The sequence below is a fragment of the Eumetopias jubatus genome, unplaced genomic scaffold, assembly GCF_037043125.1.
Source record: "Eumetopias jubatus isolate StellerSeaLion01/CBP00866 unplaced genomic scaffold, mEumJub1_p1.0 scaffold_7, whole genome shotgun sequence".
Taxonomy (NCBI): domain Eukaryota; kingdom Metazoa; phylum Chordata; class Mammalia; order Carnivora; family Otariidae; genus Eumetopias; species Eumetopias jubatus.
Window position 1 is genome coordinate 113,736,135 of NW_028274813.1, and position 51,594 is coordinate 113,787,728.

Genomic DNA, 51,594 nt, shown 5'->3' on the forward strand with positions numbered 1-51,594 from the left:
TCCCGTCATGTCCCAGCCTCAGGGTTGGGCCATCTCCCCTAGCGGGGCTGGGACAGCAGCTAGCTTCTGGGGACAAGAGCTCTTCTAGATGACTCCTGCAGGAACCAAGGTTCTCTGCCCTTCCACTTCTTCCTACTTAGCGAAAGAAAGGGCAGGCTGGGCACAGGGACACCTCAGTCTGCTCCAGCAGCCCATCTGCTGCTCCCGGGGCTGGCCCCTTGGGAATCAGAGGGACCCAGGCTCAGGTGCTCGCCCAGCGTGGCCCCGCACTGGCTCTGCGCTTGGGGGACTGCGTGGAAGGGGGAGGACAGGGCGGATGAGACACGCAGATGCTGGGGCGTGTCTGCCCCGCTTTGCACACTTTCAAAGTGTTAAATGTGAGAGACGGAAACTCTCGCTCCTAGGAGGAAAAATATTTTTTTTAGAGCATATTAGCATATTTCCCATAGGTATCTGCCATTCGAAGAGAAGCCTCGAGAGCAAGCCGCACCTCCTCTGGCTGGGCTGTCTCCTTCCTTGGCAGGTGGCTTAGACAGGACCAGCCGGGCCTTTCCTATCCCTGAAGTGGGGCCCTCCTCCCCACACCCATCTGTAGGAGTTTCAGGCCCTTGTTCGGGCACAGCCAATGCAGAGATCACACACACTGTGGGGTCTGCGGGCCAACCCTTGAGCCCATCATCCTTCTGTTCAGTTGGTCTTTCTACCCCATCCTTCGTCATTCCCACTCTCCCTCTCATCCAGTCTTCTCCAACCACCCGCTCACGGGGTCCAGTCACTCTCCTTCCTTTCCCTCATTTTTCTCATTGAGGCTTTCTTGGGCAGCCCACTCTGAGATAATCTGAAGTACATTCCTTTCCCTAAATAACACAGTAACATTGTGTTGAACTTGTACTGTGCCAGGCTCCTACAAAGTAACTCCTTTAATCCTTACAAACCACCACTGGGCACTTACCTTCATCCTCATTTTACCAAGAAACTGGCTAATCAATGGGTCCCAAGCTTCAGGGCCAAAGGGCAGAGCCAAGATCTTGGCCATGCCTTCTGCCCTCTGAACCACTGCTCGACACTGCCCCCCAATGGTCAGGCCAAGGGCTTGGGGGGAAATTAGGTCCCTCCCAGTATGGAAGCCCTTTCCTGGCCCCACTGGAGGCCCACGGAGGGATGCACTCCTCCGCCCTTAAGTCCCCAAAGATGCTCCGGCATGCCGTTCAGACCGAGACCTGGTAAGGGGAGAGCAGGCTGCTGGGAACTTTCAGTTTGGGGTCCTGGGGAGCTGGGTTTGAGCACCTGACACGGGAGAGGATACTCTTTCCCCGGGTCCAGCTCTCTGCTCACTCACCAGTCCAGGGGAAGAGGCCATGGGGAGCCCAGGGGATCCTGTCTGGGGATCCCGCTGTCCCTCAGGTTTCCTAGTTTTTCCTGGGGCCCCTCCAGCCCCAGCCTGTGAACCTATTTTTCCCAGGACAAGAAGAGAAGCACGAGTTCAGAAAATAATTTAATAGAGAAACAATGAATTACATTCTTTACACCTAGCCTCCTGCAAGGAAGACACCTCTTGTCCCAAGGAGGCACTAAAGGGCACAAAGGTTAGAGATCACCAGCACCCTTGTGGACTTTTTAAGAACTCCCAAATAACTCCACTGTGTGTACATTCTCCAGATTAAAGTCACTTTGTCCTCTTAAAAGCCCATGTGGGAGCTGAGGAGGTATTAACAGCCCCATTGGAGAGCTGGGGAGATCAGGCCCAGAAAGGGGAAGGGACTTGCCCAGGGTCACACAACGTCAGACCCAGAACCAGGTCTCCTGGTTTGCTGGCTCCTCCTCAGCCTGATGGGTCCGGCAGCCCCCATGCCTCCCCCCTCCAGGCCAGGACCAGCTCTGTGGCAAGTAGGGGCAAAGGCTGAAGGCTGAAGACCACTCCCCTTGTGCCCCCTGGGCCAGAGCAGGAACAAGGCATGGCTTTCTTAAATTTGCCCCACCCCGGCAAAGTACATCATTTTCATGTCTAAAGGATTATCTTAAAATATTGAGAGAGTGGATGAGGGTCAGCTCCCAGGAAAACTGGTGAGCTCTGTGGGGCTAAGTGCACACCATGGGGTGGGTGGTCCCTGAGGGGTCTTGAAGTGCCCCATTCCAGTGCAAGGGGGGAGGTGAGTTGCAATAAGGGTTCCCAGGAAGGACAGGGGTGGGCCCAGGGCACAGTTGCCTGCTGACAGGAAAGGGGCAAGAGCAGAAGTGCCCTGCAGAGGGCCCCCTGCCCTGTTCTCGGAGCAAACCCAGAGGCCTCATGCCCCCAAACTGACAGGCTCAAGATCCAGCAACCACCACATAACCAAAGTCACATGAAGGAAACTCTTCTCCCAGAGTCCTGCTCCCTTTCCCCCAGGGGCCAAGGCCCAGTGCCTCCAACACCAACACGGGCCTTCAGACCGTCTGGGAAGTGCAGAGGATCCTGAGGGGGGAGTAGGGATGCTGGGATGTGGGGGAGGGGGATGTCTCAGAGTTGCCCATTTAGGAAGCCTGTTCCGTAGCGCTGCACAGGGCCACAGGGTTCTGGACATCAGTCTAGGGGAGTGTGTCCCCAGTTAGGGGTGGCTGTGGTCTGTCCGGGTCATTCCCTCCGGGGTCACTGCAGGGTGCACGCTGTGGAGCGGAAGGGGGGAAAGTCCGTCTTAAGTCTCTGGCACAGAGGCAGAATCCAGCGCTGCCCCCAGCCCTTCCCCCTCCTCAGTAGAGGGTCCAACCCCAGGGCAGGACTCACAGCTGCGAACAGACTCCGACAGTCCTTCTTTGTCCAGGGTCTCAGCGGCCCAGCGAGACTCCTTCATCTGTGGAGCGGAAGGCAGCGCAGGGGTGAGAGACAGCCAGAGGCGGGCACGGGGCCGCACCAAGCAGCCGCTGAGCGACTGAGCACGAGTGCCAAGGACAGAGACAGCGATGGGGAGACCTTCAGAGGAAGACGGAAGGGGGAGACACGCAAGGGGGCGCAGACGACAGACAGCCACAGGCAGCAGGGCAGAGCACACCTAGCTCGCGTGCCCACCTTGACCTGCTCCTTCAGGTATTCAGCTCGAGCCATGAGGTTCTGAACCTGCAGAGGGACGACACGCCCATGGGGTGTGGGCCGGAGGCGCCTTCAAATTGCTTTCCTCCCCTGTCCTGATGCTCTCCAGAACCCTCTACCCCATCCAAACAACCGCCCCCGAGCTCTCTATCTGCTCCCTTCTCCAGAAGGCCTTTCCAACCGAAGCAGTGAGCCCACTTTCCGCTGCTGGCTTCCCAGACCCTGCCTGTCCCGGCGCCCTGAGCCCCAGCACCCGAGCCTGATGGAGCGCGCGGGGCCACGGACCTCCCCAGTCTGTGAGCTCTGACTCCCAGACTTGCACACCCTGAGGGAATCTGAGGAGGGCCCCCAACCCAGGAGCAGGGGGAAGAGGAAGCCTCCCAACCCTCCCAACGGCAGTGGGCACCTCGGTGTGAAGCAGCTCCCGCCTCCGGCCCGGGGGCTCCGCTACAAAGAGAGAAGGCGCATGGTGAGGGCTGGGCAGCCCGGGGCTTGGGGAAGTGTGGTGATGGGGGGGCCTCACCTGCCAGCAGCACCAGCAACTCCCCCAGGCCGTGCTGGTACAGGTCCAGGGCATCCTGCTCCCCACCGGCTTCCTCCTCCTACAGCCACAGGGACACTGGGTCACTCAGGGTCATGCCCTGGACTCTTCCCGTCCCATACGGACCCCTCGCACTGGGTACAAACCTTGGCCGTGGCGGCCGAAGCCACTTCCAGGGCAGCAAGGAGGCGAGGTTTGTCTCGGGCCATCTCTGGGATGAGGGCAAAAACTCAGGGTGAGGGGAGCAGCCTGTTTTTCATCTCAGGGAACCTACCCCACGCTGCCGCCCCCTCAGGCTGGAGGGAACTCAGCCCTGCTGAGGGCTGAGGCCAGGACGCGGGCCTACCTCTGAGCAGGTCTTGGGCCGAGGTCCCCTGCCTCAGCAAGGCCTGATTGGAGGAGGAGACGATGACTTTGAGCTCCTCAGCCCGGGACACGTACTGCCCCACCTGCAGGAGGTGAGGGGCTGAGAAGGGGCTGTCCCACCCTGACTCCCTCACCAGCACCCACCTCCAAGTTCTCCCTCTGGGTCCTCAGTGACTGTCCCACGCTGTAATGGCAGGGGACCCCTGAGGCGGGCCAGACCCTCCCTGGGAGGGAAGTGCTGGTGCTCAGTTCTAAAAGAGCCAGTCTACAGAGACCCCAGAATCGCTGACCCCTTTCCTTCAGGAGACTCCCTCACCTACCTTTGCCTTAATTGCCTCCTTCCGCTGGGCATCCACTTCATCTGTAGAAAGTGGGGGCTTACATGAGGCATCTGCCCTGCCCCCACAGCAAATCCTCTGGAATCCTCAAAAGGACCAAGGGCCACATTTACCCTCTGCTTTGTCTCCCACAAAATTCTGGGTGGGGAGCTGCTTCTGGAATCCATCCACCACAGCTGAGGCCGCCCCACCCCTGCTGCACCCAGGGGCTCCGGGCACTCACAGTGCAGGGCAGGCACGAAGAAGTCCAGCGCTTGGCAGTAGAGAGATAAAGCGGCTGCAGCATCCCCGTCCTGGTCTGTCTTCACAGCCTGCACCACCAGGGCGGTCTGGGGGACAGGCGGGTCGGGGATCAGCCCCAACCCCCACGCTCACCACGAAGAGAGAAGGGCAGCCCTCCACCTGCCCCCTCCCCATGTCCTCCCGCTGGCCCGCTTACTGCTCGGGCCAGGCTCTCCCCACTGGGCATGTGCTCCAGGTCCACCCAGGGGTGGGTGAAGAAGTCCTGGAAGGAGATGCGACGGTTGGGGTCCCGCTCCAGGAGCCGCTGCAGCAGGTCCCTGCAGTCTCGGGAGAGCGGGGGCCGCAGGGGGAGCTGTAGGGAGGGTGGGAGACAGATCACACAGCACCTCAGCCCCCGGCCCAGAGGCCAGTCAGGACCACCTGGTCTGGGGACGCCCCAGAGGGACACGTGTGCAGGTGGAGAATCGGAGCCTCGGGAAGAACAGTGACCGGACGGGACGCTGGAGCCAGTGGAGAGCCACGCCCTCACTGGGAGCCTTGCTGTTGTGAGCCCTGCGTGCAGGTGCTTCTCCCCTCCCTGGGTCACTCCTGGGAAGGCTGGGCCTGGCCTGCTTGCTTTGCTCCCACAGGGGGCCCACACACAATCAGTGGGGCAGGCCTTTTGCTCCCTGCCATGAGCGCCCCGGGTTCCCAGAAACCTAGAGCCTCAACCTCCCCTCTAGAGCATGCCCGGTTCCACAAAGCCGGCCCAGAGCCCATACCCCGGGCTGCGCAGGTGGCAGTGAAGAGCTCAGAACTCAGGGCCCTGACCCCCTCTCCCAACAGGTTGCCAAGAACCCTTCAAGACCCACCTCGATAACCCGGTTGCTCCGGATCTTCTCCTCCAGCTCTGTGAACGACCTGGAGGCAAAGGGGGGCTGCCCGAAGAGGGCTTCTGTGGAAGGGAGGCAGAGGGCAGGCTGGGAGGGGATAGGGTCAAGCATGGCCTGGCCCAGTCCTTGGGGTGGGGGTAGGGGGGCTGACACCCCTTAGGGCAGGGTCCCCGGGCCCGTAGAGTCACATTCGATAGAACGAACGCTTCAGGAGTGGCCCAGAGAGGCCTTGCCTGAGGACACACGGTGGAGGTCCCTGGGTTGGGGCTGGGGACAGAGCTCTCACCGTACAGGATGACCCCCACAGACCAGAGGTCCACACGGGCATCGTACTGCCGCTGACACACCATCTCGGGGGCCATGTAGAGCGGGGAGCCACGGAGCACATGCTTCTCGTCCCAGGGAGACATGTGCTGTGCAAAGCCAAAGTCTGCAGGCAAGAGGCCAGGCAGCAGGGCCCCAATTCTAGCTGCTGCGGCTCCTGCCCTTTAAAGCTTCACCCTGGGCTCCAGTTCAGGGCTCCTCCCCACCCGCCAGGCTCACCAGGCTCAATCCTACTCTGCAGCCTCTGCTCACACCCTTTCTCTCCAAATTAGCCTAGAACACCCTCCTATATCTTCCTCTGGGAGCCAGCCCCCTCAGGCATCTTTTTCTAGGAAGCCCACCCTGATTGCACCAGCTACGAGGATAAAGGCCCACCAGGGATTAGAAGCTGAGGTTTTACCTTGCTTTCTAGCCTCCCAGCCTCAAGTCCATTCTTGGCCACAGCCACCTCCTCCCTCGCTCCCATCCTCCAACACTGCCACAGACCCAGTCACAGGTTGAGCCCCAATCCTGGTGACGGACCAATTCCCAACCCTGCTCACACACTGAGTCCTTTCCATCATCACACACGGAGCCCTGACCCCATCCACTCCACTGCTGGAGTCGAGTGTGGGGAGCCCGAGAAACGTCCTGCCTTTTGGTGGTGGGGCTTGTCCTTGCATCTCCCAGCCCGTCACTGCTTGATGACTCAACAGAGGGTGCCATGAGAACCAGGGCTGCTGAGCGAGCCCAGGCAGCGGGAGGCCTCAGCACACCCACCCTCCAAACCTCAGCCCTGCTATTCCAGACTCACACCTGCCAATTTAAGGTGGGGCTTCTCCAAGGAGCTCAGCAGAATGTTCTGTGGCTTCAGATCCAGGTGAGAGATACTCCGTTCATGCAGGAACTGCAGGGCACTAGCTGGGGAGTAAGAAGACCCACACGGAGAAACGGGTCAGAGGAGCCCACCCCTCACTTGCCCCTCGCCCCCTCCAGCCTTACATCTGCCCTTTTGAGCTTTGTCCAACCTGACTTCTGCGCTTGTTGCTCTACTGAATGTCTTAATACTTAAGTATCAGGTTCCTGCCACTTCTAAGAATTTGACCCCTACCCGCTGGACACATTCACAAGTCCCCTGCCCCTCCTAGAAGCCTCCCCAGCTCCCCAGCCCGTAGGGTCTTGTTCTTTTCCTTCGCAAAGCACTTGAGTTCTACCCCGGGGCCCTGGAACATTCTACGAATCCGTTATATTATGTTCCACGTGTGGAAACCTGGACTCCCCACAAATGGGGACTCCTCTCTGTCTCTCATGGCATCCTTAAGCCAGGGATAAGGCATATGGGAAAGATGGGGCCCTAACAATCCAAGCTGAGACAGAGACAACTGCTAAGAAGGGCTCTAAGCCTGGGGTGGGGGGTTGAGGGGGGCAGAGATCACAGAAGGGGTGTCAGGAGGGGGTCAGAGGCTTTTACCCAACTGCTGCATGAAGACACGGGCCACCTTCTCAGGCAGAATCCTGCGGGTATGGATGAAGCGAGACAGGTCACCGCCCGCGCAGAACTCCATAATGAGGTAGATGTTGTCGCTGTCCCACTGTGGTTACAGAGGCAGACAGGCAGCTTGAAGAGAATGTCCCTTCTCCAGCTCCCTTTGGGGTGGCCCCACCCCAGGCCCGCACCTGGAAGTCTTTCAGCTCTACGATGTGGGGGTGTCGAATGCCCTTGAGGATCTCAATCTCTGTCAGGAGGTTCTCCACAGATGCCTTGTTCAGACTCTTCTTGGCTACGCACTTTATGGCTACCACCTCACGAGTGTCTTTCTGTGGGGACAGGAGATTTGAGGAATCCGCCTTGCGGGGGCCAGAGCCCATGCCTGGCCCCTCTTCCCCCATCACACCAGCCTCCAGGCCTCCCAGCTTCCCCTTCTCAGGCCAGGGATGCACCCGGACTCTGGAATCCCCGCCTCCCCACCCAGTCTGGTGTTCTCCGACGCTGCTCCATAATCTGTCTCATTGTATTCTAGACTGCCCCCACGAAGGCATGTCATTCAGTGTTCTAGAGCGGCGCACTCCGATTCCTAACTGGGTCCAGCCTTCCAGAACCCTGTCCCAGACTCCTCCCAGCCCATCAAGGATCCTCCCTGTTCCGCGCCTATTCTACAGCCAGTGACACCGAGCTCCACCGAGGCCTCCACCGGCCTCTCCAGACAAAACAGGGCTGTGTGGGCGTGCGTTTGTTTTTAAAACCTAAGGGTGGCAGCCAGCTCTCAGCTCCTCCACCGAAGGGCGGCCGGCCGCGGGCCCGTCACTGCTCGCACGCCGCGTCTCGCCTCTCTCTCGCCGGACGCCCACCCGCGCTCGCTCGGGGTCTGGCGGGCACAGGGGCCGGGCCCTCATTTGTTCCCCAGCCCCGTCCCTGCCCGGCGCCGGGGTCCCAGGGGGGCGCCCCGCCCCGCACCCACCTTGGCGTAGGCCTTGTACACTGTGGCGTACGTGCCGCTGCCCAGGCGCTCGGTGAGGATGAAGCCGTCCAGCCGCGGGGGGCCCCAGCCGGGCCCAGCCATCCCCGCCGCCCCGCGCCCGCCGCTTCCTGCTTCCCTGCTCCGCGTTCCGGCGCGCAGCCCCGCGGTCAGGGCGCGCGGCCGCGGGGCGGACTCCACACTGCCCCCAGCGCCACCCGCCGGGACTGCAGCGCGGTGGGAGGGGCGCCAGCCCGCCTCCGCCCCCACGCCCCGCCTCCCCCGGGTGCTCCAGGGGCCGATCCGGGGCGCCTCGCCACTGGAGATCACGTGGTGGGAGCACTGAGGTTTCCCCCACCCCCCACCCCCCGCCGCCGCCGCCACCCCGGGCCGAGGCCAGATGAGGTCGCCGGGGATAGGGGGAATCCCGTCCAGGCTTTATGGCTCACGTGAAGGGCAAGTGCGGAGGCGCAGGGCTGAGCAGGCGTGCCGGGTGCTGGGGTAAGAGTCAAAGAGGCTCCCAAGGGTGCCCCTCCGGCCCAGAACCAGCAGCTCTAAAGTAGAGATATTGGGACAAGAAGGTGTTTCTGGCCAAGTAGTCTCAGGAAGGCGCTTGGTCCCTCCCAGACCAGCCAGAGTGGGGTGGCCAGATGCAGAATCTTGACTGTCTCCTCACTTACCACTGGAGAAGCCAGATCAGTGCAGGCTCTGTGGGCTACTCCCCTCCTCCCAAGTCCACCAGACATGAGGACCAGTGTTGTCTGAAAACGTCTTTTTTATTTAAAGCACAAAAATTGAGACATAACATATACATTTGTACATGAAGAAAAAAATACCAGAAAGTTTACAAAACCTTGGTCACTACCATGGTCATTCAGTGGCTCTGGGGCTGAGTGGGCTGGCAGTCTACACGCTGCCTCAGGGTGGGCCCCAGGTCCCAGAGGCAGGCAGGCAGTTGGCCAGCTTTTTGAGAAGTCCCCTCAGTCCACACACCCACCCCTGTATACAGCCTTTAGAGGACACGGTGCAGGTTTTATCGGTGTAATCCCAGGTGCCCGTCACATGGACACACCTGAGGAATCCCCAGGGCCAGTGACAGGTGACTAGGTTCTACTGGGGGTATGGGAGAACCCTCGGAAAAGTGGCTCATCAGTCCAGCATGAGGGATGCAGTTCTGGACTGATTCTTCGGCGCCCCCCCAAGAAGAGTCATACACATGAGATATTGCTGAGGGGAGAAGGCAGAGTGGGGTAGAATCTGAGGCCACGGCAAAGGGCCGCTGTCCCTCAGAAGGAAATCAAAACAGGACCAAACCACACCAGGACAGTCAGACTCCACCTTCCTAGACAACTGTCAAAGGCTGGACAGGACTACTTGGGGTCAATGTCCATCCCTCCCCATCCCCAAATCCCAGCCAACCCCACTGCACACTCAATAAGTCTCAGAGAGGACCCCAGAGGGCACATGTGCCTCCCACACCAGGACGGTGCAGGGGGTACTAAAGGGCTATAAATCTGTGAGAAACATAAGGCAGGGAAGAGCCTGGGAGCGACCATGCCAGAGGCTCTGGAAGCCCAGAGACCACCTCAGAGTGATCTGGGGGACAGAGCTTTCCATCCACCTGGACGGCAGCTCATCTAAAGGGGAGCCCTTGGAAGACCACCCCAGCCTGGGCAGGAAGGAAAGGCAGGACTGCGGAAGCCACAGGCTGGGTCTGTGGAGCCAGATTCAGGCCAGGCCTACTGGGGGAGGAGTGGAGTCTGAGGATCCTGGCAGAAATAAAACTCCAGCTGGCATGGGCCCAGGTCAGCTGGTGATTTCCAAGTGTGTACGTGTATGTGATGCGTGCGCGCGTGTGTGTACACGTGCAAGGGGAAGTGAACTACAGTCCCACTGCTTCGAACCTACCAAACCACCACCAGAGAGGGAAAGACAGCTTTTTTTTTTTTTCTCTTGTGTAAAAAAGAAAAAAATAGTCCCTGTCCCTCCCTCCCCTCCCCTCAGGCAGAATGGAGAGCTGGTGGCTGAGAAAGGAGGAAGGACCATGCAAGATCCTCCCCAGGTCTGTGCTGGCCATAACCACTGTTTAAGGCACCCACGGAAAGTGCAGCTAGAAGGCAGGCAAGAGAAAAGGCTGGGGCAGACAAAGGAGAGTCAGGAGGACTAGTTCCCCTGGAAGGCTCCTCGGGCAGCAGATGAGGCAGCGCTGCGGAAGGTCCTATTGCTGAAGATGCCCTGGGAAAACTCCTCCTGGGCCTGCTGGAAGCTGGCCCCCGTCCGGCGGTACAGGGAGTGCACCTGGGGAAAGAGGCTGCGGTGAGAAGTGTGCCCTGGGGGCCCGTGTGACCTCCCACGCAGAACCCTGGTGACAGTCACCGGACCTCTGGGGACCCGGGGGCTCAAGTGCCTCCAGTGATGGGCATCCCCAAGGCAAAGGCAGGAAAGAGGTGCCTTGCTTCCTCAGGTTGCTGTTGGCCCAGCACCCACCACTCACCCGCTTCAGAAGGAAGAGTGAGAGCACGGCACACAGGGTGAAGAAGCCAGCCACCACCATCATAATGATCGACACAGCCAAGTGGTCCTGCTTCAGTGTAGACAGGGCTGCGATCCAACCACTGCAAAGGGGGGAGCAGGAAGCCAGAGGGGACACAGTGAGAGTGGGCCCTAGAGGTCCCCGTGAGGGGCTCTTCTCTAAGTGGCCGCTGTAGGCTGACCAGCCACCACCCAGGCACCTCCCTGCAGCACGGAGCTATGGGCCAGAAGCCCTTGGCCTGTGAGCGGCCAGGCCTCTGTGAAGGCTGACAGGCCCCACGCTGCCCTCAGACAGGAGTAGTCCAGGGGAGGGCCTTTTCCTGCTGCTCTAGGGGACATGGAAAGCCTGGCTGCTCACTCCTGAAGCCCGCCCTCTGGGAAAGAGGACCACTGGCCAACCCACTGCATTCATCCGATCACCTCAGCTCCTCCTGCCGGGACTCAGGACAGGCCCTCTGCCTCCAGTCAGTCATGTCACCTTCCTGAGCCCCAGTGTCCTTATCTATAAAAGGGGATATTCTCCCATTTCCTGACTTAAAAACTTTCTACAAAAAAAACATGCAGTACTGGCACAAGGACAAACAACAGATCAATGTAAAAAATATTAACTCAAGATGGACTGGAGACCTAGTAAGAGCTAAAAATAGAATACTTAAGAAGAAAACAGTTCATTCTCCAGGACTCTGGGTTTGGCACTGGTCTTAGATATGACACTGAAAACAAGCAACAAAAGAAAAAAATTGGACTTCATCAAAATTGAAAGCTTTTGTGCATCAAAGGACACTATCACAAGAATGAAAAAATAATACACAGAAGGGGGAAATGTGTTAATCTGATAAGTTAGCATCCAGAATATATAAAGACCTCAACAACAAAAAGGCAACCCAATTACTAGAGAAAGACCTGAACAGACATTTCTTCAACGAAGAAACACAAATGGCCAAAAAGCACATAAGAGATGGCCAACATCATTAGTTATTCAGGAAATGCCAATCAAAACCACAGCGAGAGGGGTGCCCGGGTGGCTCAGTTGGTGAAGCACCCGGGTCTTGGTCTTGGGGTCGTGGGTTCGGGCCCCATGTTGGGCTCCATGCTGGGTGTGTATACACCTCTAGGCTGGGAACAAAACAAGTGAGAACCCTCGTACACTGCCAAGGGAAACGGGGCGCTCCTCCACAGACTTACCACGTGACCCAACAATCCCACTCCAGATACATACCCAAAAGAACCAAAACCAGGTATTCAAAGACTTGTACAAAAATGTTCATAGCAGCACTGTTCACAACAGCAAAAAGGTGGAAACCTCCCCAGGGTCTGTCCACTGATGTGCAGACAAGCGGATGGATGAGTACTCCATAAAAAAATATTGATCAGTACTGAAGTACTGATCCGTGTTACAACACGAGCCTTAAAAACATCATGCTGAGTGAGGCCAGTGCAAAAAGCCACATACTGTACAGTTCCATCTATAGGAAATGTCCGGAGTAGGCAGATCCAGAGAGAGACTGAGAAAGAGCAGCTTCACAGCCACCAGGGGTTCTGGGAAGGAGGGAGCCGGAGATCTGCTGATGAGTAGAGTCTCCTCTCGGGGATGACACAAATGTCCTAGAACTAGACAGCGGACAGGGCCGCATACCACTGTGGCTCTACTAAACGCCACTAAATTTTTTACTTTAAGATGGTTTAAGTGGTCAATACATTTTATGTTCTGTGTATTTTATACTCAATAACAAGAAAGTGGGGGTTCTATCCATCCAGCCATGGGGATTGGGAGGTGAGGTGGGGGAGGCACTGGGAAGCTGGAGGCTGCTGAGGCTGCTGAGCTTGTGTGTGGGGGGGCGGGCGGGGGCAGGCCCGGACCAGAACTCAAGCCTTCTGACTCCCGGGCTGGGAAGCAAAGAGCACTTAGGCCACAGCCTGTCTTCCAGGATCTCAGTGAGGGTAGTGAGTGATGACATTTTCAAAGAGAAAGGGGCCAGCCCAGAAACAGCAGGGTGAGACGGATGAGGGGTGGCAGGAGGGCAGTGGGCACGCTCGGAGCGCAAGGTGAGTCAGCCCCCTCCCTCCGCCCTGCATTTGCCAGCTCCACTGGAGGGAAGGGACCAAAGTAGTGCAGCCCTTCCGGGCTCGGGCTCTCAGCCAAGCGGCAGTCTGACCTTTCTGTAATGTTCCCTGTGCACTGGGGCAGAAAGGAAAACATCAGCCGGCAGCTTTTCTTTTTGAGGCTAATTTTGAGCTGAGGACTCCAGTACCCAGGAAACTCAAGCCAGCTCTATGCTCAAAGCAAGGAGAGGCTAGGGCTTCATCCTGACATTACAGGGCCTCTGGACAAAGTCACAGCACAGAGTCTGCAAAAGACCAGGGCCTCTGTCGGCAGCTGCCCAAACCTGGGGGCTCGCCTGAGGCCTGTAGAAGTAGCACCAGCCTCTGGGAGGGCGCAGCAGGAGCAAAGGAAGAGGCTGCAATCCTCCATGGGATATAGCCCTGGCAGCCTAAGGGTTCAGGGCAAGTCCACCCACGACACTCCAGAAAGTGGTGAACAGGCGAGGCAGCGAGTGGTGACCGGTGAAGAACTGGAGGGGGCACAGAGGAGGACACCAGCCAGCCTGCCCCCCACCTTCCCGGCCAGGGTGGAGGACGGGTCCTCGGGAGGGCTCTGTGGGAGCGAGCAGACAGGGCAAGAGAGGCCAGGCCGCCTCCAAAGCATCATCCCTTCACGCTCCCCAGGTCTCACCTGTCCCCCAGGCCAGGGATGCCAACCAGTTGGATGATATAGATCCCTATTTGACAAAAAAATATGAAGAAGAACACGAAGAAGCTGAAAGAGTTGTCGGACCTGTGGAGAGAGGGAGAAATCCAAAGTCACAAGTGGGCTTGGGGTTCACTCCTCAGGATTCCTTGCTCGGCATGGCATGAGGAGCCAGGATGGGAGCGCAGACAGAGCTCCAGGGGACCAAACACACTGTCCAGAGAACACAGACATCCACAACCATAATCAAAGAGGGCTTGCCACTCACTGTCCTCCAGTTTGAGGGGTCAATGCTTGACCCCTTACTCAAAGAGCTAATAAAGTTCCTCCCCAGAGGACAACATAAAGAGCCTAACGGTCCATTTCCTGGGGTACATATCTGCATTTCATAAGAGATAGATATAAATATCTAATAATAAAACCATTGGCCTGGGTGGAAGAAAAGTTATTTGGGGAGCACAGAACTCTAGACCAAAGTCCATCTCCATGTCCTCGAGGGCTGGCGTACGACCTGCGGAGTACATGGGTTCGGCCACTGCCCGCCCCCTCCCTGGGGCCTGCTAGGCTCCCAGGCCTGAAAGCAGCAACTCGGAGGCACAATGGCACACACCCGAGGGGTCTGTGAGGTGGATCCGCTCAGGCCCACAGTATCTATTCTAGTCAACCGCTCTGCACTCAGCAGGCTCAAGAAAGTTACTGGGGAGGCAGGAGAGAGGCGGAAACAAGCTAGGAGCGATAAGCCATGGAGAGCTTATCAAAGTGGACTCCCTGAAGCCTCAGAAGGGAGCTGAAGCAGCCCCGCCCTCTTCCTAGTGACCGAAATCCTAGAGCATCAGATAGCATGGGAGCAGGTGGGAGCGCAAGGACCCCTCTCTAGGTCTGCAGTGCCTAGTCCAAGGACAGTGCCCAGAACAGACCGTGGGCACAACATCTCAGGAAAATGGCTCCTGACCCCCATCTGCTCCCACTGTGGGTGGGAATGGGAAAGTGGATTGCCCCACCATCCTAATCTGCTCTAAGACTGGGATGGGGCCCCTGGGCGTAAGGCCCTTGGCCTGCTACCTGGGATACCAGCCATATACTCCCTCCCTTGCCCCAGCCCCACTCACCTGAAGGCCTTATAGATGGGTCGGTACCAACAAAGGAAGGCACAGGGGGTGAAGATGATAAACCACAGGATCGAAAGGCCAAAGTCCACTCCCTTGGTGCTGTCAACTAAGAACCAGGCCAGGCAGGCAAGCAGGTTCAGAAACAGAGTCACCGAATGCACTGGGGAGGGTGAGGAGAGAGACAGATGGGCTAGTGCCGAGGGGAGGGAAGGGCTCCCAGGCCTGGCAAACCACCCCCTGGAGAGGACGTGAGGTCCATACAGTGAGGGCAATGGCAGAAACCCCAGTCCTTAGTCTGCACCAAGGCAGGGTGAGCTCCCAAATCCTGGTTTTCTGGGGCAGCAAAACCAGGGACCACACCAGTTCCTAAGTGATAGTGATAGTTCCTAAGTGAGGGGACAGCCCAAGCATATGAAGGAGGGCAGGGGTTGGAGGTGGGGATGCAGACTCAAGGGCTGATCCCTGAGGAAGAAATCTTTCTTTCAGTGACTCTTGTCCCTGGCCCTGGAGGGCCCACAGTGGAGCTATAGGGAGTCTTATATCCGCCCGTACTCCTAGGAGCCGAGGGGCCTGTGGGGAGGGAGGCCTTCACCTAAGGAGGGCCTTTCACGGCCAATGAGCCCCATAGGAACTCTAATGCCTCCTGCTAGTCCCACCCTACTTGATCTGTGGTGTGAACTGGGGTGAGTGGGCCCTTTCGGGGAGGCTCCCAGGACAGGGAGTAGACCGTGGAAGGCCAATCGTGTGGGCAGAAGGCCCCCCCGCCCCCAACCCCGGGCCAGCACTGAGGAAGGCTGGAGTCTGCAGTGAGGAGCAACCCGAGCAGACAGGGCTCGGGAGTCACAGCCCATTTTGTCCTGGAGCTCAGAGGGCAGGAGCGGGACTCACACATCCAGAGATAGTACAGCATCTTGCATATCCGCTGGTAGTCAGCAGGGATCTCTACCGAGAAATCCTGATAGAAGCAGGGCTTGACAGGGCACCAGAAGGGCAGGGGCGGCCAGTTGTTCTCTCTCACTGTGTGCGCAAAGAGGCAACGAGGTCAGGCTTGGCCTCTGCAGCAGCACGTGGGGTGCACGCTCCAGCAGTTTATGGGCCAAACCAGGGCTCCCAGAAGGGCACCGGCAAGTGGGAGTCAGGGTCGCTATGAGTAGGGAGTGGGATGGGGCACGAATACCCACAAGCCCACTCCAAGATAATGGATCCCAAATGCACTGGCAAACAGAGCAAAAGGGCCTAAGTGAGCTGGGAAGGAGTGCAGAAACCATCTGCAGCCGCGAGGACCATGCTGCGGGCCTCCCAGCCTCCACCTCGCTGCTCTTCCCGGCACTGGCACCAGCGCCACTGGGATGATCTAGAGCCCAACAGAGCTCCAGGGCTGCCCGGGACCAAGCAGGCTCAGGGAAGGCTCCTATCCCAGGCACACTGGCCCACAGGCCGGCAGTCTCCCTTACCGTGTAAATTGGCCACTGTGTTCTGCAGCTCCCGCTCCTTGCGCTCTAGCTCGGCTGCTTTTCTGTCCAGTTCTTCCTGCTGCCGGAGCAGGCTTGCCTGTGCTGCGGAGGCCACGGCCTGGGGGGCACGGAGGGTGGGGGCAGCCGGACGTGGGAGACAGAGGGATAGTGTCAGCCCGAGCAGAAGTCAGAAGGGCCTCGCCCCACACAGGAAGAGCCAATCCCAGCCCCACGGTGTCTTGGGTACCAGAGACCACCACAGAGATGCCAAGGTGGCCCGTCTCCTACTGCCTCGACACCTCTGTCCTCTTAGGTGTTAACCAGCCTTAAGCAGGGCTCTTGTCTCCCCTTCCTCCCTGAGCTTGAGATGAGAGAAGTATCTCCCATTCTGGAAGCCAGGCAAAGTTCAATTATAGTGACCTTTGGGGTAACGGCAAAAGGAAAACGGCCTCACGAGAGACTAACCTGTAAACAGAAACCCGGAGAGCTACACCTCACTTGAAGAGCCTGGAGGGTGTGCGTGTGAGGGGGACACGGTGCAAACCTGCTAACAGTGAGTGCAAGGGGAGGCACACAGGGTGGACCAAGGTGCACCTAGGGCCTCAGGGATCTAAGCACCACCCCACCCCACCCCCAGGAGCGGCCCTCTGACGTCCACCTGACCTGTGACCGGCTACATCCCAGGCCAGCCCCCTCAGCTTGGCCCTGCTCTGCCTGGCTTTGATGACGTGCAGAGTCCAAGCTTTATTCCCTGTCCAGGCAGAGCAAGGCCTCCGAGGGAGGCATCTAGGGAGCTTCACATGAGGCGTTCCAACCCAGGGCCCCAGGCCCCGCTCCTGCCGGGTGCTACAGTCACTGGCACCCGGCTCCTCCGGAGGTCTGCAGTCCTTAGGGAGCGGATATCAAACCAGTCATCTTGCAGGATGACAAGCCAGGCGTATGTGTACATACGTGTGTGTGTGTGCACGTGTACACATACACACGCTCGCTCCCTCACTCTCTCCAAAAGAGTTCTCCGAAGAGCTAAGGCTGACTTCGGGAAGTAAGTTTCAGGCCCTGGGGGCAAAAGCAGGCCCAGAATTGACCACGCTGGACCCTGCTGAGCGTCTTAGCCCTCCCTCCCAAGTCCGGTCAGACAATGGGAGCAGCTTGGGGCCCACAAGAGTCCAAAGCCCGGCTCGGGCCTTGCCCTCACTCACGCTCATCTATACTTTGCCTACCTTCCGAAGCTTTCGCATGTAGCTGTCTCTGAGAATACTATCTCCTCCTAGTAGCATCTGCCTCTCTGAGAGCTCACTCACTGCCAGGAATCTGGTAGGCAGGAACTTGCTGGCCTGTCTAAGCAGGAGCTGCAACATACAACTCCACGGTGGGTCATGCTCACCGGGGCGATGGGGAACACAGGACGGGGCAATGAGGTGACAGAGTAGAGGGTCAGGACAAGGCAGACAAGATTCACAGTATTTGGTGAAGGGACAAAGGAAAATAGGAAGGAAGACAAGAATAAAAGAGGTAGAAAAAAGAAAAGTGAGAAAGAGAGAGAGATTCTGGGCCCCGAGTAAGAGAGAACAAAGGCAAAGGTTCCAGGAGGACCTGGAATGGCACAACAGGGGCAAATGCTCTCGCTGAAGACACCGAGAACTCCAGACTGGTAAGTAGAGCTTATTTTTTGGTGGTAGTAGTGGGGTGGGGGTGAGGATCTAGGCTGGCTGAGCAGACCCTCCATGTGCAAGCGCCCAGCTCCAAAGAGATGATCAAGAGGGCCCCTGAAGGGGAGCCAGGAATGCAGGCCCTCTGTCCACCCCCTCCCCCAATCTCAGGGCTCAGCTACTGGTCTGGGCGCTTCTCTTGCGGGAAAGGAGAGGCTAAACTTTGTCCACAGTACCTGGGGGGTTGGCTGGGTTGGTTCCACTGAGGGCTGGAGAACCGCTGGCTGCGAGGGCCCAGGGAGCTGCGTGACAGGAACTGTTGTCGCTGCATTTGTCTGCGTGGGACACACCAAAGGAGGTGGGTGAGTGCCTCCACCAGTCAGCCACACGGGGGCAAACCCACAGCAGGGTGAGTGACGTGCCCCTGCATGCATCCCCTCGGGGGCAGGCCTGGGCCTACCTCTGCGGCTTCCTGGCCATCAAGCCTAAGGCGCTGGGCAATGTGGTGCTTCCCCCAGCACCCCTGGCCTTGCTGGAGCCACAGCTCCCCAGCACTGCCCTGCTCTCCTCAGGGTGGGGCCCAGATCACAGATCCCAAGGGGAGAATTGGTGACTTCTTCACCCTTCCCCCCACCCCAACCTCATGTTAGGACTGTCCCTTTGAGGACTGAAGCTTCTCAGAGCTGTCTCTGCCTCTGCCAAGGCTCCTTGCCCCAGAAATCTAGCACCAGCCAGAGGACCCAGGGACTCAGAAAGAGTGCATGCTCACCAACCTCTGAGAAGGGGTTGAATTCAGCCAGGCCACCTTGCGGAGCACTGGTCAGCTGGGTCACAGAGGGATCCTGCAAAGGTAAAAACAAAACAAAAAACAGCCATGAGATGCCTGGGGAGAAGAGAGAACCTTGATGAAGGGGAGGGACAGCGCCATCTCTTGGCCTCTCCCAGGGATACCTGGCTGAAGGGAGACTGCTGAGGCCCTCCCTGGGCCCTGAAAAGCCTCTCGGAAGGCTCCTGTGCCCAGCCCCTGCCACATCAGAGCTGTGGTCTCTTCTCCCCTTCTGGAAAAGGAGGAGAGTTCAGCCCCGATGACTTCCCAGAAGAGACCGAGAGCAAGCTTCCCACTGTGAGACCTTGGAATAGATACCACCCATGTCCTTGTTAGTGCCCTTTCCAGATTCAGAATGGTTCACGGTATTTACCTCCAGGGACTGGGGTGTTGGTTTTTTTTTTTTTTTTGGTGGGGGGGCAGGGGTAGAAACTTTTTTACTTCACAACCTTTCTTAACTGTTGTATTTATTATTTTACAGGAAGCACTTATTCCTCTTCTTTTTTAAAGGACAGTTTAAGGTTCTGGAACAAAAACATGATGCCGGCTGCCAATGCTGATTTTATTAAATCAGACACACTTGCTGGGAATAGAGGCATGAAGGGCTCAGATAAAAAGCCGGGAGAATGTTTTTGGGTTTTTTTCTGGATTCTTTTCAAAAAATGCAAAAATGTCCTCTGAACACAGTCTTCTTCTGAGTTTTCCTTCCTGAGTCTTCCCTTCCCCATCTGACCTCTGCCAAGGCCAGCCCTCTGGCCTAGGGCTACCTAGCACCCCCTGTCATCTCCTTCACCCCAGCAGCCTCCCTGCTGGCCTGGGGCCAGTGGCCAGTAGCCTCATCCTGCCCCCTCCAGTCACTCCGTTGTCCCTTCCCCTCCCCCTTCCCCATACATAATAGGTACGGGGCTCAGGTCCAGCTCGACGGCGGTGTCTGGGCTCTGGGAGAAACAGCTGTGAAGGATGGGCACCAGGACGTCGGACTCTGCCAAGGCTCCGGTTACAAGGCCTCCCCCCGCCCCCCCCTTATGTACCTAACCCTCCCAACCCCCATCCCTCACTAGGGTCCACATGCTCCCGTCCTGCTGGCCCAGCTTCACCTCCACAAAACAGATTCTCAAATATGATATTCACATTAGACAGACCCTCAGAGGACAACCCCCTCACATCTCAGATGTGGAAACAGACCCTCACCATGGTGCTGTACTTGTCTGAGGTCTCAAAATGGCTGGCTCCCTATTCTGTACAATCATAGAACCAAGGGTCAGTGGTGAGTGTGTTCTCTCTCATGTTTTTCACACACACCAATGCTCATCTTCCCACCTGGGCCTCTGGTTCCTGACTGGTGAGACTGGCTGGCTGGCCCCAGGGCCTAGCCCAGGGCTGGGCACACAGCTCCAACCCATTTCTTCTCTCTGGACGTACCTTATCTCTGCACCCCCACCCAATTTCCTCTGCAAGGAGGCCACATGGCTATGTCCTTTCTGCTGGACACCATCCCCGTCTGGTGGCCCCTGAAACTTGGACACACTTGGACAATGTGAGGTTCAGAAGGCCACCTGAGCTGGAGGAACTGGCCGTGAGGTTATTCGTTGGCTGAATGACTAGCAGATTTCTCCCAGAATCACTGGGCTGGCTTCCTGCAAGAAAGATGTGGGGCTCAGGCTCTGTTCCCCTTTCCGACTCAGCAAAACACCAAGCCACAGCAGACTGGGTGAGCTGAAGTCAATGAAATCAGATCCACCATCCAAGGAACTGGTTACCTAAGTCTATGTCACAGGACAGACGACAGAGGAGTGGCTCTGGTAGCAGTTTCGGGTGCTGGCCCACATGTCTGCCTGACATGCACACATTTTAACAAGCAACCTCCAGACCATGAAGAGAGGTCATTTCCTTTATTTACCAAGGTCAGCCAGAAGAGGATTCTGGGGGTAAGCGAGCTGACTACTCTGCCTATAGTGATCTCTCCTCCTTTTTTCTAAAATCTTCAACACTTGGTCCTGGACCCCTCACCAGACTCACCATAAACAAATACTGCCTCCGCTAGCAGGCTGTAACCTCTGCAGCCAGATGCTTCTGTGTCTAGTTCAAACTTCTGGCTCCTAGTGCTTGCTGAAGGGCCCGATGCAGAGCAGAAGCTCCTGTGATGTGTGAGAGTACATGCTGCGTGCTCTCCTCCACTTTCTTGGGGAGGTAGGGCCCGAAAGCTGGGGGGCGCCTGCATGACTGCAGCAGCGCCAGGGCCCAGAAGTACCCTGCCTCAGAAGAGGAGCCTGGAACACTCTGGGAGACCTGGGCTCTTTCTGAAAGATGAGCAGCTCAGGCCTAATGAGGGAGGAAGGGAGCTGACATTTACTGAGTGTCTACTATGTGCCAGGCTTACACAGTGATGCTATGGTGAAGTTCTAGTCACCCCAAAACTGGCCACTGTGTCAAGCTGTCAGATATGAAGGTTTGGGCACCTGGGTGGCTCAGTTGGTTAAACGACTGCCTTCAGCTCAGGTCATGATCCCAGAGTCCTGGGATCGAGTCCCACATCGGGCTCCCGGCTCAGCAGGGAGCCTTCTTCTCCCTCAGACCCTCTCCCCTCTCATGCTGTTTCTCTCTCTCTCTCTCTCTCTCTCTCTCTCAAATAAATAAATAAATAAATAAAATCTTAAAAAAAAGAAAGAAAGAAATTAAGGTTCTACCAGCCTTCCTCAACCTGGTTCCTCAAAAGAATTATGGCCCAACGCCCTAAGGTATCCACTGTCTGCAATGACTTGACTTCTCTCCTACGTATCTACAATAGTCCTGGTTCTAATCCATCCTTGAGAGAATGGAGAAAACCATCACTTCAACCAGCTTCTTGTGCTCTGTGGCTCAGCTGAGCAGCCCTGGCTGAGAAAAGCTACAACCCCCCTCCCATTTCAATGCCATGACCACCCTGTGAGGAGTTTGCAGCTGGAGAAAGCCCCAGCTCGGAAAGAGGAAGTAGTCTGTCCAAGATCTCAGGGGTAGTGGCTGAGCCGGATCCTGAATTTGTCTATCTCCAGGGACACAGTGGTAAGCCTGAGAGGGGAAGGCTTGTTCAGCAGTGCACCCCCAAAGCCTGGTGCAGTAGACAAATGGAAGGCGCTCCATGTGGTTGAATGAAGGAACCCCACTCCTGAGGAACACTGATAGGGCACGTGAGTGACCAGGACAACTGTTTCTGTTCAGTTTTCTATTCCTGGATTTCAGGAAGTCCTTGGGGAACACCCATGGTAGCAGACATGCAGAGTCTTGTACTAAGGACCACACTGACTGGTCTGAATGAAGACCCTCAGCTTCTACTCCAAACCACAAATAAGAAGTCCACAGCAGCAACCTCCTTCCCCATTCACCAAGCACCAGCTGACTCTTAAGTGGGTCAAGTAGTTATTTCAAGGGGTGGCAAGAGCTGAGTTTCACCTATAGAGAGGTAACCTAAAACCCCCTTGGTACACAAAGGACTCAGACCGGCTAATGCCTTTCCTTGAATCTGTAACAAAGAAAACGCACCTGCGCTCAGTTCTTTTCATTCAGGGAAGAGTCACGGTGTGAAGGACACACCAAGACGAAGAGGGTGCAACTCCTGACCTCCCGGAGCCAATGACGGACGATCCTGGCAGGGACATGCGTGCACAGCACAAAAGCCCAGCGCTGAGTGAAGAAGGGAGGGGAGGGGAAGGCAGGGAGGGGGCGAGAGGCCCAGCACCGCGGGGAAAGGGGAGCCCTTCGTGTGGCTGCAGTGTCTGGGGACAGAGGGAGAAGAGGCAGGCAGGCAGGCAGGCTGCAGCTCGGCCGGGAAGGGCTGGGAAAAACACACTTGTTTCCAGTTTGGCAGCCACTTTCCACGTCACAGGTCCTGGCTGCGCTTGAGCTGTGACTTTTCCTTGCTTTTCCATCCTGCATTCCACCCAACCTCCCCATGTAGGATTTATTTCAGGCTCCAAATAAACACATTAAATAAACGCTCATCAACAACAACAACAGGGGCGCCTGGGTGGCTCAGTCGTTAAGCGTCTGCCTTCGGCTCATTTCATGGTCCCAGGGTCCTGGGATCGTGCCCCGCATCGGGCTCCCTGCTCGGCGGGAAGCCTGCTTCTCCCTCTCCCACTCCCCCTGCTTGTGTTCCCTCTCTCGCTGTGTCTCTCTCTGTCAAATAAATAAATAAAATCTTTAAAAGAACAACAACAACAACAAAACTCGGGCATTCTCTCTGGCAGGCAGAGCTACCAATACTTCGGAACCTCCGCGAAGTCCTATTTGCTTTGGAGACAAGGCTGTGTGTCATATGACAAAACAGGGCAATCATTCCCAGACTGGCGGGCTGGGTCCCAAGTGAAAAGAGCCACAGTTAATCTTGCTACTCTCTTACCTGAGAATCCATCCTGAGGAAATACGATAAAAATAGGTAAAGATCTGTATCTGCAAAGATATTTATTGCACCAATATTTGCAACAGGAGAAAAAAATCAGGGGCACCTGAGTGGCTCAGTTGGTTGAGCATTTGATTTTGGTTTCCGCTCAGGTCATGATCTCAGGGTCGTGAGATCAAGCCCTGAGTCAGGCTCCACACTCAGCAGGGAGTCTGCTTGAGGTTCTTTCTCTCCCTTTCCCTCTGCCTCTTCCCCCACTCACTCACATTCTCTCTCTTTAAAAATAAATAAAATCTTTAAAAAAAAATCAGGAAACAACTTAAATATCCAACGACAGTAAGCACACAATGTTTTGGTACATGTCCCCTCAATGGTCTGAACAGCCATTAAAAATCACAGTTATGGACACAGGGTACAATACAGAAAAGGCTTCGTTATATGAATCCCAAATAACAATTTTGTCAAAAGTACTCACACAAAAAGAGACTGGCAGGAAAACACATCAAAAGAACAATGGTTGCAAAAGGCAAGAAATCTAAATGATCTAATTTGTCTTCCAAATTTTCCATACGATTATGTTATTTTTACTTTAAAAGCATGCGTACCCACATATTTTAAAAAGAGCCCAAGGGGGGTTGCCTGGGTGGCTTGGTCGTTAGGTGTCCGCCTTCGGCTCAGGTCATGATTCCAGGGTCCTGGGATCAAGTCCCACATCGGGCTCCCTGCTCCGCGGGAAGCCTGCTTCTCCCTCTCCCTCTCCCCCTGCTTATGTTCCCTCTCTTGCTGTGTCTCTCTCTGTCAAATAAATAAATAAAATCTTTGGGGAAAAAAAAAAGAGCCTGAGGACCCACCAAATGAGCAAGGTGCAGGCGGGGCCTCTCTCCCTGCCACGGTAGTGATGTACAGAGCAGCCCAAGAAAGTGAGGCTGAACCACCTGGCCGGGCACCCAAGGCCCTCCAGGAGCGGGCCTCCTCATCCATGATCCTGGTCAAACTGAGCCACATGCCACCTCCTTCCACTACACAAACCATCCCACACCAAGCACAGGGCTAGGACACTGGAAAAAAGCCTTGGTTCCTGCCCTGGAGAGGCGGACAGCGCAGAGAACAAGCAGGCAGGGCGGGAGGTGGGGCGGGATGCGCACTGGAACAACTGCTTCACGGAGGGAGGGAGGGAGGGAGGGGAGGCAGGAAAGGTTTTACTCAGGGGGTACCTGAGCTGGATCTTGAGCAATGACAGGCATTTAGCAAGCACAAAGGAGGAAGGCACAGCAGCTCTACAGGATGTGGGGCGACCCAATCGGGGGGAGGCCAGAATTCACTCAAAGCAGGACCAAGGACACAGAAGTTTACTGAAAACACTGCAGGGGGACAGTGAGCAGGGCAGCTAAGGAGAGATGGTCTGCCACGAGGCAGTGGTGGGGGCTGTAGTTAGGGGGGAAGTGAGGAGGTATAGGAACATATGGAATTTTCCTTTTTTGGTACCTGTGCCCGGTCTTAAGCAGCCCACTGGACAGCAGGGGCTTATGGATCTTCTGAAGTGGGTCACTTAATAAGCCTGTTTGCATTCAGCTAGGGGGTCACTGTGGGCCCTTCTACCTGACTCAGGTTTCCAGGGCTCAAGCCTGTCACTTAAAAACAGCTTCTAGGGGAGCCTGGGTGGCTCAGTTAAGCGTCTGACTCTTGTTTTCAGCTCAGGTCATGATCTCAGGGTGGCAAGATCAAGAGGAGGGTTGGGCTCTGCACTCAGTGGGGTATCTGTTTGAGATTCTCCCTCTCCCTCTGCCCCTACCCCCACTCTAAAATAATCTTTAAAAAATAAAAAATAAAAATAAATAAAAAGTAAAAGCAGCCTCTACACAGGAGACAGTTCCAGGGGCTGTGGAGTGAAGAGTATGGAGAGAGGAGCCAGGAGCACCAAGGAACCAGTCTGCAGCAGGGGTCAGGCCAGGCTGCGGGAGTTTGGACTCCATCCCATGGGCAGCGCAGGACAACTGGAGACCAGCATCTCTGTCGCAGTGAGGAGAGTGCGGGGCAGGGGGGGTTGTGGGCACTGGCTGGGACTGCAGTCCACAGGGGTGACAGTGAGGACTGGACTAAGGCATGACAGCTGGGAGTGGAGGAGTGGGGACAGACTCCAAATGCCCTGCTCAGGGAGATGCCACGGGCTTGGCCACTCTCTGGGCAAGAAAGGGGGAAGGGAAGTTGAGGGACTGGGTAGCTAGCTTGGGTGACTGGTGAACAGTGCCACTGCTGAGCAAGATCGGGGATCACGGGGGAAGAGGAACAGGTTTTTCAAGGAGTGGGTGTGTGGGAGCAGGGAGGAGGCCCCTGGTCTGGAGATACCTACGGACTAGGTCTGCTTGAAATGGTTGGCAACGTCCAGGGGAGAAGTGGGAATACTGGTTGAAGCTCAGGAGAAGATAAGGGCTAGAGTCCTAGATCTGTTTTTTTTTTTTTTAAGATTTTATTTATTTATTTGAGAGAGAGAGAATGAGAGATAGAGAGCACGAGAGGGAAGAGGGTCAAAGGGAGAAGCAGACCCCCCGCTGAGCAGGGAGCCCGATGCGGGACTCGATCCCGGGTCTCCAGGATCATGACCTGAGCCGAAGGCAGTCGCTTAACCAACTGAGCCACCCAGGCACCCTTGTTTGTTGTTTTTTTTTAAAGTAGGCTCCACACCGGATGTGGGGCCTGAACTCACAACCCTAAGATGAAGAGTCGCACACTCTACCAACTGAGTGAGCCCGGTGCCCCTGGAGCTTTAGATCTGTGATCGCGGATGAGGATGCTGTTCTGAAGCCACAGTGAAAGAGGACTTTGCCACCTCCGTTTTGACCTCAAGCATTCTAGCTGGGTTCTTCTTTCCAGCTTGTCCATGGGTGCAGGCTGAAGAGTCCGAGGAAAAAGCGTCCCGAGATGGGAACTGAAACCACGCCCTCAAGCAACAAGGACTGTCCTGAGCCAGCAAGACTCCACAGGTGACTGACTTGAAGACAACGAGCAATTTAACCTTCACTGCCTACCTGGCACATACCTACCGACCTTTGTCCCACACTTTCCTGAGATAAACCTGGAAGCCTTTTCCGGCACTTTGGAGACCTTCTTTGAGATGTTAGCCCACTGTCTTCCCGGGGTTGGCCTCACTGCAATAAACTCCTCTCTGGTTTCACCACCACTCATCTCTCTGCCTCTGGATTTTGTCAGTGGCAACGGGCCGAATCGCTGTTTGGGTCCCCAGAGCCAGCTGCTCCTGCACCCCACGTGCTGGCTACAGTGTAAACGGAAGAACTTAGGTATACGGTGAGAACAAAGTCAAGAACAGAACTCCAGGTTTCACAGCCTGAAAACAGGCGGAAGGTGGTGGGAGTCCCAGCGTTAAAGAGGCCAGGACAGAGAGAACAACCAGAGGGACAGGCCAAGCGAGTGAGTGTGCCCCAAGCAGCAGATGTGTCCCAGGCCCACAGTGGGAGAGGCGGCAGGCTCTCAGGGAGGGGAAGAAGTACCTGGGGCTGCGGGGCATAGCATGCAGAAGCGACTTGGTTCTTGGTGCTCCGTCACCTGAAATAGGAAATGCCTTCTCTTCCTATCTGTCAGGCTCTCTGCTCTTGGCCTAAGCCTGTCTACCACAGGACTCTGCCCTTCCTCCTCAGATCCCTCGCAGCTCCTTCTGGCAAGTTTTGACTGACCTTGTCATAGCCAGTGTTATTGTGAACAGCTAGCATTTGTTGGCGCTCCTGCCAGATCAGAAGCTCTGGGAGGCCATGTGCTCATTTACCCCATCCCCTGCACAGGCCTTTGGAGCAGCAGAAGCTCAGTGATCGGGCACCTGGGTGGCTCAGATGGTTAAGTGTTTGCCTTCGGCTCAGGTCATGATCCCAGGGTCCTGGGATCGAGCCCCACATCGGGCTCCTGGCTCAGTGGGGAGCCTGCTTCTCCCTCTCCCTCTGCCTCTCTCCCTGCTCATGCTCTCTCTTTATCTCTGTGCCTCAAATGAATAAATAAAATCTTAAAAAAAAAAAGAAGCTCAGTGATGCGCATCTCAAGGGAGCACTGCAGGACAGGTCACACCTTGCTGATGTGCACAGCACTCCTCTCTGAAGAGTGTCAAGTATCCCTTGTTTGTCCTGGTTAAATATCACCATTGCTCTGAACACAGGATTATCCTACTCCAAGGAGCTGCAAAGAAAACAGAAGTGTAGGGCTCAAGTTCAGCTGTGTCTCTAGCCAGGTGCCGGCCAGAGGAGCAGGGAGGGGACTCCCACCCCCCACGCCCCCAATCTGGCAGCTGTCTGGACTCCTACTATCAGAACTTGACCATTTTCAACTTTCTTGAGACAGTGCTCCTATTCCACAGGGAGTTCTAACAGGTCCATCTGGTGGTTTTAAGAATTCCCGCAGTTACAGTCAAGCTGGAGCCCACCCTCTCTGGGAAGTGGCAAAGCCTCGGTGTCTGTGCGGGGAGCTTTGTTCACACCCAAATAACGTTTCTGCCACCACTTTCTCCTCCCACAGGAGAGGAACGTTTTAAATCCTTGGGAAGCAGCCACACCACTGAGATTATCTTTTAATTGTGAGGAGGCAACGTGTGAAAGTAATACTGTGCGATCTGGCAAGTCACGGCACTGGAAGGTTTTCTCTGTTCAAGCACCACCAGCTACTTCACGTCCCCTCCTTGGGATCGGTGCCGTCTGCCTGGGGCAAAGTGGCAGAGATGCCCAGCAGGAAAGCAGCCCGGGCATGGGCCTGGTGACCTTCTTGTCAGCAGACTGCTGAAAACTCCAATGGGGGCGCCAATGCCCACCTTCAGCCCGCTCCCTCTTCACCACTGGACAAGCCTTCCTGAGAAGGTTTTGGGAGCAGACGCGCTGGAATCAGTCCAAAGCAGGACCTGCATACCCAGGGAGTGCAGAGCAGATGCACCATAATTAACAGAGGGATGAGGGAGTGCCAGGGTCGGTTGTGAAATCGGTCATCCTTGGCTTGCAGTTTCCTGCTTCTTCCTGGAAGTTTGGTAAAACCTCTGCTGCACTCTTGTGACAACTTTGCACTCACAGCTCTTACGCTGCAGGAAGTTTGCTAAGAATCCCAATTATAACTCTACGCAAAGAAGAGGTCATAAAAGCCCATGCCCACATGCGGGGTGCGGGGGGGAGCAGGAAGTGAATAAAAACACGGGTAAAGAAGTCAATTTAAAGGCACACCAGAAGTTGCACGGCCTATTACAAGAGCTAGCAGAAAAAGGACACCATGATTGGATAACTCTGCGAAGTGCTGGGTCAGATAAAGTTGAGGAAATATCTTACTGTAGGATTGCTCAGAGCCTTTCACAAACTAACAAGCCTTGTCTGTCTGCAAGAAAAATGGAATACAGACTGATTCCCAAACTTATTTGACTGCATAACCCTGGGAACACCTTTCAGGGCTGGTATTACGCAGAAATAAGCTGCTAAAAAGCACAGCATATGTGTCTTTTTTTTTTCTAAAGAGTATTCTTATCCTTTTTTTTTTTTTAAGATTTCATTTATTTATTTGACAGAGAGACACAGCGAGAGAGGGAACACAAGCAGGGGGAGTGGGAGAGGGAGAAGCAGATTCCCCGCTGAGCAGGGAGCCCGATGCAGGGCTTGATCCCAGGACCCTGGGATCATGACCTGAGCCGAAGGCAGACGCTTAACGATTGAGCCACCCAGGTGCCCCACAGCATACGTGTCTTTAAAAGCACAATATAATCTGTATTATTCCAGCCCCACACACTGGGGGAAAAAACTTGCGTAGCTAACACTAATTACTGAGTACTAACTAAAACTCACTTAGCTAGTACTATCACCCCTACCAGTACTCTCATTTCAAAAATGGGGGCAGTGATGATGAAAATACAGTCTTTCTTTAGCTGGCCTAAATAACCCCAAGGCAGTTCAAGACCAGTATGTGAACTTCAAAAGCCCCAGATGTGGGCTCCTTCCTGCTGCAAATTAGCTGGTGACTCTGACATGTCCCATCCTTACTGGGGTCCTGGTTTCCTCCTCTCTAGACTGAGGGGTTACAATAGATTTCTGAGGATGCTCCGGCTCTAACAGTCCACAATGGACTACACTTTCATGACCCACCACGGAGGGACAGAACACATGACTCTGCTCTGAAAGCTGGCTAGGTGTGACAGTTTCTGAGCCTATTGCCTCTCCCCTTGCTCTCTCCTGAGCTCTGTGCTAACACCTGGGTAAACGAAGCTGGGCTCACACCCAGTCACCCCAGGGCTGCACCCTCCCAATGTCCCAGCCCTGGAAGTCAGGGAAGCAAACATTTCCATCACAAGGACAGGGAGGGCAGCTCTCCAGGAGAGCTGGAGGGCCTCATGTCCAAAGCTCCTTCTTCCCATGGGACTGTGTGCCAAGAGGAAAAACCCAGCCCAGGGTAAGGAGGAGCAGAGTCACAGCCAGCCAGCTTTCGTCTTCCCACAAAGGATTCCCCACCAGATGTTGCTCTTTATAGGACCACAGCTGCTTCCTGTCCTGCCATATCCTGGGGCTGCCTGATGGACAGACTGTCTCGCTTGAATGCAGAAGTTACTTTTACCACAGTTTGCACAATCATTCCTGGGGCTGAAGATGTGGTTTAAGCCTAAGACTTTCAAGCTGGTATTAATACAGGGCAGCACTCAGGCCAATTATCTCGCCCACTGCTAGCACTGGGGACAACAAGCTTTCTGCATCTCTGGACAGCTGACTGCCTCTCAGATAGCAGCAGACATTTTATTTCTGATTCTGACAGGGAAAAAAAAAGCCAATCATTACACAGAACGTATTCCAAGAGACTACTAGATCCTTACTAAAACTCAAAGTCCAGTGTTATAAAGCAGTTTTGTAATTGAACCAAGCTCTTACCAGATGGCACTTGCAGAAAAAAAAAAGATGCAAATATTTTTTCTTTACTCAACTAATAGAGATGACTGCATTACATAAAAGACAAGGTCCCTGCAAAGGTTCCGTCAAGAAGCATTAAGCTGCAAGAGTAATGTCCACGATGTTACAGACCAAGCTACTAAAATTTGCCCTGAGGGCTCCCTTTGACTAAAAAGGTATACCTTGAGACCAAGAAAGAGGCATAAAATGTTCACTTGGACAGTATACAATTATTCCCCGCTAGCCTCCTTTGTCTTTGCTCTGACCCTTGAAGGAATTCAAGGTGAGAAAGCTCATACTGTGAGTTGCAGGAAGGACCCCTCTAAGTACTTCCCCCCCACCTGCAGGAAACTTTGCAGCAGCTGCCAATGACCAGAATAAAATACAAGCAGGATGAGTTAATGCGCCTGGTGACACCCCGACAGAGCAGAAACCTCAGAGCTCATAAATCACCAGTCAGCAAAATTAAGCTTCCCTAGAACTGGTTTTGAGCAGACATGAAACAAGAGGCACAGGAGATCTGGAGCTAACAGGAGCCTCAGCCCTTCACTGTGGAAAAAGAATACCCCTGTACCCTCAGCTCAAAGGCAGAAAGGTTTCGGCTTTAAGTAGGAAGACTTCTTCTGCTATCCTTTGCTCAAAAGATCAGGCCAGCTCAAAAGTCAACACATCTCAACTACCCTGCCAACACACACAGGTCCATCAGACCACACTTCTTGTGTTTCAAGACCCTCAGAGCCCCCTCACTTCTCCTCCCTCTCTAACCTGGGCTCTCTCTCCCAACTAGCCAAATCCCAGTCCAAACTAGACCCGTGGCCAAGGTGTGGAATTCTTATAAAGTCCATATTTCAGCGTGCGTTGGCTACCTCCCCACCCTCTCCCAATCTTTCTTTCCTAGCAAATCTCAGTGAGTCTCCTAACCTTGTAGGCTAGTTTAGCTGTTCGGGGGGTGAGGGGACAGCTGAACTTGGGATCTTCTCACATTTCTCTTTCCCACTAGAGGCTTCCACCTCTTCATTACGTTCTTGTCACCCCCTTTCCTAACGTGACTCAAGGTAGATGTCTCCCCAGGACTGCGGGATGGGGTAGCCACACTTCCCCCTCACTTGAAGTCTCTTCTCTCCCCGACGCTGGGGGCTCTCCCTAACAGCGTCTGCTTCAGTCCCCTCCCCTAGCGGGGTCCAGCCAGAGGGGCGACATCCGGGTGGCTAGAGGGTCCCGCCCCCTCCGCAGTTCCACCTGCTGCTAGTCCCGCCCCCAGACACTACTATAGGCCAGCCCTCAGAGCCCATTCTCCCATTGGGCAGACAGCCCGTCTCTCCTACGCCACGTCTCCCCGCTCCAGCGAAAGAGGTCAGGGCCGCGGCCTTCGGCACTAGAGAGAACTGAATTGGGGGCTCTACCTGGAAGGGGTTTACGTCCACTGGGTCTGCGAAGGGGTTGGTGTCGAAGGACGACATGGCGGTCGGGGGCTGACGAGCGAGCTCCGCCAGGGCTTCTGCCTCCGGGCACCTAGACCCAGCGGCGCTCTCCGTGCAGACCCTCCACTTCCGGGAGCGAGGCAGCTGTTCTGGCGCAGGCGCAGCGCCCTCCTAGGAGGGCGTGGTCCTTGACGTCACAGAGGTCTGTCCCGCTCTCCTGCCCAGCCCACTACAGAGAGGCGGTTGGCCATTCGGCTTCCATCCGCTCCTTACCTATATTTGCACTTCGGGACTAGGGGCGGCGCCCAGGCAAGAGGGAAGCGGAGACGTTCCCAGTAGTCTGAGAGCTTCCAACTTGTGTTGGAAAATTCCCGAGTAAACTCCGCTAAGTGGAGTCGGAAAGTTAACCCTTTCATTTCCCTGGAGGGCAAGTTTGGGAAGTCGCACTGGTCCAGGCAGGAGACTGGAGTCTGAGCCTATTTCGGCGGGAGTGGGGGACGGAGTTCCTGACCCAAGAGGACTTCGCGAGCTAGGCGAGGGTTCTGGTGGTAGAGCCGAGCAGAGGGGTTCTTCTCGGAAGAACAGACCGTGCAGCTGTCCCACACACGTGCTGAGCCCTGATTCTTTTAGGTGTTGCCCCCTGCTGTCAAGTTTTATCGTTTTAGTGATAAGGATCCCTGAGCCCAGACAGGTTTAGGGCCTGAGCTGGGATTTGAATCTGGACATCAATTACTTGTTAAGGGAATGAGGGATTTCAACAATGGGGTAATGGCTGTTCCCCACTACCCTTATTTCTTCATATCTTTCTGCTCTGCTCATTTCTGCTGCCACCGAATCCAGCCACTGCCATTCTGCCGTCCTGCTCTCGTACAGGGCTTCTAATTGATCCATTGTTGTTTATGTTGTCAACAGAAATCGCTTTAGGGCGCCGGGGTGGCTCAGTTGGTTAAGCGACTGCCTTATGCTCAGGTCATGATCCTGGAGTCCCTGGATCGAGTCCCGCATCGGGCTCCCTGCTTGGCAGGGAGTCGGCTTCCCCCTCTGACCCTCCCCCCTCTCATGTGCTCTCTCTCTCTCAAATAAATAAATAAATAAAATCTTTTAAAAAATCGCTTTAAAGTGGACAAAATATAAAATATTATAACAATATCGATTATTTAAAATTATATAAGGGGCGCCTTCCTTATAATAGGCGCTACTATATATATATATATGTATATATATATATACACACACATATATATATAATAGCCACCACTGGGTGGCTCAGTCGTTAAGCGTCTGCCTTCAGCTCAGGTCATGGTCCCAGGGTCCTGGGATCAAGCCCCACATCGGGCTCCCTGCTCGGTGGGAAGCCTGCTTCTCCCTCTCCCACTCCCCCTGCTTGTGTTCCCTCTCTCGCTGTGTGTGTGTGTGTGTCTCTCTCTCTCTGTCAAATGAATAAAAATCTTTAAAAAAATGTTATTATAAAATAATATTACATTATTTTATTTTTTTAAACCTTACTGCTTAAAGTCTTTCAATTATTTTCCATAAAGACCCAAATTCTTGTATGGCCTCTAGGTCCTGTAGGATCTACCCCCACCTATCCAGCCCTCCTCGTGGCTTTTCAGTTCCTCAAACTTCCCTTGTTCCCTCCCACTTGGGGACCTTTGCCCATGAAGTTCCCTCTTCCTGGTATGCTTTCAGCCGATGCCCTCATCAACCCTAGTTAACCCCTACTTATCCTTTCATCCAAGCTCAGATGCCCCCTCTTCAGGAGTGGCCTCTCCGCTCTATAGGTTAGATCACCTCCTTCTACCACAACAAATGCTTATATTACCTTGTAGTTTTGCTTCATAATAGGTATTGCGGATTGTAAGTATATACTTGTGTTGGTGGTTATTTGTTTATGTCTGTCTCACTCACTAGACTGTAAGCCCCACAAGGGCAGGAGTAGGGTCTGTTTTGCTCATTGTTTTATTTCTGGCACTAACATAGTACCAAGCACATGATGGGCAGTAAGTAAATATTTATTGTTTACCTCACCCACTTTTCTTCCTTTCCTCTTTCCTGGCTAAATTCCAACTTCTCCCAGGAGGTTCATATGGCTAGGGGAGTGGGGATGAGGAGAAGGAGAGGTATTCAAAGGTAGCAGGTATGTGAGATGTGCTGTTTGTAGGATTCTTGTATTTTCCATTTTATTATTCCTTAGTGTAGGGTGAAGCTTCCTTTGAAGTGCAGGCTGATTTATCCGAGCCAGGGGGCCCCGGGGGAGGTGGATGTCCACAGCCGGGCAGAACATTACAGAGAAAACCACGCCTCATTTCCCCTGGGCATGTGAGGTAGAGACTGTGGGAATTGGGGAAGGGGGGAGGGAAGCAGAGTCAGGACTGTAGTCCCTCATTCCAGGTGCCTCAGCTGGCTGTCCTCCTCCTGGGCTGCTGACTGAGGTCTGGATGTAAGGGTCTATTTCCAGAGGATTAAGCAAGATTACTCCACAAACAAGGCTCAGCCCAGCCTTCAGCGTGCAGAGCTCCAGGTGATTCTCCCTGACTTCTGTGTGTGTGACATGTGAGCAGCTCAGCCTGGAGGAGCGACTGGGTTTGTGTCTGCAGTACTTAGGGCAGGGAGGATCAGAGGAGCACCGAGCACTGACTGCCTTCCTGCACCTCACACCATCTCATCTCACTCTCCCACACACCTGTCAGGCTGACATTGTTAGCTCCATTTTATAGAGGAAGAAACTGAAGCTGAGGTGCTTAAGGGCCTTGCATGTGACATTTGCCATCATCAAGCATCAATGAGTCCCTACTTAGATCACAGCAATTCTGGGGCGCCTGGGTGGCTCAGTGGTTAAGCATCTGTCTTCGGCTCCGGTCATGATCACAGGGAGTCCCGCATGGGCATTGGGCTCCCTGCTCAGCAGGAGGCCTGCTTCTCCCTCTCCTACTCTCCCTGCTTGTGTTCGTTCTCTCGCTGTCTCTCTCTCTGTCAAATAAATAAATAAATAGAACCTTTTAAAATTAAAAAAGAAAAGATCACAGCAATTCTTTGCTACTGACTGAGCTACTCAGTAAAAGCTGAAGTTCTCACAATAGCCTGCAAAGTTCTGCCCACTGCCTTTCCTCTCTGACCACCTCACGTGTACCCCGCCTCCACACACATGCTCACTCTGCTCCAGCCACATTGGCGTCTCTGCTATTTACTCCAGAATAGGACAAACACATTCCCACGTTCCCACCGTAGAGTCTTTGCTTAAACTATTTCTTCTGCCAGAACATTCCTCCTCACCTTCAAGTCTGTGCTCAAGCCTCCCCTCCTCAATGAGACTTACCGAGACGTTTAAAATTAGGCAAACGGCTTCCCACTCCCACCCCCCCCTTACTTTTCGTGGAACTTATCTTTCTTTCTTTTTGAAGTTTTTATTTATTTGACAGAGAGAGGACACAGCGAGAGAGGGAACACAAGCAGAGGGAGTGGGAGAGGGAAAAGCAGGCTTCCCGCGGAGCAGGGAGCCCGATGCGGGGCTTGATTCCCGGACCCTGGGATCATGACCTGACCTGAAGGCAGACGCTTAACGACTGAGCCACATTGGCGCCCCAAGGAACTTATCTTTCAACATACTATATGATTTACTTTATTATACTTATTTGCTCGTCTTCCCTTCACCAGAATTACGCTCTATAAAGGCAAAGGGATCTTGTTCTGGGATGTATCGCCAGCCCGCGGCATTTTGCCAGGGCTCAGTAAATCTCTGTCCGGTGAAGGAACGAACGAACGAATCCTGAGACCCAGGATTGCAGGCCGTAAGTCTCTGGGCTGCTGGAGGCTCCTCGTGACAGCTGGAGGGTGGGAGAGGCGTGAAGAGAGTCCGGGGAGTGTCGGCCCAAGGCGCACGGGCCTCCAAGGAGGCGCTCGAGGAACTACATTTCCCATGAAGCTCTGGGAGCAGAGGGGCCGCGGGTGCTGCCGGGAAGGGCGTACGAGCCAGAAGCCTGGTCCGGTACCGGGAGGATGGCCGTTCAGCAAGGTGGGCAGTCGCCTGGGGTGCCGAGAAACGTGGGGGTGGGTCGCGTCGCGTCGCGGCGACCCTTCCGACCTGATATGCCAGGTGGGACCCAGGCTTGCGACTCCGCGGAAAGACAGATGGGCTCTGGACAGAGGAGGGGGCACCCGCGATGGGGATTGAGCCGTTGTTTCAGCTCTCGCAGGAGGGTCTTGAGGGGAGGAGCCGCGCGTGGGTCACTTCGAGACGGGGTGTCGTGTAATAGGTTCCTCCCGCTCCCTCCCCGTCCCTCCACGCAACTATCTCCCTCATGTCTGCGGAGAAGCCTTACTGCCCGCTTTACAGATGGGAATATCGAGGCCTGCGGAGAACCGTCTCAACAACCTACAGACTACTTATTTGACTTTGTCCCCCAGACAGAACCCTCAGCTCGTGTCTAGTTTTCCCAAGACTGTAGGGTCAGCCCTCAGGAATGTAGTGGAAGCTGACCCACGGTCTCTGCCCTCCTGCCCCCTAGTATTCCCACTTTCCTGTGTGGTGCAGCACTATGCCTGGGGGAAGATGGGTTCCAACAGTGAAGTGGCTCGGCTGCTGGCCAGCAGTGACCCACAGGCCCGGATCTCAGAAGACAAGCCATATGCAGAGGTGAGACCCGGGTTGGATTTCATTTTACATATTTTTAAAAGACTTTATTTATTTATTAGCACAGAGCGAGAGAGAGCAAGAGTTGGGGGGAGAGGCAGAGGGAGAGAAGCAGACTCCCCGCTGAGGAGGGAGCCCAACACAGAGCTCCATCCCAGGCGAAGATAGATGCTCAACAGGCTGAGCCACCCAGGCGCCCCTGTATTTCACTTTAACAGCAGGTGAGACCAAAGGATTACTCCAGTCAGAGGGCCTGGGGCAAGTCCTGTGGGTCAGCTGGGAGAGGGAGGCCACAAAGCGGGAGGAGGCCCTCTTGGGGGCCTTCGGATCCCAACAGGTGATGAATCCAGAAGGCAGCACCGAAAGAAGAGAGGTTTTGTTGTACTAGGCTGGGATTTCGTACCCTCTTTCTCCCCAAGAACTCTCAGCATTTACTGAATTTTAATTCAGTTGAATTTTGAATGTTGAATTTTAATTCAACCCTCTTTTTAAGATTTTATTTATTTATTTGACAGAGAGAGACACAGTGAGAGAGGGAACACAAGCAGGGGGAGTGGGAGAGGGAGAAGCAGGCTTCCCCCCGAGCAGGAAGCCCGATGCGGGGCTCAATCCCAGGACCCTGGGATCATGACCTGAGCTGAAGGCGGACGCTTAACGATTGAGCCACAATGGCGCCCCTAATTCAACCCTCTTTGACAACTAAAACTTTTGCTTTGACTAGCTTTTACATTTTAATAGCCTAATATATGTATTTTTCCTGCCCATTTAGGTGAGATAAAGCCAAAGCATAGCAAGGCCTCTACTTCTGAGATTGGAATAAGTGAATGTTAACCCTTCTCAGAGCCATTTGAGAGAGCTTTTTAGTGACCTTGACAATGTAGGTGTCATTTTCATTGGACAGATGAGAAAATCAAGACCAAGTGACCAGAAATAACTAGCCCAGGCCTCCACAGCTGGTTGGAGGCAGAGCCTGAACTGGGTCTCCAGACTACTGGTGTTCTGGGGTCTGCTGTCTTCCTGTATGTCTATGATGGCATGAGCATTTATACCCAGGCCTGAGAGGCCCATCTCAGGATTCAGGTTGGTGGTGCCAGGTTCTTCTTTCCCTCCCAAGTTTCCTCTTTTTCCAGTTGTGGATGGGGTCCCACCCCCGGGGAGATGCCAAGATCCTTGACAATTGCATCTCACAGAAGACCCTAGGCCAGTGGATCGCCGAGAACCAGGACTGCTTGGGCTCAAAGGTCAAGGACACCTTTAATGGCAAGCTGCCCTTCCTCTTCAAAGTGCTCTCGGTTGAAACGGCCCTGTCCATCCAGGCACACCCTAACAAGGTACAGGATCAGAGTGGGATGGAGAGGTCAAGGTACAGAAGAACTCATGTCAAGGCCCTCCCACTACTTTTACCGCTGCTTTTTACCCCACCCACGCTGCACTCCAGCCCAAAACTAAATCTGGGCCTGACAGCTCCCAGTTTAGCTCTGGAAGGCTAGATGCTGGTGACACATGCTGGCTGCTAAATCTCAGTGGACAGCTGACCAGTCTGTGCCAAAGGAGCTTCTCCTGGGTTCCCCTCATCCGGCCCAGGACTACTCATGTCTGCTGTTTCCCCCACTGGCTCTCTGGGAGAGTTCACCTTCTAGAGCAGGGCAGGCATCTTAGCTGTTGCCTCAGCTCCTAGGCATTTGTCTGTCCAAACTTCTCATTTCTAGAAGGCAGAGTAAGACCCAGAGAAGACAGGGATCTAGCCAAAGTCACACAGCTTGTTCGCGTCCGAGCTTGGTTTGGTGTTTGGGCTTCCTGATCCCCAGGCCAGGCCTCTTAAAGTCTCCCCCAGGTTTGGCCTGTGTTCCTGCCCTGGGTTGGCTCAACCCTGAGTTTCGGCATTATGCCCTGACTGGGCTCATTGCCAAAAGTATGAAGCCACTGCTGTCTGGCGACTGGGGAGGGGAGAGAGCAAGGGCTGGGTGGGACTGGTGTCCTACTAGCCTGGTAGGTGATGACTGCACCTTGACCATCCTCCTCGTCCCCTGGCCATCCCACAGGAGCTGGCAGAGAAACTGCACCTCCAGGCTCCACAGCACTACCCTGATGCCAACCATAAGCCAGAGATGGCCATTGCCCTCACCTCCTTCCAGGGTTTATGTGGTTTCCGGCCCATTGAGGAAATTGTGACGTTTCTGACAAGTAAGGTTGGGCAAATGCTGAGAACATGCATATTGGGCCTACGATGCATGGGCAACCCCAGGCAGAGCTGGAGCAATGGCAGAGAACAGAGGCTAAGTGTCACAGGAACTGGGGGGCTGGTTGGCCTGATGAATTCTTGAAGCCACTGGGGCAGGCCTGTGAGACCAGGCTCAGGTGTGGTTGCTGAGGCTGGTGGTGAGCAGTTGGTTTTCACCTCAGAGTTTGCTTAGCATCGCCTGGCTCCTTGGTTAGGGATGGGATAGGGAGGCCTCCTCCGACTTCCCGCTTCTTTGAGTTCCATCTTGCCATTCCTGATATGGGCCCTGGCCTGGCCTTCCTGCAGAGGTGCCTGAGTTCCGGTTTCTCATCGGAGATAATGCAGCAACACAGCTGAAGCAGAGCATGAACAGTGACTCCCAGTCTGTGGCCTCTGCTCTGCAGAGCTGTTTCTCCCACCTGATGAAGAGTGAGAAGAAGGTGGTGGTGGAGCAGCTCAATCTGTTGGTGAAGCGGATCTCCCAGCAAGGTGGGTATTCTGCGCCTGGGTGCAGTGCCCTGTCCTGCCTTGCCCCAGCACAGATACTAGTCCATGAGGACAGGCTTCTCAACCCTTCGGCTCAGGTGGAACACCAAAATGGTCCCTTAGATGACTTAGATGGCCTATTAGCTGCTTCCTAACTGGCTCTTTCTCTAGAGGGCTACAAACAGATGGGCCTGGACAACCATAAGGAGGTCTTCCACCTAGGCGTTCTGAGACTTCCCCGGCCTTACAGTCGCTCCTCATGGATGGATTTGTACTTTGGGCCTAGAGAACAGGAAGAGGATAAGGGGATCCTCATCTCCTTTTCTCGAAAGGCCTGAAGCCCAGAAGCCCAGAAGCCCAGAACTTTCAATCAGTAGTTCTCTCCCCCCCCTTTTTTTTGTTCACACACACACACACACACACACACACACACGTTTCCTTAAATACCTGCTCTGTGCCCAACCTTGTGCTAACTAAGGAGAGTTCAGGAAATGACTGTGATGGGTGTGGTTGTCACATTTGGGTTGGGAGGCCAGTACAAGCAGTATAAAACAAGGCAGAGTGGACTCCAGGTATGAGCTTATGGGGCATATGTGATGAGGCCCCAGCCCCTTCTCTAGGAGACCCTGGAGCTCTTCTGGTTCTCTCTCTACACATTTCCCCTGCTACCTCTGAGCCACAGAGAACTATTTTATCCAAGCATATCCTTTTTCTTTGGGTTTTTTTTGTTTTGTGTTTTGTTTTGTTTTTGGTGTTGTCTCTGCTTGCATGCCTCCCCTTTGGGGCTTCTTGCACTCTTGACAGAACAGATTACGCTTGCCAGGAGTTCCCAGAACCCCCTGTTCCTAAGTGAGGTAGAGCCTTTAGCACCTGTGAGTCTATATCATCACATGCACACTTGTGAAAACCGGGGTTTTCTCCAGGCCACAGACTTGGCTCTTTGACCTTTATGTTCCCAGTGCTTAGCACAGAGCGGGTATTCACGTCTTTGTAGAAAGACTCAGAACCACCCTCCAATCCAGACCAGCTGGTTTCTTCACTTTGGCACTGACACATTCAGCTTTCATTTACTCATGCCCTTCCCTCCTCTCTGCGCACACAAGAAATTTGAGCTCACCACCCTGCCCTCCCCTAATTTCCAAAGCCTTCTCCCACTACTCTAGCCCAGGCTGAGGACACATTTTGGTCCCGGGCATATTCTGCCTCTTGCTCTCTGGGGTGACCAACCAACTCGGTTTGCCTGGGACTTAATGATTTTCTGAGACACTGTACTTTCAGGGCTAAAAAAGGGAAGGGCCTGGGCTGTCTGGGACAGTCAGTCACCCCATATGGAACTCTTGGGCTATTCCCTAAATAGACTGAGCTCTACAGCAGTGGTTCTCAATCGGGGGACACTGGCAGATGTCTATAGACATTTTTTGTTTCCAAACATGGGCTGGGGGTGCTATCTTTTGGGTGGAGGCCAAAGGTGCTGCTAAACATCCTACAGTGCACAGGACAGCCCCCACAACAAAGGATTATCTGGCCCCAAACTTTAGCCCTTTTAGTGGCTGGAATAATGCTGGGTACATAGACTATCAGAATGGGGAAAATGGCATCTTTATGGGCTGGAAGATCAAGGAAGGCTGGCCCCCAAAGGGTGGGGTTGTGGCTAGGAGAACACACCTACCCATTTCTGGATTCCTGTGGGCAGGGACTTGCCCAGGACTTGCTGGCCAAGGTGGGGCTATGAACACCACCAAGTGTGTTCCTAAGTGGCCTTGGGCTGCTCTGTGACCCTCAGTGGCTGCTGGAAACAACATGGAAGACATCTATGGGGAGCTCTTACTGCAGCTGCATCAGCAGTATCCAGGTGATATTGGATGCTTTGCCATCTACTTCCTGAACCTGCTTGCCCTGAAGCCGGGAGAGGCCATGTTTCTAGAGGCTAATGTGCCCCATGCCTACCTGAAAGGAGGTGAGCCACTTTTTTTTAATATTTTATTTTTAAGTAATCTCTGTAACCAGTGTGGGACTTGAACTCACAACCTCAAGATCAACAAGGGTCACATGCTCCTCTGACTGAGGCAGCCAGGTACCCCAAGGTGAGCCACATTTTAGCAGTGAGCCCCATTACCAAGCCTTGCTTCCTCATCTAGATAAAAGGGGGAGGGGGAGGTCAAAGAGAGACCTTTAAGGTCCCACCAGCTCTGACCTCCCAGGGTTCCTGGGGTGGGCTGGTTAGTGGCCAGTAGGGATGAAGAATGCCAGCTTAGTGTTAGACACTGCTTGACTCTTCACACGGACGCTGTGAGGTCACAATACTCCCATGCTGCCGTCTGCGTGTGTGGGAACAGTCTGAACCCAGGCTCCATTGGCTCAAGGCTGTTCTCCCGCCTGCCTCACACCACCTTTGCCTGTCTATCTATCCAGGAATTTTTGTGGGAAAATACATTGCCACAGAAAGGTGTCACATCTTGACTCTTGGCTGTTTATCTACTCACGGACAGGATTCTGTGGTAGAATAAAGTCTGGGGAGGGTTGGGGCTCCCCCAGGGGCTAACATGACACCCCAACAAAAGCGGGTGACCTACCACCTGTTTTTGGTATCTCTTAGCCCATTCTCCCAGAGTATGCATTTCACACATTTTTGCCCAACTCTGCAGGGGGTTCATGGCCCTCGGGTTAGGAGGCCCAGCCCTGATGAGCCAAACTCCAAGACATCCTTCATCAGGTTAGCACGTGGCACCTGTCTGTCCCCAGACTGTGTGGAGTGCATGGCATGTTCAGACAACACCGTTCGTGCTGGCCTGACCCCCAAGTTCATCGATGTGCCGACCCTGTGTGAAATGCTCAGCTATATCCCCAGCAAGGACAGGCTCTTTCTTCCAACACGGAGTCTGGAAGACCCCTACCTCTCTATCTATGACCCCCCCGTGCCAGACTTCACTGTCATGAGGATGGAGGTGAGTGTGGGGGGGGGGGCGGTGGCGGCTATGGTGGTGGGTGTCTTTCGAATGGCATGAAAAAGCCTGGCAAGGGCCACAATGTGGAGTACACCTGGAACTGGGTTCCCTTTCTTTTAAAGGAGGTGGCGGGGGGTGGGGCAGGGTAGACATGGTCCAGCCGCTGCCGCGGGGCCTACCCATTCCTTTGTACCAGGGACCAGACATGGGCCTCCATGCTGACAGGAGCCTGAGCAGTGGGGGGGAAGGTGGGCGAGCTCTCCCTCTCGCTACCCAAGGCTGTCCTGCCCCCCCCCCCCCCCCCCCGCCAACGTGAGCAGACAGGCACAGAAAACGAGCTGCATCATCCTGTTTCCTTCTGCCCAGGTCCCTGGCTCCATCACTGAATACAAGGTCTTGGCAGTGGACTCTGCCAGCATCGTCCTGGTGGTCCAGGGGAGAGTGACAGCCAGCAGTCCTACAGTCCAGACGCCAATCCCCCTGCAGCGTGGTGGGGTGCTTTTCATTGGGGCCAATGAGAGCGTCTCACTGAAGCTCACTGCGCCCGATGACCTACTGATGTTCCGTGCCTGCTGCCTGCTGTAGAGACCATAGCCTTCCTGGCTCTCTGACGGTTACCCTAAATCCTGGCTAGCCCCTTCTCAGGCCCAGCTCCAACCCCATCCCTGCTCTAGACTTGAGTATGCCCTGGAAGAGCGGGGGTAGAGTAGTGAGCTTGAAGGTTGACTCCAGAGCAAGCCTCGGACAAACCACCTTTCTCTTGGGAGGAGGACCCTGGTGAGGACTAAGACCTGACACTCCCCTCGTGTCCTCACCATACCCGAGCCAGGCTCTCCTCAAGGCAGGAGGCAGCAGCTCTGTTCCAGCCGACAGCATTAGGCAGGCTGGTAGAAATCTGTGATTAGTTCAGCATCACTCACAGCAAGAGGGTAGGTAATTTCTAAGAAGAGGGTTCTGGTCCTGGGACTGCCCATTTCCTCAGCTGCAAAGGAGGGGGAAAGAGTTAGGCCTGTGGACTAATGTTACTCATTGTCACCCTCTGGCTCTGTCAAAGCAATTAAAGGTCACTTGTGTTGAGGCTATGAGGTAGCACCATTCCAGTCCTTGAAAGTGGGCTGATCGAGCCCTTCCTGGATGTCAGTTTTTGCTTTAATTCCTGCTTCCAACAGCTCCCCAGGGTGGGTATATATGGAGCCTTTTAAAGGAACATATGGGAGGGGCAGCCAGCTTCAGCTTTAGCTGTGGAGCTTGCAGGCTGACCTGGGGTCCTGCAGATGTGGAAGGTGTATCTAAGGACAGATAGTCAGGGCAAGATTCCTAAGTGTTCTCAGTTGGCCTCAGGGCAGGGATCAGCAAACTAAGGCCAGCAGGCTGGATCTAGCCACAGCCATCATTTACATTCTGTCCTGCAGCTTTCAGGCTACAGTGGCAAAATGTTATAGACGCACCAAACTATATGGCCCGCAAAGCCGTTAAGTATTGACTGGCCCTTCACAGAGAAAGTCTGTTAGCCACTTCTTTAGAACACGTTCAGTTATTACACATATGGGGATTCGGAGACAGGGCGACCCCATCTGTGTTGTGAAGAGAAACCTAGCTACATTTTCTAAAATGGCAGAAAGTATACAGGACATCTGCTCGCCCTGTGCCTACCCTCTAGACATGGATACACCTCTGCGGGAGGTGGCACAGCTGTCTGAGATCCTGTCACCCCAGACTAAGCAGAGCCCCAGGCTGTTTACTCCTTCCTGGGGAGTAAGGGTTTCGACTGGCACAAAAGGATCTTTCCGTGCTGCTGCCCATTCTAGACCCCCTGCACAAGGGAAATCCAGGAAACTCCAAAAAAGTTCTGGCCAATCTGTTCTGGGGTTTTCTTGGCCTCCAAATTTTGTTCAGCTAAAAAACAAAAGATGACCTGGCAAAACAAAGGGTCTGCCAAAAGGAACGCCATCTAAAGAGAAATGCTGTACAAAGGTGTGCTCCCTCCAATGATGCAGGCCTGAGAATTATGCCCACTGGGACTAGCAGGGAGAGGGAGATCCTAGGAGGAATGGCCACAGCTGGGGCTGTTGGGCTTTTCATTTCAGAAGCAGAGGGCTGTGGTCTAGGCCTTGCTTTAAAATCCTGTTGCCACACAGGGACAGCTCAACTAGCATGATTGTATTTATTCTTAGACACTTCCAGAGCTGTAAAAGCCTAAGCCAAGAGTTCTGTACTCTGTAAACACCATACACATACTCCCCTCTGTGAGGTTAACTGCGAATACACCCCTCTCTCCCCAGGATGCTGTCACCTGCAGAATACCTAGCACTCTGAATTAAGGCACTTTGGCCCCAGGCACCTTGATGCCTTTACTGGTGACATTTTAGCCTGGGACCTCTCACCCCAAACAACAGACCATTTCTACCCTGCCTAGCTGCCCTGTTCCTCCAAATTTCCCCACAAAGATAATGCCTACCGCACGGAGTCAGCCAGTTCTGGAACATCCTCTCCAGGACCAGTGTTTAAAGTAACCACCATCTGGAGGGCCTCCGTCTTGGGGTCCTGCTGCCACCTTCACCCACAGCTGCTGCTAAATGCTGCTAAATGTCCTAATTCCCCCACACACATGTAGCCCCACACTGGGCTTCCTGCTACCACCACCGTCCCTCTACACCGCCCCGCATCTGTGCCCTCTCTTCAGGTGCACTTCGGAACCTCTGCAGAAGCCAGAAAGGCCTGAAAATAGTCTCTGCGGAGGGGCAAGGGGTTTGGGATGAAGATGTTCTGTCTTCCCTGCCTGCAGGCATGGGCACTAAGTGCTCAGCATGTGAGGCACCCGTGTGGCACTGCAGAGTCCCACTCCTGGAACAGTCTGTGTCCCTGATTCCCCAGGCCCCAACCTGAGGTGCCTGTGGCCTCCGTCCCCTCTCCCTCCTGTGATGCTACTAGATTATAAAATGTTAACCACAGCCCCCTGGGTGCCATATATTCTTAACTTTCTATGATTTGACAACAGCACCAAGACAGACGCCAATCAAGCACTGATAGATGACCCTCGTCATCTGACAAGGTCTTTTTAACTGACCTCAGCCTTTCAGTCACCTCATGTGGTAAAACAAGAGTCCATGTCATCCCTCATTCCTCTAGAGGCCACAGGACATCAAATAAATCACCAGATCAGGCACTTCCCATGGGGGGCCCACACCCCAATCCTAACCTACCGCGCCCCTCACGCTGGGAACCATGTCCACACCCATCCAGTGCTCGCCACGGCTCTAGGTGAGGCCAAAAAAAAAGGAACCACTGAAAACAATTCTAGAGAGGACCGGTAGAGCAAGAGATACCACCTGGGGTGGGGTGAACTAGCACAGTCACTGAGGAGATTAGGCCTGTCTCAGCTGTGTTCACACTGAGGGCTGAGGCTGGGTTACCCCAGAGGTTTACTGTAACGCCCAATCCTCAGTATCTGCGGGGAGGCCCATGCTGGCGTGAAGGGAGGCCCTCTGCATTGGGCAATTCTCTCCTCCAGCAGGGGCCCTGGCAGCTGGCGCACGTCCCTCCTCCCCATCCTGGCGTCCTTACGTGTAGGGTGCACAGCCCACACAGCTGTGCCAGTACACTTCTCACCCACTGCTGGTCTCAAGTTTCAAAAGCTAAGTAGGAAGGCACCTGACCGCTCCCTGCAGCTCTCTCTGCTGGTCACCCAAACCCGCAGGCTTCTGGGGTGAACTCCAGTCCCTTCACCCAACCTTTACACTCAAAGACTGGGTGTTGAACTAGCTAAGACCAAGGCAAAGAATGGTAGCCAAGGAAAGACAAATAAATAAATATGTACATAGTGGAGCAATTTTTCTCTAACTAGGGGTGGGCTGACCACAGTCACTAAACCCACCCAGTTTGAGCCAGTTGGGGATGCTCTGGGTCCAGGGATTCTGGAAGCCTTGATCCTGCTGTGCCATCAAGCGGCAGGCTGTATTCCCTGCCAGGGCCAAACAGGTGCAAGGGGAAGAGAGCCAAAGGGCCCTGCTTTATGCATTCTTGAGGGTCCCACCGTGGAGCCAGGAAGACAGAACATTATGGAATTTCTTAAACTGGTCCCAAATAGTTCAGCTAGTTTCCAAAGACTCCCAGCTGCAAGCCATAAAGTGCCATTTTCTGCTTCCATACAACACCGTCCGGCATAGCCCGGACACAAAAGCTCTTTCTCCCTCCATTGAGCAGGACAAATACCAGTCAAGATGTCTGCAAGATTTCCTTAGCCAACTCTGTCACCACAAGCATCAGAATTCCTCTGCTCCTGCCCTTATTAAAGTGGTTTTTCCAAACTCTGCTCTAATAGCAGAGGAAAATTGCAGAATTCCACCTGTCACCCTATGGCCCACATGGGGGCCTCTGGCCTGAGAAGCACCAGGTAAGGCGTAACTGCAGGTCATTGACCTTCCCAGAGAGTCAGTGCCTCCAGTGATTCTGGGGCTGACAGCAGTCCCCAACTGCACTGTGGCCTAAGAAGGGCCAACAGGGCTCTGCAGGCATGGTGAGCAGGGCCCATCTTAGGGGGTTATGTCTACTGGAGGGTACAGGAGGAAGAGTCCCCAAGACAGCACCAGCAGCAGGAGCACGTTGAAGAGGCTATAGGCTTGGGAGGAATGAGGTCCAAGTCCTCATCATCTGGAATCTCATCCAGGTGATACCCATCCTGGAGCAGCTGCCGGCTCACATCCTGGTTCACCTGCTAAGAGCAGAAGAGGAGAGAACTATAAGCCAGGTGGCAAAGCAGAAATAACTGCTGCCGAAAAGGGCAGACCTACATTCCCTTACCAGAGCTTCCTGTCCACGCTCCACCCTCAGGACAACTCCACGCATCACTGTACTACATGAGGAAGTGCCCCCACCCAGCAACGAGGGGCCCCAAGCAGCCCGAGCCAGTCCTGTCCAGGCTGCAGTGTCACTAACGCCCAGGGGAGCTGTTCTCACTAAAGAATCCTAAGGCATCTGATGTAAATATCAGATTCCAGATTACATTTGAAAGTCAATGGCCTGGTCGGCTGGTCCCTGTAAAGGCTGAAGAATACGGGACAAGGATACCAGAACAATGGGGTAGAAGATGAGTTATGTAGAATGGGGTGGGGAGCAGCTTTGTCCACACTGCCGGTTAAACGTGCTATAGCCTTTACGCCAGCAGAGCCTGCTCCCTGCAAAGTGGACCCTGTCAGCCTCGCTTTACCAGTTCCGCTGAGCAGAAGAAACAGGAGATTGGGAACAGCATAGGACTTTCTCTGGCTCTTGGCCAATTTTTCTTTTCTTAGTTTTAACTATCTCAGGTACCCAGATATTCAAGGAGGATAAAATTTACAAACTGCTTCTATTCTCTTTGGCAGACACCCGGGGGGTGGCCAAGGGTTTCCAGAACAAGGAAGAAATACCAGTGGCGTACGGTCATGTCTCCAGCATTCTGCCTCTATCTAAGGCAGTAAGCTGCACATGACAGATCTTTCCGTCCCTCCCCGTGTCTCTGTCTGGGACCGTCACTCTGGAAATGTGTGCAAAAGGCCAGCCCACTGGTATCTCAGTCTGAGCTCCCATTGATGGAACAACTGAAGGAACACACGTTGTTTGGCCTGGAAGAAAGCAAGCTTGGTGGAGAATGGCCAGGGGAGAGACAGGACTGCTGATAAAAAGCAATCAAAGAAAGGGACACTAGAATTACTGGGTGACACTGGAGGGCAGGCCTAGGACCACTGAGTCCATCCTGCAGGAGACACTTCAAATTAATAAGGAAGACTTCTCTAAGAGCTACCTGAAGAAGGAATTTGTGTGTGTGTGTGTTGGAGTAAGGGCAGGCAGAGGGCTTCTTGGAGGGAGTGAGTACCCAGTTACAAGAAGCATTCAAGCAAGCAGAGGCTGGTAAACACTTAGGTGGGATTTTTCAAGAGGATTCCTTTTCTAAGTGGTCACCTGGGCTAGAAGACTTGTGTGGTCCTTTCAGCCCTAAGGGTCTATGGTCTCTTGGATTTTCAACAGCTTTCCTCAGACACCTATACCTCTGCTGGGGGAGTAGGGCAGAAGAGAAGATTGGAGAACAGACCGGAAGTCTGGCACAGTGCCGTGCATACAGCAGGCACAAGACAAGCATTTGGCAGTGGCGGTGACGCTGCCTGCAGCCTGGCCCCGTGCAGAAAGGCGCTCTGGACTTGCCTCTGCAGAGGAATACCCGGAGGAGTATCTGGATTCCAGCTCCCCATCACTAGGAGAAGAGGAAAACAGTCAGTTCAGGGGAATGCCTGTGGAGCCCAGCTGCAAACGGCAAGGTGGAGAGCATGCAAGGGGGTCTGGAGGACTTGTGAAACAAAGACCATCAAAGAACTCAAGCCCAGAATCTGTCATGAGTACCACTGACTCTTTCTACTGGCTCTAGCAGGGATAGGGTCACTGTCACTAACAGTGAAGATATAACGGGGGGGGGGAAGGATTCCCCCACACGAGGTTAGTGTTCCAAATCGAAGAGCAGCATGATCACCTGAGTCCTCTAACCAAGCTATCCTGGGAAGGGATAATGCTCTGAAGACAGGTCTGGAACATGCATGAAGGGTCTTGGAAGAGATCTGCAGTTTTACCCAAGTCACTCCCCAAGGGATATTTTCAAGGAGAGCACTCACCTGTCAGAGTCGAGGGACACCAGGTTTTCATCTGGACTCTGACTAAGGGCAGTATAGCCCTTGTTAAACTTCACTGACCTGAGAGATGGGGAAGAGACCAAGCATAGATAAAGCAACATTTCACAGGGAAAGCCAGAGTCCTTGCTCTTATGGAAAAAGAACTGACTGTAGTACTCCTGTCTTGCCTTCTGTCACACAGCTACCACTGCCTGCCCTGTATCTGGCTACAGCCACTGGGAATATGCACTTCCCCACACCACTCCCCCTACTGCTCCTGAGGAAAAGCACACCTACTCTTTCGAGTATGGGGAAAGCTCCCCCACTTCACCTTACTTTAACCAGCGAACAGAAAAACTGCAAGTCCTGGGGCAAATCTCTTCTTCACCTCTCTTGAGTTTGAGCTGTTATCTATAAGAGGCGCTGGATAAGGTCCTATCCAGCCTCAGAGTTTACCATTCTGTTGAAAAAGAAATACAGCACTGGCTGTTCCCACACTGCTTTCTATCCTCACTCCTAGGGTACCCAGCCACTGTGCTGCTCCCAGAGAATGATCCCATGCACTGACAAAACTGTTATTCCAAAGCCCTTTCCTTGACATCATTACATCCTTAAAGGAAAAGAAAAGGTCATTTCTCTTCCCATTTTAAAATAGTGAAAAAGACCGGTTGGCGTCAGGTGAATCACTAGCTCGGTCTTAAAACGTGAGAACTCTTGTCTCCCAGCCCGAGGACCAAGGCCTTTAATGGAAACTGCTTGCACAGAGGAGGTGGCGCCTGCTGAGACCTTTTCGCTGAAGAGTCGGGGCGGTTCGGCGAGGCCCCCAGCATGCCTTTTCTCCGTAGAACAGCCTTGGCTAGGTCCCGGTGCTTCTCTGGAAGTCAAAAGGCCCGGGTCAGCGGGGTCTTCCCCACTCCGCGGTGTCTCCCAAACGCCAGGAGCCCCCTCTCTCCGAACAGATTTTCTGGGACGGGAGCGGGCTGCAGCTGCCCCTTCAGGGTCGCCCCGGCAGGGCTCCGGAGCCAGCCCGGGGGACCAGGTAGCCCGCCCAGGTATAGACACCCCCCCATCGGGCCGCACTCACGCAGCTTGGCCTGAATGGAAGGCGCGCGCGTCACCATGTACGGTCCCCTCTTCTCCACAACCGCCGGGGGCCGCTCCCCCAATCGGGGGACTCCACTGCCGCTTCGCCCGAAGGGCAGCCCCGTAGGTCCCGCTGCGCAGTCCGGGGTCCCGCCGGGCCGGGGTCCCGGGGTAGACGTCCGTAGCCCGGACCCGCTGGGATCCGCGGTCGCCATGCTCCGGCGACTGCCCGCCGCGACGCAGAGCCCCGCCTCTTGGCTTACGAGTCGTGGGCAGGGAGGGAGGCGGTCTCTTCCGAGAAAGACGGAGACGCGCAGGCGCGGGCCTTATCCGCCCAAGCTTTCCGGCCCCGCCTGCTGTGGGGATAGCACAATTGTTCCGCACTGCCGGGGGCTGGGTACTTTCAGTTCCGGCTTTTGAGACCCACCGCGGTACTTGTAGTCGGCCGGAACCTGGGCATGTCGAGGCCAGTTCTGTCGCCAGTGGAAAGAAAATACCGATATTTATGCATGGCCGTGGCTGTGCGCGCGCTGGGCGGAGCCCTTCCCTCCAACCCCCCCCGCGGCGCGCACGCGCTCTCCTCAGGGTCTCCGCGTGGGTCAACTCGCCACATCCCGAGCTCCCAGAGGCGAGCCCTGGAAAACCTGGGTTGAACCCAAAAGAGCTATATGAGGAAAGGAGATATTAAGCACCCTTCTCCAGAAAAGGAAACAGGTTGGAGAGGTTCAAGGCCTTTGAGCCGGTCAGACACTAGAGGCATTGCCTGGACTGATCTATCTAACGTCAAAACCCCGTTACTTCCAACACTATTTGGTGCCCGACTCTCTCTAGCCCTCAAGTTTGCACATTTTAAAATGGAGCCAACATCACTGCCCGCCGTACAGCGAAAAATAAGTGCAAAATAGGCTGTGGAAAGAAGGATGAAAGTGCACTGAGTCTCTGTGTGGCAGGGCATGGAGATGTCATGGCTCTTGACTTCTCTGGCCCCCCAAGGGTTGTGCTTGTGGCTGGCTGGAAAGAAGCTCCAGATCCTTGTAGGAATTGCCAAATCTCATGAGGCTGCCACGGGCTAATTGACTGGCCTCCAGAGGGTAGATCAACAATATGCAATTTTGAGTCATCAGAACCACCCAAACAGTTGAACAGGACTATGCCTTAAGCAGGATAGGAAAAAGGAATTTAGGACTGGAAAAATCAGAAGCACAGAGGAATGTTAACTATTTTGGTGGATTCCACCCTTAAAAAAAATAGTTTATTTTAGATAGAGCAGGAGCACGAGGGGCAGAGGGAAAGGGAGAGAGAACCCCAAGTAGACTCCCTACTGAGCGCAGAGTGAGAAGCAGGCGGATCCCACAACCCTGAGATCATGACTGAGGGGACACCAAGAGTCCTTCGCTTAACCGACTGTACCACCCAGGCGCCCGGAGCCCCGTTTTAGACGTCCGTAAACAGCAATTTCATATGGCTCGACTCTTTTTTTTTTTTTTTTTGAAAGTAGGCTCCAGGCCTAGTGTGGAGCGCATCTAGGGGTTTGAACTCAGGACCCTGAGACAAAGACCTGAACTGAAATCAAGACTCCGCCCCCCCCTTAATGGACTGAGCCACCCAGGTGCCCCCATATGGCTCAACTTTATATTGAATCCTCATGACTTCCCAGTGTAGCCGGTTGTTGTTCCTATTAGGCCAGTGAAGCTTTGACTTGGTCAAATTCATCACTTAAGTGGGAACCCTGGGATTCGAATCCAGCTCCCTGTGGACTCCCAAGACATGTTTTTCTCATGGTTATGCTGCCTGTTAAACTGATGGGGACTTCACCAAGGGCCAAAGAAAATGTGACCAGAACCCACACAATGTCACAAGATCTCCAGGAACTTGTAGCAAGAGTGTGAGTGCCCTCATTCATGCCCTTCCTAGGTCTCCCATCATTAATGCTCAGTTAATTACTATGTGATTGAACAGGTTCTGCCACTTACCAGCCAGGTATTTAACTTCTTTATATCTACATTTCTTTAGCAGAGAAATGGAGATAATAATAGTACCTATCCAACAGAATTGTGAGGTTAAATTGTCAAGTGCGTGGAATGACACCTCGCATATAAGAGCTCAAGATATGTAACTTTATGGGGGAACATGCAACTCTTAATCTCAGGGTTGTAAATTCAAGCCCCTGGGTGGGTGCTGAGATTACTTAAAAATAAAATCTTTAGAAAAAAAAAGTAACCTTACAAAACTTACAGTGTTCTAGGAACTTAGGGTTTATTCTCACTTGGCTTTACACTCCCCAAGGGCGGACTGCCTTGTTTATTTTGTAACTCTAGTTTTGATCCCTTTCACCTATTTGCCACACCCTGGCAACCACCAATCTGTTGTCTGTATCTATGAACTTGGTGT

General features: G+C 54.2%; 4 protein-coding genes across 9 annotated transcripts; 1 reads left to right on the forward strand and 3 right to left on the reverse strand.

The window, feature by feature from the left end:
* Positions 1-1,482: 1,482 nt before the first annotated feature.
* On the reverse strand, positions 1,483-8,334 carry ULK3 (unc-51 like kinase 3). 3 transcript variants are annotated; one of them, XM_028100334.2, is made up of 16 exons: positions 8,187-8,334; positions 7,405-7,545; positions 7,199-7,319; positions 6,544-6,648; positions 5,711-5,854; positions 5,404-5,486; positions 4,749-4,814; positions 4,533-4,638; positions 4,292-4,332; positions 3,952-4,054; positions 3,752-3,816; positions 3,588-3,666; positions 3,471-3,511; positions 3,044-3,091; positions 2,762-2,828; positions 1,483-2,643 (listed from the first exon to the last, which is right to left on the reverse strand). In XM_028100334.2, exons 1-16 carry the CDS (start codon positions 8,286-8,288, stop codon positions 2,627-2,629), a joined length of 1,329 nt encoding a protein of 442 aa, XP_027956135.1. In that variant the 5' UTR covers positions 8,289-8,334; the 3' UTR covers positions 1,483-2,626. The 3 variants fall into 3 exon arrangements, with proteins under 3 accessions (XP_027956135.1, XP_027956134.1, XP_087881018.1); XM_028100333.2 differs by having other exon boundaries at positions 4,749-4,904; XM_088024892.1 differs by lacking the exon at positions 1,483-2,643 and having other exon boundaries at positions 3,592-3,666; positions 4,749-4,904.
* Positions 8,335-8,940: 606 nt separating this feature from the next.
* SCAMP2 (secretory carrier membrane protein 2) lies at positions 8,941-31,359 on the reverse strand. Of its 2 annotated transcripts, XM_028100066.2 has the most exons (10): positions 31,186-31,352; positions 18,450-18,518; positions 17,913-18,011; positions 17,248-17,376; positions 16,028-16,145; positions 15,462-15,590; positions 14,574-14,733; positions 13,450-13,551; positions 10,678-10,798; positions 8,941-10,481 (listed from the first exon to the last, which is right to left on the reverse strand). In XM_028100066.2, exons 1-10 carry the CDS (start codon positions 31,240-31,242, stop codon positions 10,347-10,349), a joined length of 1,119 nt encoding a protein of 372 aa, XP_027955867.1. In that variant the 5' UTR covers positions 31,243-31,352; the 3' UTR covers positions 8,941-10,346. The 2 variants fall into 2 exon arrangements, with proteins under 2 accessions (XP_027955867.1, XP_027955866.1); XM_028100065.2 differs by lacking the exon at positions 17,248-17,376 and having other exon boundaries at positions 31,186-31,359.
* Positions 31,360-35,153: 3,794 nt separating this feature from the next.
* MPI (mannose phosphate isomerase) lies at positions 35,154-42,567 on the forward strand. The gene is made up of 8 exons (XM_028100058.1): positions 35,154-35,215; positions 35,709-35,836; positions 36,964-37,164; positions 37,876-38,017; positions 38,361-38,543; positions 40,324-40,497; positions 41,283-41,485; positions 41,852-42,567. The coding sequence occupies exons 1-8, from the start codon at positions 35,200-35,202 to the stop codon at positions 42,068-42,070; spliced, it is 1,266 nt and encodes a 421-aa protein (XP_027955859.1). The 5' UTR covers positions 35,154-35,199; the 3' UTR covers positions 42,071-42,567.
* A 1,068-nt stretch (positions 42,568-43,635) lies between these two features.
* FAM219B (family with sequence similarity 219 member B) lies at positions 43,636-49,445 on the reverse strand. Of its 3 annotated transcripts, none has more exons than XM_028100061.2 (5): positions 49,205-49,445; positions 48,907-48,994; positions 48,124-48,201; positions 47,663-47,711; positions 43,636-46,199 (listed from the first exon to the last, which is right to left on the reverse strand). In XM_028100061.2, the coding sequence occupies exons 1-5, from the start codon at positions 49,416-49,418 to the stop codon at positions 46,032-46,034; spliced, it is 597 nt and encodes a 198-aa protein (XP_027955862.1). In that variant the 5' UTR covers positions 49,419-49,445; the 3' UTR covers positions 43,636-46,031. The 3 variants fall into 3 exon arrangements, with proteins under 3 accessions (XP_027955862.1, XP_027955865.1, XP_027955864.1); XM_028100064.2 differs by having other exon boundaries at positions 46,109-46,196; positions 47,553-47,711; XM_028100063.2 differs by having other exon boundaries at positions 46,113-46,199; positions 47,553-47,711.
* Between the last annotated feature and the right edge of the window lie 2,149 nt (positions 49,446-51,594).

Excerpts from the sequence above, each read along its gene's own strand:
- ULK3 (XM_028100333.2), bottom strand. The coding sequence starts at position 8,288 with ATGGCTGGGCCCGGCTGGGGCCCCCCGCGGCTGGACGGCTTCATCCTC. Across the intron at positions 7,546-8,186 it reads TGTACAAGGCCTACGCCAAG|AAAGACACTCGTGAGGTGGT; the intron begins GTGGGTGCGGGG and ends CTGTCCCCACAG. Across the intron at positions 4,905-5,403 it reads GGAGCAACCGGGTTATCGAG|CTCCCCCTGCGGCCCCCGCT; the intron begins GTGGGTCTTGAA and ends CCCTCCCTACAG.
- SCAMP2 (XM_028100066.2), bottom strand. The coding sequence starts at position 31,242 with ATGTCGTCCTTCGACACCAACCCCTTCGCAGACCCAGTGGACGTAAAC. Across the intron at positions 14,734-15,461 it reads GCTGTACTATCTCTGGATGT|TGCATTCGGTGACTCTGTTT; the intron begins GTGAGTCCCGCT and ends CACCCTCCCCAG. Across the intron at positions 10,482-10,677 it reads CACTCTTCCTTCTGAAGCGG|GTGCACTCCCTGTACCGCCG; the intron begins GTGAGTGGTGGG and ends CTCTTTCCCCAG.
- MPI (XM_028100058.1), top strand. Across the intron at positions 38,018-38,360 it reads AATTGTGACGTTTCTGACAA|AGGTGCCTGAGTTCCGGTTT; the intron begins GTAAGGTTGGGC and ends GCCTTCCTGCAG. Across the intron at positions 40,498-41,282 it reads CCATGCCTACCTGAAAGGAG|ACTGTGTGGAGTGCATGGCA; the intron begins GTGAGCCACTTT and ends GTCTGTCCCCAG.
- FAM219B (XM_028100061.2), bottom strand. The coding sequence starts at position 49,418 with ATGGCGACCGCGGATCCCAGCGGGTCCGGGCTACGGACGTCTACCCCG. Across the intron at positions 48,202-48,906 it reads CCCGACTCTTCAGCGAAAAG|GTCAGTGAAGTTTAACAAGG; the intron begins GTCTCAGCAGGC and ends CCCATCTCTCAG. Across the intron at positions 46,200-47,662 it reads CCGGGTATTCCTCTGCAGAG|CAGGTGAACCAGGATGTGAG; the intron begins GCAAGTCCAGAG and ends TTCTGCTCTTAG.